The 72,089-nt window shown below is 40.9% G+C and overlaps 1 protein-coding gene and 1 non-coding gene across 4 annotated transcripts; both read left to right on the top strand.

The window, feature by feature from the left end:
- The first annotated feature begins 20,274 nt into the window (after window positions 1–20,274).
- NDUFAF6 (NADH:ubiquinone oxidoreductase complex assembly factor 6) lies at window positions 20,275–71,334 on the top strand. Of its 3 annotated transcripts, none has more exons than XM_061439330.1 (9): window positions 20,275–20,496; window positions 27,599–27,698; window positions 38,362–38,484; window positions 42,643–42,699; window positions 43,793–43,895; window positions 45,688–45,821; window positions 46,689–46,790; window positions 50,161–50,217; window positions 55,022–71,334. In XM_061439330.1, the coding sequence occupies exons 1-9, from the start codon at window positions 20,300–20,302 to the stop codon at window positions 55,148–55,150; spliced, it is 1,002 nt and encodes a 333-aa protein (XP_061295314.1). In that variant the 5' UTR covers window positions 20,275–20,299; the 3' UTR covers window positions 55,151–71,334. The 3 variants fall into 3 exon arrangements, with proteins under 3 accessions (XP_061295314.1, XP_061295315.1, XP_061295316.1); XM_061439332.1 differs by lacking the exon at window positions 20,275–20,496 and adding an exon at window positions 33,594–33,709 and having other exon boundaries at window positions 27,615–27,702; XM_061439331.1 differs by lacking the exon at window positions 20,275–20,496 and having other exon boundaries at window positions 27,601–27,702.
- LOC133260872 (small nucleolar RNA SNORA14) lies at window positions 47,401–47,535 on the top strand. The gene has a single exon (XR_009741011.1). It is a non-coding gene; the product is annotated as a small nucleolar RNA SNORA14 (small nucleolar RNA).
- Window positions 71,335–72,089: the final 755 nt, after the last annotated feature.

The raw sequence follows: 72,089 nt of genomic DNA, 5'->3' as shown, positions 1-72,089 counted from the left end.
TCCCAGGGACGGAGGAGCCTGGTGCCTGCCGTCTATGGGGTCACGCAGAGTCAGACACGACTGAAGCGACTTAGCAGCAGCAGCAGGTCTTCCAATAGCAAAAAGTGCAAGTCTATACAGCATCTTGGTGCAAATTCAGAGGAGGCCCCCCTTGAGGCTCATGCAGCCCTGCCAACTTGTGCCTCTGGATGAGCGAAGGCGCCCGTCACACTTGGCAGCCTGAGACCACCACTTACCCCCATGCCCAGGCACGTTTGTGCAGTGCGCAGACTGTACAACCAGGTGCCTTGATTTCAGTGCCAAAAAACATCGCTTCAGAACAATGCCCTGAACACCTCCCAATGCTGGGCACTCAGCCAGGCACTGGAAATAAAAAAAGGAATAAAACAGAGTCTACTCTTGGAGCCTGGGAAGAGGGCCATGTAAACAGATTACCACAATAAGACCGAATAATGTGATCAAAGAGAAACACACACACATCGCTACTGAATCACAAAGTAAGGAACCACTCATTTCTCTTGGATGCGGCTGTGGTCAAGGAAAGTTCAGAAAGGAAGAGGCATTTGAATGAGGGTTCAGTGGGTGATGAGTGGAAGTCTGTGAGGTGGGAAAAGGGGATTGAGACGTTTGGTGACAAGGATAAGCTTGAGTTTCTTCTGCTACCCCAAACTCAGGGAAGCCTCAGTTGCAGCTTTATCTCTTGACCTAGGACTTGGGTCTCACTACTTCTGTTGGGTTTGTCCATGTCTTTTTTTGGCCTCTGAGGTGATCCAGACAGCTCAGCAGTGGGGCTTATATAAACAGAGCAATAGACAGTGTTTTTGCCAGCATAGCTCTGTCGGGCATCTGAGGAGGCAGGAGGTGACTGGTCAAAGGCTGGATTTGGGAGCATGGCCAAATGGCCTCCTTGTAGACGTAGCACACAAGGACATTCCAGGAAGAGGGAGCACCGTGATCCCACAGTATTTTGTTTGCCAGATGGAAATCTCCTTAGTGACAAACATTTAATTTGCCTGTAGATGTGACCTTTGGTTACACAACAGAGTTGTGAATTAGCTAGAATATCATGTTTGAAAGACCTAGACTGCTTATTTCCCTAGAAGGATCAGTTTGTTTGGCCCAGAAAAGCTGTTCCAAGACCACAGATGACATTTCTAACTCTAGTGAACTTTTCCCCTTGTTGGCACATTGCTGCTGGTTGCTAGAAGACATGGCTCCTCACAAGCCATCATCACTGTCAGAGAAGCAAGTGTGTGTGTGTGTGTGTGTGTGTGTGTGTGTGTGTGTGTTCTTTTGGCAGGAAGTCAGAGGCGTCTTTTCTGGGTGGTTAAGGGGGAGAGTCATATGCAGGCATCAGATAGTATTGGGGTACAAGGGTCAGAGGCAGGGAGCTTTATTTCTTCCCCTGGAGTTAGACACTGTGACTTTGCTGTGATGCTCTGAAACAACCTTGTCCTCTGAACCTGTTTGTGCAGTTCAAGGCGGACAGGAAGCTTCACTGGGCACTGGTCTGTGCAATTGCAACATAATAATAAACTTGCTGACCCTCTTTCTACTGATTAGTTCCAAACTAGCTATTCCAGGCCACATAAACCAAGTTCTCCTTTCATGACCCTAATGTTGAGATAAAAGGTGGTGGTGAGTTATACAGCACCAGCCCTCAGGAAGTGCCCGAGGGCCCTCTTTGCAACAATCTGATAGCCACAGAAAGCACCGAGGAGTGCTTCCCCGCCTGTGTGTGAGCCCCTGGTGCCCAAAACTCTGCTTCTGAAGCTCCCAGTGACTGAGAAATGGAAAACTAGCCCACATTCGCATCTAGGAAGAAGTCATCAAAGAAAACATGTAGTCAAGCGTACTTTATAAACACAAAGAGAACATTCCTTCAAAGTAGGCAGGCACATTAAAACATGGCAGGTCAAAGAATGAAGACAAAGGGCTGTGCCAGCCCATATTCAAGGATCCTGTTGAAGGGGGATCCCGTGGTGATGAATACCATTGGGAAAGTATCATATATCAAAATTCCTCAATCACCCTGTAAAGAATTTATATTTTTTAGTTCAGGAATGTGAAGATACCTCCATTCCATCAGCTGCTTATGTAAAAAATCTAGGTCATTATTTATTTCTCTCTTTTCTCCATTACCTCCCCCCACCCATGAACCTGTCTGTAAGTCAACTTCCAAATTACATGTTGATCTGTCCACCTCTGTTTATCTCTAAGCATGATCCCAGTCCATGCCACAATAATCTGATGCCCAGACGATCTCAAGAGGTTTCTCCGTACTTACTCTGCCCGCCTCCATCTCTGATTTTTGTGTGGGAAGGTCTTTCTAGGTATAAACAAATGGAAGAAATTAACAAATGAAAAGTTCTGTAGATTTGATAAAAAGCTTAAAATTTTAAATGTCAAAAAATGACCACACACACCTTTAGCAGTATGAGAAGGCTCATATATATATTTAGTATATATGTTTAAATATACTTATATGTATATACGGTTCTGTATTAATTTATTCAGTGAATATGTAACTTTTAAAATAAAAAATTACATGCAATAATAAATAAAAAATTACATACAATAATACATGTTACACACAACTAAAGTAACAAATTGGAAAATTATTTGACAAAAAGATGATAAACACTTAAAATAGATTTGATAGACAATATATACAAGCTCATATAACTCATTTTGACTTAGGAAAGACCCTGATGCTGGGAAAGTTTGAGGGCAGGAGGAGAAGGGGATGACAGAAGATGAGATGGTTGGATGGCATCACTGACTCAATGGACATGAGTTTGAGTAGGCTCCGGGAGTTGGTGATGGACAGGGAGGCCTGGCGTGCTGCAGTCCATGGGGTCACAAAGAGTCGGACACGACTGCGTGACCGAACAACAACAACAACATATAGCTCAAAAAACCATTAGGACCATTAGCATTAAAATGGATAAGGAGGACTTCCCTGGGGGCGCAATGGATAAGAATCTGCCTGCCAGTGCAGGGGACACGAGTTTGACCCCTGGTCCAGGAAGATCCCACATGCCGTGGAGCAACTAAGCCTGTGCGCCACAACTGAGCCTGTGCTCTAGAGTCTGCGAGCTGCAACTACCAAGCCCACAGAAGCCTAGAGTAGACGCCCTGCAACAGGAGGACTCAGCACAATGAGAAGCCCACGCACTGGAACGAAGAGTAGCCCCCCTCGCTGCAACTAGAGAAAGCCCATGCACAGCAATGAAGATCCAGATCAGCCAAAATTAAATAAATAAAAATTTTAAAGTGCTCAATAAATGATTCTTTAAAAAAATAAATAAAATAACGAAAAAAAAGTATTTTGAAATAAGCTACCAGATTTTTTAACCAAAAATGGGTAATGATGCTAATAGTGAATCACTGAAAATTAAATACAAATAAGCAAACAAAAAATTCTGTCTCACTAATAATCAGATAAGTGAAAATAAAAGTTGAGATATTACGTTTTGCCTATTAGAGTAGCAAGACTTTTTAAAAAATTTAATAAATCTATTATTTTCATCCAGTTTGTAGGAGTATAAATTTCTTTGGTAAGAATTCTGGCAATGACCGCTATCTCAAAAGCTCACATTTTATTTCTAGGAATTTATCATAAGGCAATAATCATAGCTACGGGAAAAGATTCAATTATAATGTAATTGTAGCCATGAAATTAAAAAGATGCTTACTCCTTGGAAGGAAAGTTATGACCAAACTAGATAGCATATTAAAAAGCAGAGACATTACTTTGCCAGCAAAGGTTCATCTAGTCAAGGCTATGGTTTTTCCTGTGGTCATGTATGGATGCAAGAGTTGGACTGTGAAGAAAGCTGAGTGCCAAAGAATTGATGCTTTTGAACTGTGGTGCTGGAGAAGACTCTTAAGAGTCCCTTGGACTGCAAGGAGATCCAACCAGTCCATTCTAAAGCAGATCAGTCCTGGGTGTTCATTGGAAGGACTGATGCTAAAGCTGAAACTCAGTATTTTGGCCACCTCATGTGAAGAGTTGACTCACTGGAAAAGACTCTGATGCTGGGAGGGATTGGGGGCAGGAGGAGAAGGGGACGACAGAGGATGAGATGGCTGGATGGCATCACCAACTCGATGCACATGAGTTTGACTGAACTCCAGGAGTTGGTGATGGATAGGGAGGCCTGGTGTGCTGCGATTCATGGGGTCGCAAAGAGTCGGACATGACTGAGTGACTGAACTGAACTGAACTGAACTGAAGAATTATTTATAAAATCAAAAATTGGAGAAAATATATGTCAGCTATAAATTTAACATAATTCCAATAAAAACACCCTCAGAATCTTTTTAGTAGGAAAAAACTGATCCAAAAAGTCGAATGAAAAATAAACAGGAATGGCCAGGAAAACTCTGAGAAGAGATAAGAGCAACAAGGACTAACAGTACCAGACACATATGAAAAATATTTTAAATCCTCAATGATTAAAAGAATGTAGCACTAGAATGCTAATAGAGACAAACGGAACAGTATAGACACAAAACACATACATGAATTCATTCTGTGAAAAAGCATTTCAAATCAAAGGAGGAAAAGGTGGGCTACTGAATAAATGATGGTAAGACAACTAGACAGGTATAAGGAAAAAAGTTGGATCCATGCCTTTGTAACACTTACTCCCTCCAAACAAACATATATATATATACACACAAATAGAAATATAAACATATATATATGTATATATATATAGGACCTGTAGAAGTGCTGCTCAGTTCAGTTCAGTCACTCAGTCGTGTCCGACTCTTTGTGACCCAATGAACCGCAGCACACCAGGCCTCCCTGTCCATCACCAACTCCCGGAGCCCACCCAAACCCATGTCCATTGAATTGGTGATGCCATCCAACCCTCTCATCCTCTGTTGTCCCCTTCTCGTCCTGCCCTCAATCTTTCCCAGCATCAGGGTCTTTTCAAATGAGTCAGCTCTTCACATCAGGTGGCCAAAGTATTGGAGCTTCATCGTCAAAATCAGTCCTTCCAATGAACACCCAGGACTGATCTCCTTTAGGATGGACTGCTTGGATCTCCTTGCAGTCCAGGGGACTCTTAAGAGTCTTCTCCAGCACCACAGTTCAAAAGCATCAATACTTCAGTGCTCAGCTTTCTTTATAGTCCAACTCTCACATCCATACATGACTACTGGAAAAACCATAGCCTTGACTAGATGGACCCTTGCTGACAAAGTAATGTCTTCGCTTTTTAATATGCTGTCTAGGTTGGTCATAGCTTTCCTTCCAAGGAGTAAGCGTCTTTTAATTTCATGGCTGCAATCACCACCTGCAGTCATTTTGGAGCCCAGAAAAATAAAGTCAGCCATTGTTTCCACTGTTTCCCCGTCTATTTTCCATGAAATGATGGGACCGGATGCCATGATCTTAGCTTTCTGAATGTTGAGCTTTAAGCCAACTTTTTCACTCTCCTCTTTCACTTTCCTCAAGAGGCTCTTTAGTTCTTCTTCACTTTCTGCCATAAGGGTGGTGTCATCTGCATATGTGAGGTTATTGATGTTTCTCCTGGCAATCTTGATTCCAGCTTGTGCTTCCTCCAGCCCAGCGTTTCTCATGATGTACTCTGCATAGAAGTTAAATAAGCAGGGTGAGAATATACAGCCTTGACAGACTCCTTTTCCTATTTGGAACCAGTCTGTTGTTCCATATCCAGTTCTAACTGTTTCTTCCTGACCTGCATACAGGTTTCTCAAGAGGCAGGTCAGGTGGTCCAGTATTCTCATCTCTTTCAGAATTCTCCACAGTTTAGAAGGAACCAAAGTACTAGAAGAAAACAGGGGGAAAAAATTAGTCAAGACATTTTAAAATCAGAAAGGCCTTTCTAATAATGACACAAAAGGAGCCACAAGAGCAAATACTGATGTCTGAGTATACAAAAATGTATTACAAAATTTCTACATGGCAAGATTCCACAAGAGAAGTCAAAACCAAAAACAGACTAGGAAAAAGTTGTGATCCGTCTTGACCATTTCAAGCGTACAGGTCTGTAGCATTAAGTCCATGCACGCTGCTGTGAGACCTTCACCACCATCCATTCCCAGATTTCTTTTCATTTTGCAAAACAAACTCTGTTCTCATGAAACAGTAGGGCGCCACCCCTCCCTGTGCAGTCTACTTTCTCTCTCAGTGAATCTGATGACTCCAGGTACCTGGTGTAAGAGGAATCATGTCTTAAGTGTCCTTTCGTGAACTGGCTTATTTCACTTAACACCATGTCTTCATGGTTCATCCGTGTTGCAGCATGTGTCAGAATATGCCCCCTCCCTTTTTAAGGCTGAATAACATTACCTTGTATGTATTTCTCACATTTTCAATCCATTCATCAGTCGATGAACATGTGAGTTGCTTGGCAATTTTGAAAAACACTGCTCTGAACTTGGGTCTACACATACCTCAAGTCCTCACTTGTATATTTTTGTACTTCAAATTTTTTTTGCACCTTGGAAATTGCATTAGTAATCAACTGCTGTATAACAAACCATCCCAAAACTGGATGATTTAACAACAATGATTTATTATTTCTCCTGGCTCTGTGGGTTGGCTGGGTTTTCAATTTGTTTACTTGGCCTCAGTCACACAGTGAAATGCCGATGGGAGATCTGGTGGGCACAAAGGTCCAAACGGACTTCTTTCGCATGTTTTGCAGTTGGTCTCAGCTTCTCCTGTCTGGTTTTCTTCCATATAACTTCGTATCCTCTAATAGGTTAAACCACTTTCCTTAATGGCAGACTCAAGAGAACTGTTCAAGAGGGGAAAGCAGAAACTGCAAGGTTTCTGAAGTACAGGCTCTGGAACTTGCACAATGTCACTTCTGCTACCTTCCGCTGGTCAAAGCAAATATCAAAGACAGCTCAGATTCAAGGAGTGGGAAACAGACTCTATCTTTTAATGAGAATAGCTGCAAAGAATCTGTGGTCATATTTAACCTACCTCAGGACTAGATTACCTATTCAAACATATTAAATAAAAATGTTTATAAATATATCATAATGATATGGGAAATTCGTGTTATAATATTTTAAAATGCAGAGGGAAAACTTGTATGTGAATTAATAATTTATATTGGTAACACCACTGTCTCCTGGCTTCCCTGCTGCCTCCTTAAATACTCTATTTTCAATCTGTTTTGTTTCTACTAGAGATCATGGCTCAATTCAAAATGGCTTATATAGTAAGGAATATGGATTATTTCACATAACAACACTTCTGAAGAAGGGTAGCTCCAGTGGTTGAAAATGCATCTGCTTCCTAATGTCAGCAGGGACCCGTGTCGGCATTTCAGCTTGATCCTCAGACAAGTCTCCCTCATGGCCGAAAGTTGGTTGCTTCAGTAACAGGTGTCCCATCCACCCACCCAAAGGAAGAAGAGGTATTATACTGAAAAACTGTAAACATATTGAAAAGTTGAGAGTGGTACAACTTAGCTTTAACTATTGATAACACTTTGCCACAGGCTTTCCAGGTGGCTCAGTGGTAAAGAATCTGTCTGCCAATGCAGGAGATGCGGGTTGGATCCCTGGGTCGGGAAGATGCCTTGGAGAAAGAAATGGCAACCCACTCCAGTATTCTCACCTGGGAAATCCCATGGATGGAGGAGCCTGGTGGGCTATACAGTCCATGGGATGGCAAAAGAGTTGGGCGTGACTTAGTGACTAAACATTTTGCCACGTACCATAATTGCTTAACCTCTCTCTTTCACTCTGTGACTGATACATGTCTACATGTCGACATGTTTAAGTTTTGTTTCCTATGTCATTTGAAAATCAGGTGCAAATATCACAACTCCACCCCTACATAATTCAGCCTGTATTTCCTAAGAATAAAGATATCTTCTGTAGAACGACAGTCTCCCACCAAAGAAAAATTAACAGTAATCCTTTAACGTCACTTAATGTTCAGTCCCAAGTTCAACTTTCCTCAGTTATCCCTAAAATGTGTTTTGTACCTTATGTAATTCAAGCCAGAATCCAATCGAGTTGCATATATGGCACTTGGTTTTATGTTTCTTTGGTCCTTTTAAATTTAGGACATTCTCCCAATTTGTTTTTCTTTTTTTTTAATGACAGAAACTAAATGTTACAATTTATTCTGTTTTCATGATTACAGGCATTACAGGGCAGGGTGAGTAAACACGGCGAGTCAAGTGACCTCTTTTCTCTCCCCACTCCCCATTTAATCATATGCAGCATTTTGGCATTTTTATGATAAACAGGTGGACTTAATTCACTGACTTAAGTTGAAAGCTGGCAGCAGTAAATCTTTGTAATTTAGGATCTTCCTCCAGAGCCACTCCAAGGATTTTAATTCCTGAAGTACACCATGCATTGTGAAATGGTGTTCACTGCAGCATTCATGGGAGAAGGCAATGGCACCCCACTCCAGTACTCTTGCCTGGAAAATCCCATGGATGGAGGAGTCTGATAGGCTGCAGTCCATGGGGTGGCTAAGAGTTGGACATGACCAAGCGACTTCACTTTCACTTTTCACTTTCATGCATAGGAGAAGGAAATGGCAACCCACTCCGGTGTTCTTGCCTGGACAACACCAGGGACGGGGGAGCCTGGTGGGCTGCCGTCTATGGGGTCGCACACAGTCGGACCCGACTGAAGTGACTTAGCAGCAGCAGCAGCAGCATTCATGAAGCTTTCATGTCTTAATAGGAAACCTGACACCACTTGTTAAGGTAGGGAACCGTTGAAAGCCATCTTCCTCTTGGCTAACCCAGTCCACCAGCAATCATAGTAAAATGACTATATAAAAATAAAACTGTGTTCCCAAGCATTGACTGGAACTGTTGTGCTGGGGACCCTTTCTGGAGAATTAGCTTCCTCAGAGAAAAGAGATCTTAACCAGTTGCTTCCATGAACAAATAACCCCTAGAGTGTATGTAATGTCCTTCAAAGAATGACTCAAGGTCAGGCAACCTTAGTCATCCTGACAAGCTTATGTGTGTTTTCCTACAAGATATATTTAAAACTGATCCCAGACCAAGTATTGCAACCCTAATCCCAAATAATCCCATTATTTAGAACATGGAGTTCCTGCTGAGATGTCAAAGCCAGAAATCTGAAAGCAAAGTGATGGTTCATCATCTTTTAAAAATGAGAGAAAAATAGCAAGAAGGAAAGGAAACTCCTCCCTCCTAAATTCATCAAATCAATGCTATCTTCAGTTTTAATTGACACGATCCAGAGACCTCAATTTCTTGATTTGAGGAGTCCACTCTCAAGGTGACTGTCAAGGTCAAGAAGAGCTTTCAGGCTTTTCTTTGCCATGGCCCATGAACTCCAGTCCTTCAATAGGAATCTTCTTCTCCTTTATTGCTTTCTGAACACACTGCTGGTAGTGCATGAAGAGGTTGGGCAAACCCAGTGATTGAAGCACTGGGTGTACATGAGCTCTGTGTAGGTGCAAGCCTCTCCTCGGAGAAGGCCATGGCACCCACTCCAGTACTCTTGCCTGGAAAATCCCACGGCAGAGGAGCCTGGTAGGCTGCAGTCCATGGGGTCGCTACCAGTCGGACACGACTGAGCGACTTCACTTTCACTTTTCATGCATTGGAGAAGGCAATGGCAACCCACTCTGGTGTTCTTGCCTGGAGAATCCCAGGGATGGGGAAGCCTGGTGGGCAGCCGTCTATGGGGTCCCACAGAGTCGGACACGACTGAAGCGACTTAGCAGCAGCAGCAGCAGCAAGCCTCCCCTACGCTGTTTGTGGTGTCAGCGTCCTCCCAATTTGTTTTTTCACTGAGTTTTTCTTTTGAATTATTCTGATATGCTTCCTCATTATGTCATTTATATTGCTCCTCTTATCTCTGCATTTCTTATAAACTTCAAAATTGGATTTAGAAGTTTAAAGAGATTCATGTTAAATCTTGTTGGCAAGAATGTTTCATAAGTAGTATATTATACCTTATGTCTCCTTTTATCATTGCTGTCCAGTTGCTAAGTCGTGTCCAACTATCTGTGACCCCATGGACTGCAGCACGCCAGGCCTCCCTGTCCTTAAGTATCTCCCAGAGAATGATCAAACTCATGTCCATCGAGTCCATGATGCCATTCAACCATCTCATCCTCTGTCATCCCCTTCTTCTCTTGCCTTCAATCTTTCCCAGCATCAGGGTCTTTTACAATGAATCAGCTCTTCACATTAGGTGGCCAAAGTATTAGAGTTTCAGCTTCAAAATCAGTCCTTCCAATGAATATTCAGGACTGATCTCCTTTGGGATTGACTGGTTGGATCTCCTTGCAGTCCAAGGGAATATCAAGAGTCTTCTCCAACACCACAGTTCAAAATCATCAATTCTTTGGTGCTCGACCTTCTTTACAGTCCAACTCTCACATCCATACATGACTACTGGAAAAACCATAGCCTTGACTAAATGGATCTTTGTTGGCAAAGTAGTATCTCTGCTTTTTATACACTGTCTAGATTTGTCATAGCTTTTCTTCAAAGAAGCATCTGTCTTTTAATTCCATGGCTGCAGTCACCATCTACAGTGATTTGGGACCCCAAGAAAATAAAATCTGTCATTGTTTCCACTTTTTCCCCATCTATTTGCCATGAAGTGATTGGAACCATATGCCATGACCTTAGTTATTTGAATGTTGAGTTTCAAGACAGCTTTTCCACTCTCCTTTCACCTTCATCAAGAGGCTGAGGGATTAGAGAGATTTAATCAGCATATCTGAGGTTGTTGATATTTCTCCTGGCAATCTTGATTTCAGCTTGTGCTTCATCCAGCCCAGCATTTCACATGATGTACTCTGCATATAAGTTAAATAAACGGAGAGACAATATACAGCCTTGATGCACTCCTTTCCCAGTTTGGAACCATTCCATTGTTCCATGTCCAGTTCTAACAGCTGCTTCTTGACCTGCATACAGGTTTCTCAGGAGGCTGGTAAGGTGGTTTGGTTTTCCCATCTCTTTAAGAATTTTCCATGGTTTGTTGTGATCTATACAGTCACAGGCTTTAGAATAGTCAATGAAGCAGAAGTAGATGTTTTTATGGAATTCTCTTGCTTTTTCTATGATCCAACGGATGTTGACAATTTGATCTCTGGTTCCTCTGCCTTTTCTAAACCCAGCTTGAACATCTGGAAGTGCTCCGTTCATGTACTATTGAAGCCTAGCTTGAAGGATTTGGAGCATTACCTTGCTAGCATGTGAAATGAGCATAATTGTATGGTAATTTGAACATTCTTTGGAATTGTCGTTCTTTGGATTTGGAATGAAATCTGACCTTTTCCAGTTCTGTGGCCATTGCTGAGTTTTCCAGATTTGCTGGCATATTGAGTGCAGCACTTTAACAACATCATCTTTTAGGATTTGAAATAGCTCAGCTGGAATTCCATCACCTCCACTAGCCTTGTTCATAGTAATGCTTCCTATGGCCCACTTGACTTCCCACTCCAGGATGTCTGGCTCTAGGTGAGTGACCACACCATCATGGTTATCTGGGTCATTAAGACCTTTTTTGAATAGTTCTTTTGTGTATTCCTGCTGCCTCTTCTTAATCTCTTCTGCTTCTGTTTTGTCCATACTGTTTCTGTCCTTTATTGTGCCCATCTTTGCATGAAATGTTCCTTTGATAGCTCCAGTTTTATTGAAGAGATGTCTGGTCTTTCCCATTCTGTTGTTTTCTTCTTTCTTTGCATTCTTCATGTAAGGCTTTCTTATCTCTCCTTGCTATTCTCTGAAACTCTGCATTCAGTTAGGTATATCTTCTGCTTTTGCTTATCTTTTCTCAGCTATTTGTACAGCCTCCTCAGACAACTGTTTTGCCTTCCTGCAATTCTTTTCCTTTGGGATGGTTTTGATCACCACCTCCTGTACAATGTTTCAAACCTCCATGAATAGTTCTTCAGGCACTCTTGCTACCAGATCTAATCCCTTGAATCCATTTGTCACTTCCACCATATAATCATAAGGAATTTGATTTAGGTATACCTGAATGGTCTAGTGGTTTTCCCTACTTTCTTCAATTTATGCCTGAATTTGGCAACAAGGAGCTAATGATCTGAGCCACAGTCATCTCCTGGTCTTGTTTTTGCTGACTGTATAGAGCTTTGCCATCTTCAGTTGCAAAGAATATAATCAATCTGACTTCAATATTGACCATCTGATGATGTCTATGTGTAGCCTTCTCTTGTGTTGTTGGAAGAGGGTGTTTGCCATGACCAGTGTGTTCTGTTGGCAAAACTCTGTTAGCCTTTGCCCTGCTTCATTTTGTACTCCAAGGCAAAACTTGTCTGTTACTCCAGGAATCTCTTAACTTCCTGCTTTTGGATTCCAGTCCCCTAATGAAAGGGATATCTTTTTTTGGTGTTAGTTCTAGAAGATCTTGTAGGTCTCCATAGATCCGGTCAACTTCAGCTTCTTTGGCATTAGTGGTTGGGGCATACACTTGGGTAACTGTGATGATGAATGGTTTGCCCTGGAAACAAACTGAGATCATTCTGTCATTTTCAAGACTGAACCCAAGTACTGCATTTCGGACTCTTTCATTGACTATGATGGCTACTCCATTTCTTCTAAGGGATTCTTGCCCACAGTAGTAGCTACAATGGTCATCTGAATTAAATTTGCCCATTCCTGTCCATTTTAGTTCACTGATTCCTAAAATGTTGATGTTCACTCTTGCCATCTCCTGTTTGACCACTTCCAATTTACCTTGATTCGCAGACCTAACATTCCAGGTTCCTATGTAATATTGTTCTTTACAGCACTAGACTTTACTTTCATCACCAGACATATCCACATAAGCTTTGACCCAGTGTCCTTTTATTAGGGAGGCTTCTTTTTTTATTCTCAGAGACGCCATAGTGGACTTTCCTATAAGTGTCCTTGTCCAGAGGAGGTAGACACGCATGGTCCTGGGCCAGTCACTGGGGATGTACCTGTGTGGACTGAGGAGGGTACCTGGCTCCTTTGACACCTGTACAAAGAGGTTTGTCTGGTGGAGGAAGCAGACAGTGCTTTCTCCTGCCCCCTTCTGTGTTCCATGGTACCATCTTCACCTCATGTCTGACATCCACGACTTCTCTCGACTTCCACTACTGCACCTGTCCAAGTCGCCAACAGCTCTGGCCTGGTTTGCAGCCATGAACTCCTAACCCATCCCACTGTTTCAAATCTATTCACCAAACAGTTATCAGAGTTTAGTTTTAAAACCTAAGTCCCATTATGTCAACTCCCTGTCATTCCTTAAATGGCTCCATTATGTCATTCCTTAAATGGCTTCCCAGCACACTTATGATAAAATCCTCCACTCTCAACCTAGCCTACAAAACATCACATCATTTGGCTCCTGCTCACCTCTCCAGTCTCAAACGGTCCACCCTCCTGCACACTCAGTGCCAGCTACACAGGCATTCGCTCTGTTCTTCACGTGTGCTTTACTGATTCAGGACTTCTGTACATGAAGTTACACCTTATGGGATGCTACCCCACCCCTCCTTCCTTTGGCAGTAGAATACAGCAGTTGTTACAGCTCAGTTATGCCCTCCTGCCCTCTCATTCATATGTTGAAGTCCAAACCTCCAGTACTTCAGAATCCGACTTTTAGAGAGCGGGTCTTGAACAACGTGATTCCAGGTAAAACGAGATCATCAGGGTGAACCCTAATCTAATATAACTGGTGCACTCATAAAAGATGAGATTAGGACACAGACACACCCAGAGGGAAGACCCTGTGAAGATACAGGCAGGAGGCGACCATCCGGAAGCCAAGGAGAAAGGCCTCAAAAGACATCAGCTCTGCTAGTACCTTGATTAGGATAGCTAGCCTCCATAAAGGTGAGAAAATAAATTTCTGTTGTTTAAGCTCACCCTGTCTGGGGTATATTGTTAGGCAGTCCTAGGAAATCAACATAGTAGTTAAGCAGGTGAGTTCTAGAGTAACCTTCCCAAGTGTAAATCCTGCCTCTGCCAATTTCTAGCAAATGGTTCAAACTTTTCTTGCCTTAGTTTCTTTTTCTGTAAAATGGGGATGATAACAAGAGTACCAATGGAGTGACAACCGTCTAGTATGCTCCAGAGCAAGGGGTTTCCTGGGATGCAGGACTCTCAGTGATTAAACCTGAATCAAGTGTATGCAAGCTCAGTTGTATCCAACTCTTTGCAACCCCAGGAACTGTAGCCCACCAGGTTCCTCTGTCCACGTAATTCTCCAGGCAAGGATACTAGAGTGGGGTGCCATTCCCTAAAACCTGAATGATCACCCTAAACTAAATACGGCTGTTGTGAGATTGAATGAATATCTAGGAGAATGTCTAATATATGGTAAGCACTCAATAAGTAACAGGTATTGTTATTATCATTAACTATATTTCAGATCTCAGTTTAACTATCACTTTCTCAGAGATACTTTTCTTGACCACATAATCTAGGTTAGGCTCCTAGTTAAATTCTTCCATAGTATATGGTTCTTTTTAATTAGGGGTTCTGAATATCCATTTTCTTCATTTACAATAATAATGGGACCCCTGATTTCTAACGGCACATGTCTGCAGGAATAAAGACTATTTCCAGCTTTTGTTGTAGAAAATTACATTCTAATCACTGGGATATGAGTAGATGGGATATGTGCAAATGTTAGGTTGTGCCGTTAAAGCAGAGGGTTCTTAACCCAAGGAAGCTGTGGATAGAATTCACAGTGGTCTGTAACCTTGAGTAGGACAAAACCCAAAAAATCTACATCTGTATTTTTACTAACTGCTAACTAAAATTTATCATTGGCTTCAATTACGAATATAGGCAACAAAGTGCAAAAGTATTGGAAGTAATCATGATCTTGTCACCAAATGAAATGGCAAATAGTCTTTCATATTGTTTATGTTCATCATGACTATGACACTTGAAATCAGACTCACTGCTAAATATCATTTAACGTTGAGGAAGCACATCTATTGTTACATGCCATGGCACAAAAATGACTAAGGAACTCCCGGAAGAGAAGGGCGTTGTGCCCCTTCCCCTTTGACTCTTACTGCTGACTGGCACGTAGACTAGCAAGAGGCCATCTTGGACATGGAGGTAAGAACTGTACCCTTCGGATGATGGAACAACCAGACTGAAAAAGCCAAGGTGTCTGGGATCCTGGAATCTCCATGCAACCCTAGATTGCTTATACCGGAACTGGTACTTGAAAGAAGAATAAACGTCTACTTTGTTTACAGCAGTGTTATTTTGTATCTTCATCTGAGCAGCGGAATCTATATTATTAGTACAACAGTTACCACATTTTCTAATTGCATATTTAGTTGTGATGATTTTTGTTTGTTTAAATGTTTTTACCACTAACAATAAGTTCTTGGAGGACATGGAGCACATTTATTCATTCTGGAATCCTAGCCACTAGTACACTGTAGACACAGAGTAGATTCTCAATAAATGTTTCAAAATGAATGAAACAATAGCATAAGAAAATGCGCATCCGCATGTGAGGCTACTCAAATAACACTGCACAGGCAGTATGTAAAAACAAGTAAAAAGCCTATGCAGAAAGAAAGAGATTGGAAGAAAATACAAAATGTGGATAGTAACTGTTTGAATCATAGGTTTTAGCATGATTTTTTTCTCCTACATTTGCCTATGCTTTCCAAATCTCCTTTAATGAGATTTTTTTAAAAAGAAAAATACATATAATCAAAAATATGTAACAGAACAAAGTGGACTGAGGAGAAGTTAGTTGATCCCTGAGAGCCATGGAGAAGCTGGAGGAGATGGGTGCCGTATTGTCGTCTGGGGAGATTTAACCAAGTGTGGTCTGGTGCCGACCATTTACTATACACTCAAGGTGTCATATAAAAGCCAATAAGTGGGCTTCCCTGGTGGTACAGTGGATAGGAATCTGTCTCCAATGCACCCCTGCACCACAGGTTCGATCCCTGGTCCAGGAAGATTCCACATGCTGCGGAGCAGCTAAGCCCATGCTCCTGAACTACTGGAGCCCTCGCTCTAGAGCTCATGCTTTGCAACAAGAGAAGCCACTGCAATGAGGATCCCCGCTCACCACAACCAGAGAAAGCTCTAGGGCAGCAACAGAGACCCTAGCGCAACCATAAATAAATAAAAGAAAGACTTCATTAAAAAAATAAAAGCCAATAAGTCAGCCTGACTCTTATTATAAAAAGTGAAACTCACTTCTTAACAGAGCTCATGTAAAAAATTAGAAATGATGTAATATTCTGGAACAATGATGCACAGCTCTTTACAATGTAGCAATAACCACAGGACAATCTTTATTGAGCTGAGGCTTGGAAATAAATGCTACTATATTTCATTCACAGCTACACAGATGGATCAGTTATAACCACCAGGGAGAAAGTCATAAACTCAAAGATGACAAAGTAAGCAACTGTCACTGCTAAAGGCCAAGTTAACAAATTGTGTTTCTGTGGTCATTTAATTTTTAATGTTAATTTTTCGGTTAAGCACTGAGCTTCTGCCTTGATATAACCTTAAATGAAGAAAAATGCATGCATATTTCAAATATATTGACTTTAATATCAAGAAATTACACTATGGAAATATTTTCATGTACTCACAATTCTAAAAAAATTAACTTTGTTATTAGTAATAGATGTTCAATAACTGTTAGTGACAATGTGTTATCCACAGAATAATTTTAAAACGTCTTAATTTTCCTCTATCCCGTTAACTGAAATTGTGCTTTCAGGTTTGAATATCTACAGGCTCAAAAAAAAAAAAAAGTCTACAGGCTCATAACATTTATGAGAAATGGTTATATTTTTTGATATAGATTGATCTGCCTGGAGATAGGAAAAGAAACGGGTCCATCATAAAGATGTGAAACTGGGTACTGGAAACAAAACAAAAGAGAAGTTAATGATAACAAATGATAACTGTTAAAAAATAATTTTTAACAAAACTTTATAGTCTTGATTCTCACACAGATATAAAATCAACACGTTAAAAATTTCAGGACTTCTCTGGTTGTCCAGTGGTTAAGAATCTGCCTGCCAATGTAGGGGACACTGGTTTGAATCCTGGTTGGGGAAGATTCCCCATGCCCTGGGGTAACGAAGCCCATACACCGCAACTACTGAAGCCCAGCACACCATAGGGCCCACACTCTGCGACAAGATAAGCCACCACAATGAGACGCTCAGGCGTATCAACTAGACAATAGTCCCAACTCCCTGCAACTAGAGAAAGCCTGCATGCAGCAACCGTGACCCCGCATAAGCCAACAATTTTTTTAAAAAATTAAAAATTAAAAAATTAACTTCATTAATTTGTGGGAGAACCAGTAAGATCTTACAACCAATTCGAAGAAGTATTCAAACTACCAGACATATATAGGCAGTCAGGAAGCTTAAGTCAATCTGTTTAATAGATGAGAAACGGGTAAAATCAGACAATAACCACAGAACACTAATCGACTCAATCTCCTACGGATATAATCTGCATAAGTCACAGACAAGGATTATTTGCATTCTCAATATTCTGCCACTTACAGAATTATGAAACAGTTCAAAGACAGTGAAAAGCACAAAGAACCCATAAAATCAGGCAACCTGGACAGTGTCTAACTTTCCATTAAGACACTCAGAAATCGTTTTGGTCCTTTTAAAGTCTTTCTTAATGTTTTCCCTACATAGATGACTTGTTTTCAGTGCTATTTATGGGCTAGGCATTGCCCTGGATGCCTTAAAGGTATTAACTTATTTAATTCTCACAAGAACTTTGGCTTCTATTACTATTACCATTTCACAGTGGAGGAATCTGAAGCACAAGAAAAGGTCATTCAAAGTCACAGAGATAACAGGAAGTAGAGCCAGGATCTGATTCCAGGTAGTTTTGGTGTCATGGACGTGAATATATGAAGAAAAAAGAATTGATAAGACCTGACCAGTTAGATTACATTAGTTATACAAGAAAGACTAGGTAACGATGATTCCAAAGTGTTTCCCCTGGTTGTGAGAAGGTGCACACTCTCCAAACAAAAAGACTACCAGTTGAGATTGAAAAGTCCAGCTAGGCAGGAGACCAGAATTGCAGGTGGAGATAAGTGATTTTTTTTTTTTTAATTGAGCAGGTTTAAACTTAGTGCTAAAGCACAGAAGCCCAAAGAAAAAAGAGAACATTATGCAGGAGGGACTGAGATCCTGTATAGGCTGAAGAGAGACTGTGTCAGGGAAGAAAACCAAAGCAGAGTGAATTGGCTGGAGTTCTTGGGTCCACACAAGCTGGAATCAAGATTGCCGGGAGAAATATCAATAATCTCAGATATGCAGATGACACCACCCTTATGGCAGAAAGTGAAGAGGAACTCAAAAGCCTCTTGATGAAAGTGAAAGTGGAGAGTGAAAAAGTTGGCTTAAAGCTCAACATTCAGAAAACGAAGATCATGGCATCCGGTCCCACCACTTCATGGGAAATAGATGGGGAAACAGTGGAAACAGTGTCAGACTTTATTTTTCTGGGCTCCAAAATCACTGCAGATGGTGATTGCAGCCATGAAATTAAAAGACGCTTACTCCTTGAAAGGAAAGTTATGACCAACCTAGATAGCATATTCAAGAGCAGAGACATTACTTTGCCAACAAAGGTTCGTCTAGTCAAGGCTATGGTTTTTCCAGTGGTCATGTATGGATGTGAGAGTTGGACTGTGAAGAAGGCTGAGTGCCGAAGAATTGATGCTTTTGAACTGTGGTGTTGGAGAAGACTCTTGAGAGTCCCCTGGACTGCAAAGAGATCCAACCAGTCCATTCTGAAGGAGATCAGTCCTAGGATTTCTTTGGAAGGAATGATGCTAAAGCTGAAACTCCAGTACTTTGGCCACCTCATGCGAAGAGTTGACTCATTGGAAAAGACTCTGATGCTGGGAGGGATTGGGGGCAGGAGGAGAAGGGGACGCCAGAGGATGAGATGGCTGGATGGCATCACTGACTGGATGGACGTGAGTCTGAGTGAACTCCGGGAGATGGTGATGGACAGGGAGGCCTGGTGTGCTGCGATTCATGGGGTCACAAAGAGTCGGACACGACTGAGCGACTGATCTGATCTGATCTGATCTTGGGTCCACAAAAGCAGAACTCTCTCCCTTGGGTTTAAGGAGAATCATTAAGCTGGAGTTACAAATGCTTGGGTTGAGGCTGAAAGGTAAACAGAGGCTATTGTCATGGAGGAGCTTTATCCAACACTCAGCAAAGTTTGTCAGTCAGGAAAGGATCATGATCAGAAGTACATTTTAGAAAGAACTAGTGTGGCTCCTTGGAAGAAAAGCTATGACCAACCTAGACAGCATGTTAAAAAGCAGAGACATTACTTTGCTGACAAAGGTTTGTCTAATCAAAGCTCTGGTTTTTCTAGTAGTCATGTATGGATGCAAGAGTTGGACCCTAAAGAAAGCTAAGCGCTCAAGAATTGATGCTTTTGAACTGCGGCGCTGAAGAAGACTCCTGAGAGTCCCTTGGACTGAAAGGAGATCCAACCAGTCAATCCTAAAGGAAATCAGACCTGAATATTCATTGGAAGGACTGATGCTGAAACTGAAACTCCAGTACTTTGGCCACCTGATGTGAAGAGAGGACTCATTGGAAAAGACCTCGATGCTGGGGAAGAATTAGGGCAGGAGGAGAAGGGGACGACAGAGGATGAGATGGTTGGATGGCATCACAGTCTCAATGGACATGAGCCTGAACAGGCTCCGGGGAGATGGTGATGGACAGGGAGGCCTGGCGTGCTGCAGTCCATGGGGTCGCAAAGAGTCGGACACTAACTGAGCGACTGAACTGAACTGAAGAGTGTGGCGGCAGCAGGAAACGTCTGGTCAAATCTGGACGCAGGAGGTGTTACTTGGATCCAGATGTAAGCAGCTTGGACCAGGTCTCGGGTCCTGGCAACTAGACTCAACTGTAACATTTCACCGGCCTGAGGTTAAGAGGGCCTAAGGAGGCTCACATGCCATGTGAATAATTGTTTAAAAGTTATAAATCAAGCTAGTAAACTGTTAAATTATTCTCCATTCTCCTATCTCGATAAACACATCTTCAGGAGGGCCTGGAAGGGAAGGGGAGAGCCTGGGCGGAATCCCTGGGACTCAGGCGGGGCTCTCCCTGAGGTGCACGGCGGCAGACCACAGCGACACCTGGCTCCTCTCCGAGCAGCGTCCAGAGATCGCCTTCCCGCCGCCTCGCCGTGCTGCTTGACCTGCCGGGGGCGTGGCCGAGCGTAGCCGCGCGCCGAGAACGCGGGGTCGAAGGGCAGGCGGCGTCGGTGTCATGGCGGCCTCCACGTTGGGCTCGGCATGGGGACCTCTGCGGCTCGGCGTCCCCGGCCTGTGTCGCCGCCGACCACCCCGGGGCCTGTGGGCGCGCGCACGGCGGCTTTCGGAGCCCGTGGCGTCCGGGAGGAGCGTGGCCGCGGGTAGTGGACTTGGCGCCTCGGGCACTGACCGCTACTGCTTGGAGCTGCTGCGGTGAGAGAGCCCGGCCTGCCCCGAGGTCGGGGAGCAAGGCCGGAAGGGACCCTCGTGGGCGCGGCGGGCCTCGAGGCCGACCTGCCTCTTGGCATTCCAATGCGTGTGCCCTGGGGTCATCCCTGGGTGTGTGGTGGGAGTGAAGCCACAGGAGCTTTCACATCGGTCCCAAAATTGTGGCAAAATTCCTTCGTCTGTCATGTTGCTTGAGTCTTAACGTTAAGCTTTTTACATGAGTGTTTTTTATTTAATGTGAAAGATGACTAGTAATTAATTTTAAGTAAGCAGTGGCTAACTTTGAGTTCTTCTTGTGTGTCAGTCAGGCATTATGCAAGATATTAGTTTACAAGTAATTTATGTAATCTTCGCCACAAAGTATGACGGACAGTTGTACACTCCGAGTTTTATGAATTAAAACATTTAGAACAATGTCTGGCTCAAAGCAGGGGCACAGTGAGTACAGTATAAACGGTATTATCTTATCTAGCAGATATGGAAACAGATTTAGAGAGAATTCAGGGGATTTACCCGAGTTCAGTGGAATCTAAGCCTCATAAAGTCAGAGGCTTAATGACGATTTTGTTCAGGTAACACGTGAAAAGCACAGAGGAGTGAATTGGATGTTTCAGGTTACCTGATACATCTCGGCAGGGGCCTGTCTTGGATTCCAGGTCTGACTTCAGGGATGAATGGTTTAAAATACACCGCTCCCCTCCCCGACTCTGCTGCCTTTGATTAATAAAAGCGGCAGAAGGTCTCAAAATATCTGGTCTCAAGGGCTTCTGAGAAGTGCTAGAGTAGTTAACCACCCTGGATTTGATTGGGCTAGTAAATCCCAATTTTTTGGAATTCCGTTATAGCAAAATGTAGTATAATGACAGAATTCCCATGCATTTCAGTGTTTTGTTTTTAATGCTTTTAAAAATAGTGTACCTATCCCCCCTTGTTTGCTTGTTGATTACTTTTGGAGAAACAAGGTAGCATTAGTGGAAATCAGGGCATTAAAAATTGTAAAAGCCAAAAAAGTTATATTCATTTTTATATAGTTTAAAATTACCACTTTTTGATAATAAACAGTTTAGGTTACCAAAATGTATACCATCCACAGTCACTTGTTCAGTGCGGTTTTTCTTTGACACCAGTAGTGTCCTCTGACTTTCCTATCCAGGGTTGAGTCGCTCTTACAGATTTCTTTTATGTTCTTCTAGTAATAGTCTGTAGATATCACATAACAGCTTTTCTCAAATATATATTTACAAATGGGGAGACACTTAATCTGTCCATATTGGTAATTAAGTGGAATGGAGGCTGTTGACTCTAGTGATTTAAAGCAGGCAAACCTTATCTGAGTTTGTTAATGCTAGTTGTGTCATTTGGGAGAGTTAACTAAGATTCACCTATTTCCTCATTTGTAGATTTATACTTTTGGAGAAGGCAATGGCAACCCACTCCAGTACTCTTGCCTGGGAAATCCCATGGAGAGAGGGGCCTGGTAGGCTGCAGTCCATGAGGTCGCTAAGAGTCAGACACGACTGAGCGACTTCACTTTCACTTTTCACTTTCATGCATTGGAGAAGGAAATGGCAACCCACTCCAGTGTTCTTGCCTGGAGAATCCTAGGGACGGGGGAGCCTAGTGGGCTGCTGTCTATGGGGTCACACAGAGTCGGACACGACTGAAGTGACTTAGCAGCAGATTTATACTTCCACTTTATAAGGTGGTTGTGAGGATTAAATTGCATGATGGGTGTAAAAATTCAGGCACATAATGACACTTGAACAGAGAACTAGAAGTTTAAAACAAACTGAAACTTAGAAGATAACTTTTAGCTTCTTATTGTCCATTAATCTTTGCAAGATTTGGACTCTGAAATTGTGTGTGCAGGATTGTTTTGGACATGTGTCTTATGCAAAGCTTCCAAATATCAGAAGAGATACCGTATAACTTCAGGTTAGCCCACTGGGGTTCTTCTAGGAATCAAGATTCTTGGGAAAGTTTCAAACCTAATTTATTATATGTAGGCCTCTTGGGGTCTGGTTTTGAGAAACAGTTCTTTAGGCCTTGCCTGTGTGTTAAGTCAATTCAGTCCTGTCTGACTCTTTTGTGACCCTTTGGACTGTAGCCTGCCAGGCTTCTCTGATGGTGGGATTCTCCAGGCAAGAATACTCATGTGGGTTGCCATGCCCTCCTCCAGGGGATCTTCCTGACCCAGGGATGGAACCTGCATCTTTTGTCTTCTGCATTGGCAGGCGTGTTCTTTACCACTAGCGCCACCTGGGAAGCCTCTAGACCTGGGAATTAATGCTCTAATAAGGAGATGAGGTTGCTACTGGTGGTATCTGGAAGTGCTCCAGCCTCACTGAGGAACCACTTCTTCCTTTGTGCTTCAGCCGCACAGGTCATTGGAATTAGCATAGCAGTCTTAGCACTAGATATGCTTATTTCTCATATGTCTGTCTCTCCCTGCTAGATGAAGTCTGTACCATCTTCAGTGTCTAGCACAGTGCTTGGCATGTTGTAGGCACTGAATGAATGTTTGAATGAATAAATGAAAAGTTATTGACTGTGTTGCTGTATAAAGCTATCACAGTACAGGATTTCTCACTATCTGTTACAGTTCTGAGGTAACTGGACCTTGGTTTGCCACTTAAAGGATATCCTTGTATACTAGTAATCTATGTTTATAACAATGATCCTGATTGGTGAAGAAATGGGTCAGTAGTCAGTGTATTCTATCTAATGTGAAGAAGTGGGTAATATTGTTTAGAAAAATTTCCAACCAAAATATTAAAAAAAAGTTATTAACAGGGCAAATCCTTAGCTGTGTAGAATATCTTTATTTCCCAAGGACTGTTATAGTTCTGTCATCCTTTTATTTTTCATTTTCCTGTAAGAAGCTTGAAAATCCTTCACATATTGGTTATTTTTTAGGAGATATGAAACAGGTAGGTTATCAAGCTTCATTTTATAAGTTAGGAAATAGACATGACTGATATCATTTCTGTCAATAACTAGTTGAATGATGGAAATTAAGATTGTAGTTTTGATTCCTATTCAGTATTTTCTCACTGTTCCATATTAGCTTTCAGGTGTTTTAAACACTTTTGATGTTTACAGACTTTTTGTAATAAAATTTGAAAATATTTACATCTATCTATATTTAAAAGTGTGAGCTATAAAGCTGTTTTGCCCAGACCCTCCATATTATAGCTGAAACTGCAACTGGTGGGGTTTTTCAGTAGACCTGTCTTGTGATCGCTAGGTTGCTACAATTCATGCCCTCTCCCTTTAGTCTATGTGGAAGTTGAGCGGGGATTGTGAAGTTTAAGTTCTCTGTTAGCCACACAGCAAAATGTGAACCAGTTGAAAAGTGGGAGTAGTCCGAGTTTCAGAACCTAAACTCCGTGGAATGAGGTTGGACCCATTTAATGTTGAGTATTGTTTTTATAGGAAGTACTGTTACAGTCAGGTTCCAGGTAATTACAATGAAAGCAGCTTTGTCAGTAGGCAGTCTAGTACTTTAGACTTACATCATCCTAGAATGAGTATAGTAAGGACTATATTTTTTTTAACTTTTCAGTTTAAAGTAATTTCAAATTCACATAAAAATTACAGAAACAGCACACAGAGCTCCAATACACTCTTCACTGCAGTTCTCTCATTGTTGACATTCTGAACCACTTGAGAATAAGATGTAGATGACCTATTATCTCCTTTATTAGTTATTGGTGTGTATTTCTTAATACACAAGGATTCTTTCCCTTATTGTCATTGTACAGCCATCAAAATCAAGATATTAAAATTGATTCAATATTACCGTCTAATTCAGACTCTGTTCAACTTTTGCTAGTTATTCTGTTATGACTTTCATGCATCCAGGATTATGTGCTACATTTAGTTGTCAAAAGTCTTTAGTCTTCTCTAATCTGGAACAGTTTTTCATCTTCCATGAACTTAATTTTTTTTTTTTTTTTTTTAAGGAGAATCGGCTGGGTTCTCTCAATTTGGGTTTATACAGTTTTTGCAAGAATATTGCAGAACTCACTCTGTGGTTTTCTCCGTATCTTATCAGGAAGCACAGCATGTTGATTTATCCTATTACTGTGGGGTGAACTTTCTGTTACTTGGTTGAGAGGGTGTCTTTCAAGGTTTCTGCCTTTTAAATTTAATTACTTGGTTGAGAGGGTGTCTTTCAAGGTTTCTGCCTTTTAAATTTAATTAATAAAAAAGTTAGTAAATAATACTTATTTGGTGAGTAGCTACTTTCAGTTCAGTTCAGTTGCTCAGTCATGTCTGACTCCCCGCGACCCCATGAATTGCAGCACGCCAGGCCTCCCTGTCCATCACCAACTCCCGGAGTTCACCCAAACTCATGTGCATCGAGTCGGTAATACCATCCAGCCATCTTATCCTCTGTCGTCCCCTTCTCCTCCTGCCCCCAATCCCTCCCAGCATCAGAGTCTTTTCCAGTGAGTCAGCTCTTTGCATGAGGTGGCCAAAGTATTGGAGCTTCAGCTTTAGCATCATTCCTTCCAAAGAACACCCAGAACTGATCTCCTTTAGAAGGGACTGGTTGGATCTCCTTACAGTCCAAGGGACTCTCAAGAGTCTTCTCCAACACCACAGTTCAAAAGCATCAATTCTTTGGCGCTCAGCTTTCTTCACAGTCCAACTCTCACATCCATACATGACTACTGGAAAAACCATAGCCTTGACAAGATGGACCTTTGTTGGCAAAGTAATGTCTCTGCTTTTGAATGTGCTATCTAGGTTGGTCATAACTTTCCTTCCAAGGAGTAAGCATCTTTTAATTTCATGGCTGCAGTCACCATCTGCAGTGATTTTGGAGCCCCCAAAATTAAAGTCTGACACTGTTTCCCCATCTATTTGCCATGAAGTGATGGGACCAGATGCCATGATCTTCGTTTTCTGAATGTTGAGCTTTAAGCCAACTTTTTCACTCTCCTTTTTCACTTTCATCAAGAGGCTTCTCAGTTCTTCACTTTCTGTCATAAGGGTGGTGTCATCTGCATATCTGAGGTTATTGATATTTCTCCTAGCAATATTGATTCCAGCTTGTGCTTCTTCCAGCCTAGCGTTTCTCATGATATACTCTGCATATAAGTTAAATAAGCAGGGTGACAATATACAGCCTTGAAGTAATCCTTTTCCTATTTGGAACCAGTCTGTTATTCCATGTCCAGTTCTAACTGTTGCTTCCTGACCTGCATATAGGTTTCTCAAAGAGGTAGGTCAGGTGGTCTGGTATGCCCATCTCTTTCAGAATTTTCCACAGTTTATTGTGATCCACACAGTCAAAGGCTTTGGCATAGTCAGTAAAGCAGAAATAGATGTTTTTCTGGAACTCTCTTGCTTTTTCCATGATCCAGCGGATGTTGGCAATTTGATCTCTAGTTCCTTTGCTTTTCTAAAACCAGCTTGAACATCTGGAAGTTCATGGTTCACGTATTTTTGAAGCCTGGCTTGGAGAATTTTGAGCATTACTTTACTAGCGTGTGAGATGAGTGCAATTGTGTGGTAGTTTGAGCATTCTTTGGCATTGCCTTTCTTTGGGATTGGAATGAAAACTGACCTTTTCCAGTCCTGTGGCCACTGCTGAGTTTTCCAAATTTGCTGGCGTATTGAGTGCAGCACTTTCACAGCATCATCTTTTAGGATTTGAAAGTGCTCAACTGGAATTCCATCACCTCCACTAGCTTTGTTCGTAGTGATGCTTTCTAAGGCCCACTTAACTTCACATTCCAGGATGTTGGCTCTAGGTGAGTGATCACACCATCGTGGTTATCTTGGTCATGAAGATCTTTTTCGTACAGTTCTGTGTATTCTTGCCACCTCTTCTTAATATCTTCTGCTTCTGTTAGGTCCATACCATTTCTGTCCTTTATCGAGCCCATCTTTGCATGAAATGTTCCCTTGGTATCTCTAATTTTCTTGAAGAGATCCCTAGTCTTTCCCATTCTGTTGTTTTCCTCTATTTCTTTGCATTGATCACTGAGGAAGGCTTTCTTATCTCTTCTTGCTATTCTTTGGAACTCTGCATTCAGATGCTTATATCTTTCCTTTTCTCCTTTGCTTTTAGCTTCTCTTCTCTTCACAGTCATACTTTAATACTATGTAAATATCCTTTTCCTGTCAAACTTTCACTTGTTTAACATTTTCAGACACTGATATTTGCCTGAATCAGTGGTTACCTTGGTAGTTAAGAGCTCTCAAATGGTGATGTTAAAAAATTCAGTCGTGTCTTCTAGATTTCTCAGTTTCCATGTACTGGTTGTCACGTTCTTCCTTCTCTTTGTGTTTGTTTACTCATTCATGTGTGTTGGTCTGGGCTCATGGAGTCCTGTTGCAGTCTTTACTCTCAGTGTTTTTTTGGTGTCTGAATGGTGCCCCACTCGGCCAGTGAGAACTTCATCAAGCCACTTTCTTTGGCCTCTGACAGGGCCCTCCATTCTTTGAATGGTTGTTCACTTTCTACTCAAGAAGATGCTCCAGGCTTATCTTGTATTTTCCGTGCACCAGTCCTGGAGTCACTCATTGCTTCAAGGAGCCTACGTTTCTTGCAGTGGAGAGATCAAGGTCTAGGTGTCAGTTTTGGGGTGGAGGGGCGGATGTCATTGTTTCTAGGCTTTCTCAACAGATGCCGTAGGGACTGCGAGTGAGTGTGTGTGCATACACGTGGGCGCACTCTCCCCGACGGCGCCTCGTGCTGTTCTCTGTCTTTATGTCTTACCTGTATATAAATGTGTGTGTATTCATACCAGGACTTATTGGAACTGTTTTCTAGATTTCTATATCTGTAGCTCATTTGAATTCTTATTACTAAAACCAAAGTGATTCTGAAATAGTTAAAATTATATATATTACATGTCAAAATAAATTAATAGAGATTGATTATTTTAACTGCTCTGAAATTGGAGACAGATACATTTTTTTTTGTAATTGTAGAGAAACAGATATAAAATATAGGAAACTTAAGGCCCATTTTGAATTGAAGCCATGTTTCTAGTTCATTTTGGTCAGTATTTTTTGTGTGCAACTTGGAAAGTGCAAAATAATTACCTTTTTCTGCTTTTTGTTACAGGAAACGAGATTATGAAGGCTATTTATGTTCCCTTTTACTCCCTGCCGAATCCAGAAGCTCTGCTTTTGCACTGAGAGCCTTCAATGTGGAACTGGCTCAGGCTGGTATTAAAATACCTTATAAATTATTTGCAAAAAATTATGATATAATGTGTTTAATGCTGAATAATAAAGAACGATAGTTGTAACTTATATGTTGGACATGCTTAAGGTCTCTGCTGGGGACTTCTTTCTCCTGCTTAACAATTCAATTCCAAAAATAAAGGTAGCTAATGAACTTAATTTAATGTTTCTGGAAAGACCATCCTGGAATTTCTTTTTCTAAGGATATTTTAAACTATGCAAGTAACATTGCACTTTTGTCTATTAATTGAATAGGTTAATCAGAGTATTACTGCTTATTCTCTACAATATTTGCATAATTTGCATGAATATAGCAGTTCTTCAGAGCACTTTTTGAAATGAGTTTTTAACTTTAAAGGGAAATGGAAATTGAAGTAATTATAGCAAACCCAAATCTTATATCATACTAACTCTTGTCTGAAGAATAACAAAGGAAGGAGAGAGTCTTCCTTTTATTAGAATGGAAAGAATGTGTGCTGAGGTATAAGATAAATTGAAATGGAGAGTGTCATTGAGGGAGTTGAGATAGAATGGCCTTAATTTTCTCAGTAAATTAAATGGAGAGATCAGATATTGAGAGTGAGGGAGCGTGGGAGGGTTGGGGGTCTTGAAGAGTGTGGCCAGTTTTGATGCAGCCTCTGGTGAATACGATAGGAGGTGAGCTAGGAGCGAACGGGAGGCTATGATTGTAGCACTGAGGCCTGACGAAGCTTCGACTTGATGAATCTGCAGAGTAATTGAGTCCAGCTGTTTGTCCTTGGTGTATTTCTAGAAGTCATGGTTCTGTATTTTTTCACTTTTTCCTTTTTCAGGTATAAACTATACTTCAGCATCTTAAGTCAGTCACAGTTTAAAAATAAATAATCTCCATTGTGATCTTCCATTATAACTTTAAAATAATAAAAAATTCCATTTTTAATAGATAAATCCTCCATATTTTCCCTAATTGTCTGTCATCTTATAAGAGTGTCTTGCTGCATTTGTTTTTTAATTGAATGAATTCAACTATGCAGGCATTTTTGCTCCTGCACTCCAGGCAGTGTGCCCCTGGTTGCCCCTTGGTCCTGTGGTCCCTTCACAAGACTTCCATCTCCCAGCAGCTGTCTGTCTTACTGTTTGTTTTTGCACACACAGACTTGTTCATTCATTCATTCAACAGATATTGCCCAAAATATGCTAGGTACTATTTTAGGTACTGGGTTATATAGCACTGAGTAAAACATGCAAAGTCCTTGCACTCAAGGAGCAAATAAATTCTGTATAGAAAAGTTAAGGAGGTTAGGGAAGGTTTGGTGTAGCAGGGGTTTCCATAAGACAAAACCTCACTAATGTAGCATTTGAGCAAAGATTTGAAGGAGGCAAAGGAGTGTGAAATATGTGGCTGAATAATATTCTAGACAAAAGGAGCAGCAAATATAAAAGTCCTGAGGTATGTGTGCCGAACACATTCAAAGGAAAGAAGGCCAGGGTGACACAGCAGAGAGGGAGGGATAGTTTGGAAGATTAGGTTAGAGGCATCTGGGCCAGAAAGGTAAGGTGTTGGAGACCACTGCAGCCACTTTGGCATTTACTCTGAGTGAGACGGGAAACCGCTGGAGGATTCTGAGCAAAGAAAGAGACTATCTCTTGGTCATGTTTTAAAAGGATTACCCTTTAAAAATTTTTTTTAGTAAAATACAGTTGGTTTATAATATTATATTAGTTTCAAGTGTTCAACATAGTGATTTGATATTTTTATAGGTCATACTCCATTTAACATTATCATAAAGTATTGGTTATATTCCCTGTGTTGTATAGTATATCCTTGTATCTTACTTACTTTAGACATGGTAGTTTGTAGTTCTTACTCCCCTATCGCTATGTTGCTCCTCCCCTCATCCCTCTCCCCACTAGTAACCTCTGCTTTATTCTCTATATATGTGAGTCTGTTTCTCTTCTTTTCTTGTTGTTATGTTTATTCATTTGTGTTAACTTTTAGACTCTACATGTAAGTGATAACATACAGTATTTGCCTTTCTCTAATTTATTTCACTAAGCATCATATCCTATGGGCCTTTCTTGTTGCAAATGGCAAAATTTTATTCTTTTTTATGGCTGAGTAATATTTCATCGTGTGTGTGTGTGTGTGTGTGTGTGTGTGTGTGTGTGTGTACCATATTTTCTCTGTCCATTTATCTGTTGATGGTCACTTAGGTTGCTTCCATATCTTGATTATTGTAAATAATGCTGCTATGAACACTGGGTACATATATCTTTTCAAATTAGTGGTTTTGATTTATTTGGATTTATTATATTGGTGCAGAAGTAATTGTAATTTTGCATTGTTGAACTTTGTTCTTTGATACTGGAATACACTCTTAAGTGTGGTTATGTTATACATCATTTTAATGCACGTTTATCACTTTATTTTTTTTTTTTTGCTAATTATTACTTGCTATTTATTTTATATTGATTTCAAACTAGGGAAATGATGTTAGACAAAAAGCAAATTTGAGCAATTTTCTTATTTGAGTTCAAAATGGGTTGTAAAGCAGCAGAGACAATTTGCAACATCAACAATGCATTTGCCCTGAACTGATAATATACAGTGTAGTGATGGTTCAAAAAGTTTTGCAAAGGAGACAGGAACCTTGAAGATGAGGAGCACAGTGGCCAGCCAGCAGAAGTTGACAACTACCAACTGAGAGGATCACTGAAGCTGATCTTTTTATAGCTATACGAGAAATTGCTGAAGAACTCAACATCAACCGTTCTGTGGATGTTGGCATTTGAAGCAAACTGGAAAGGTGAAAAAGTTCAATAAGTGTATGCCACATGCTGCTGCTGCTGCTAAGTCGCTTCAGTCGTGTCCAACTCTGTGTGACCCCATAGACGGCAGCCCACCAGGCTCCCCTGTCCCTGGGATTCTCCAGGCAAGAACACTGGAGTGGGTTGCCATTTCCTTCTCCAATGCATGAAAGGGAATGAAAGTGAAGTCGCTCAGTTGAGTCCGCTCTAGAGACCCCATGGACTGCAGCCTACCAGGCTCCTCCATCCATGGGGTTTTCTAGGCAAAAGTACTGGAGTGGGGTGGCATTGCCTTCTCCACATGAGCTGCCTTCAAATCCAAAATTGTTTTTTTAAAGTGTCCTCTTATTCTGTACAAGAAACCATTTCTCAACTGGATTGTGACACGCAATGAAAAGTGGATTTTATACGACAGCTGGCTATGACCAGCTCAGTGGTTGCACCAACAGTATTTGTGGTCTTTTTGATGATAACCATTCTGCAGATGTGAAGTGATACCTCCCTGGTGCTTAGTGATGTTTCAGCACCTTTTTGTGGACCTCTTGGCCATCTGTATATCTTTTTGGTAAAGTGTCTATTTGGGTCTTTTGTTTGTTCTTTTGATATCAAGTTGTATGAACTGCTTTTGAATTTTGGCTATTAACCCCTCAAAGGATTTTCATTTGCAAATATTTTCTCCCGTTCAGTAGGTGGTGCAAATGTAATTATTGATAGGTGTGTACTACTGGACTTCCTGACTTTATTACTTGTTTTCCAGTTGTTTTTGTAGTTTTTCTCTGTTCATTTCTTCATTTTGTTTCTTCCATTGTGGTTGTGCAATTGTCTTTTTACACTATGTTTGGGTTGCTTTCTTACTGGTTTTTGTGTATCGTAGGTTTTTATTTTGTGGTTGCCACGAGATTTGTGTATGTTTTATATGGTAATTATATCTACTGGACTTAAACTAGTCTTTTAAGTTCAAATACATTCTAGACAATTTTTACTTCCACCCCTCATATTTTTATGTTTTTGTTATTAAACTTTTCATCTGCATGGCTGTCTCTTTACCATTTATTGTCGTTATGGTTGCTTTTACAATTTTTTAAAAAATCTTCATACCAGCTTATTTAAAGTGGTCGATACACCTTCTTTACTGTAAGATTTGTCTTTACTACTGGGATTTTTTTTTTTCCTCTATGAATTCTTGCTTCTTATAATCTTTTGTTTTCCACTTGAAAAAGACCCTTGATACTTCTTATAAGGTTGCTTTAGTACTGGTAAACTCAATTTTTGCTCGTCTGAGAAGTTCTTTATCTCCTTTAGTTCTGAAAGATAACGTTTCTGGGTAGAGTATCCTAGGCTGTAGGTTTTTTCCTTTTAGCTGTTTAAATATATCATGCCACTCCCTTCTGGCTTTCATAGCTTCTGCAGAAAATATCAGCTGATAGATAGCCTTACAGGAATTCCCCTGTGTTTGACTCTCTGTTTTTCTCTTGCTGCCTTTAAATTCTCTTTAACTTTTGCCATTTTAATTATAATGTGTTTTGGTGTGGGTCTCATTGGGTTCATCTTGTTTGGGGCTCTTTGTGCTTCCTATAGAAATCTGTCTCCTTCTTCAACTTCAAAAAGTTTTCAGTCGTAATTTTATCAAATACATTTTCTACTCTTTTCTCACCCTCTTCTCCTGGGATCCATATAAAGTGAGTGCTAGTACACTTGATGTTGTCTTAGAGGTCCCTTAAACTATGCTCGTTTTTAAAATTTTGTTTTCTTTTTGCTCTTCTGATGGGTAATTTCCATTTCCCGCCCCCGCCCGTCACGCTAGTCTGCTGTGCATTCCTTCCTGTGCACTTTTCATTTCTTTAATTGTATTCTTCAGCTCTGACTGGTTCTTTTTAATATTTTCTGTTTCCTTGTTTAAATTCTTAGTGTGTTCATGGATTCTTTTTGCAAATTTAGTTAGCATTCCTTTTACTGTTACTGTGAAACTCTATGGGGTAAATTATTTATCTCTGTATCACCAGGGGTTTTTCTCAGTTTTTTCCCCTTATTCTTTCACTTGAAATATATTCCTTTGTCTTTTCATTTTGTATAACTTTGTATGAAATTAGGTAGAATGGTTACCTGTCCCAATCTTGAAGGGGCGTCCTTTTGTGGGGCTGTCCCTATGCAGTCTGTTTGTGCCCAGTTATTTTGGTGGGAGAGCTGGATCTGAAGTGAGCGTAGGTCACGTCTTCTCTTGGGGTGTGCTGGCAGCTACCACTGTGGTGGGAGGTAGGGCTAAAGATGAAGGGGCTATAGCTAAGCTAGGTGTGAGCTGGGGCTTTTCCTGGGCTCCTCCAGTGGCGGTCATCCCCTTGTCTGGGTGCGATCAGAGCTCAGGGTCTTAGACACAAGCTCTAAGGGTTGGCCTGAGCTCTCAGTGTGTGCACTCCTCTGGCAGGGCACCTCAGCCCTACTGGAAAGCCAGAGGGGCTCCAGCAGGCAGCTGGGTGGGCTGGGATGCATGCGGGAACAGTCCCGGAAGCCACGCAGAGCCCCGGGCAGTTTTCAGCCTGCAGCGTGTCGTGCGTGCTAGCTCGGGTCCAGGCTGGCTTCCTTTTCTCTGAGTGTGTGCACACTCCTTGGCAGTGATAGCCTTTGTCTTAGTGGAGAGCAGTGCTGGACAAGAGGGGCTGGAGCAGGCATCTGGTCAGAGCTGCAGGCACTTTTCCGTCTGCAGCCTTGATGCAAATCCTGGGAGTAAGTAAGCTTGTGCACAGTCTCTGCTTCTCACAGCACTCCAGTAAGTCCCACTGGTTTTCACACTAGCGAAGGGTAATTGTCTTCCCAGGGTGGATCCCTGAGCCTGTGTGTGATATTCCGCTCCTCCTGTGTCCCCTGCTAAGGGCCTAGGTCCCAACCTCATATGTGTCCCTCCCATTCTGCCCACTCCATTGGTTGTAGAAGAGCCTCTCTTTGCCAGTTTCCAGGTGGTTTTCAGCGATGTAGATGTATTTTTGATGTGTTCACTGGGGGAGAAGTGAGCTCAGTGTCCTCCTGAAATGATTAGTCTTTTAAAAAAGTTTTTTTAACTTATTTTTTCTTCTCCATTATGTTTTTTATAGGGTATTGAATATAGTTCCCTGTGCTATACGACAGGACCTTGTTGTCTGTCCATCCGATACGCTTGCATCTGCTAGTCCCAGATTCCCAATCCATCCTTCCCCCTTGGCAACTGCAGGTCTGTTTTCTGTGTGTGCCTGTTTCAGTTTTGTAGATAAGTTTATTTGTGTTGTATTTTAGATTCCACAAATAAGTGGTGTCACATGGTATTTTCTTTGTTTTTCTGATTTCACTTAATCTGATAATCTCTAGGTTCATCCATATTGCTGCATGTGACATTATTTCATTCTTTTTTATGTCTGAGTACATCAAAGCTGTATATTGTCACCCTGCTTGTTTAACTTATATGCAGAGTACATCATGAGAAATGCTGGGCTGGAAGAAGCACAAGCTGGAATCAAGATTGATGGGAGAAATATCAATAACCTCACATATGCAGATGACACCACCCTTATGGCAGAAAGTGAAGAGGAACTAAAAAGCCTCTTGATGAAAGAGGAGAGTGAAAAAGTTGGCTTAAAACTCAACATTCAGAAAACGAAGATCATGGCATCTGGTCCCATCATTTCATGGGAAATAGATGGGGAAACAGTGGAAACAGTGTCAGACTTTATTTTTTTGAGCTCCAAAATCAGTGCAGATGGTGACTGCAGCCATGAAATTAAAAGACGCTTACTCCTTGGAAGAAAAGTTATGACCAACCTAGATAGCATATTGAAAAGCAGAGACAGTACTTTGCCAACAAAGGTCTGTCTAGTCAAGGCTATGGTTTTTCCTATGGTCATGTATGGATGTGAGAGTTGGACTGTGAAGAAGGCTGAGCGCCAAAGAATTGATGCTTTTGAACTGTGGTGTTGGAGAAGACTCTTGAGAGTCCCTTGGACTGCAAGTAGATCCAACCAGTCCATTCTGAAGGAGATCAGCCCTGGGATTTCTTTGGAAGGACTGATGCTAAAGCTGAAACTCCAGTACTTTGGCCACCTCATGCGAAGAGTTGACTCATTGGAAAAGACCCTGATGCTGGGAGGGATTGGGGGCAGGAGGAGAAGGGGACAACAGAGGATGAGATGGCTGGATGGCATCTGACTTGATGGACGTGAGTCTGAGTGAACTCCGGGAGTTGGTGATGGACAGGGAGGCCTGGAGTGCTGCGATTCATGGGGTCGCAGAGATTTGGACACGACTGAGCGACTGAAATGAACTGAACATTCCATTGTATGTATGTGCCCACATCTTTAAAGGATTACTCTTGATGCTGTATTTAGAATAGACCATATGCCATGGGATCTGAACACTAAACATTGAGAGAGACCCACCCAGCACCAAGACCATTAAAAAAATTTTTTTTTATTTGGAAATACTTTCATGCGCACAGGAGTAAGAATAGTACGAAGAATACCGATATGCCCTTTTGTTAATATTTGGCCCCATTTGCTCTATCAAGTTGTTCTCCTTCTCTCTGTCTTCCTTCCTTTCTCTCCCTCTCTTTTTCTCTCTCTGTATACACACACATGTATATGTACACACATTAATGCACTGTGTTTCTTTTTATGAATCATTTTACTGTAACTTGACTACACCATGCCCCTTTACTCATAAACTTGAGCGATATTTCATTAGCACAAGAATATTCTCTTTCATAACACTTACCAGTTTGAGTAAATTTGAGACAGATACACTAGTTTTATTTAATCTACCTTCTGGTTTCCAGTTTTGTTGAACGATTGAGTGATGTTTTTTATGGCATCTTTAAACCCTTCTGTACAGAATCCAAACTAAGATCACATATTACATTTAAGCTTTCATGTCTCTTTTGCCTCCTTTTATCTGGAGCATTTCCACAGCTTTTCTTTGTCTTCTATTAAACACTGACATTAAAAAAAACCATATTGTTCCTTTAAAAATCTTGAATATTTCTCATTTGGAGTTTTTGTCACAATTATATTATACATTTCTAATCTAATACTTAATGTCTTAATGGTGTATGTCCTTCTCAGGGAATCACAATGAGGCATGACATGGCTGTGTGCCTCTTATTTGTGATAGCAATTTTGGCCACTGGTCAAGATGTTAATATTTTTTTCCTGTTGAATGTGAGGAGACATTCTAAGACCATGGTCCTCATCAAAATTTACCTCATATACAGCCAATAGGTACATGAAAATGTGTTCAGCGTCACTTTGAGAGAAGTGCAAATCAGACCCACAGTGAGGCGTCACCGCACACCTATTAGAATAGCTGTCATCAAAAAGACAAGAAACAACAAACGCTGAGGCTGTGGAGTAAAGGGAACCCTTTGCACTGTTGGTGGGAGTGCAAATTGGTGCAGCTGCTATGGAAAATGGTATGAGATTCCTAAAAGATTAGAACTACTACAAAATCTAGTGATTCCATTTCTGGGTATTTAGCCAAAGGAAATGAAAACACTAATTTGAAAAAAATAGTTGCACCTCCTTGTTCATCACGGCATTATTACAATAGCCGAGGTATGGAAGCCACCCAAGTGTCCGTTGGTGGATGACTGGATAAAGATGTGGTTTATCGGGACTTCTCTCGTGGTACAGTGGATAAGAATCTGCAGTACAGGGGACACGGGTTCGATCCCTGGTCCAGGCAGATTCTCCATGCCGTGGGCAACTGAAGCCTATGTGCCACAGCTGTTGAGCCCATGAGCTGTAGCTCCTGAAGCCTGAGCGCCCTAGAGCCTGCCCACGGCAACCCCTGAGTCCACCTGCTGCATCTGCTGAAACCGGGCCACCTTGGAGCGTGTGCTCCACCACGGAAGCCACCGCAGTGAGAAGCCTGTGCACTGCCCCAGAGAGTCACCCCAGCACACTGCAACTCGGGAACGCCCGTGGGCAGCAACGAAGACCCAGTGCAGCCAAAAATATAAATATGTAAATATATTCTTAGAAAAGATGAGGTATATCTACACAATGAGTTATTACTTACCATAAAGAAGAAGGAAACCTTGCCATTTGTGACAACACAGATGGACCTTGAGGGCTTCATGTACGTGAAATGAGTTTGACAGACAAATACCATACGCTCTCACTTACAGTGGAATCTAAAGCAAAACAAACAAAAAATTCGCAAGCCCGTAGATACAGGGAACAGATTGGTGGTCGCAGAGACAGGGTTAGGAGATGGGTGAGAGGAGTGATTGTGGTTAAAAAGTAGAAACTTGCCACTGTAAGTAAATAAGGCGTGGGCATGAATGCACAGCTAATACTGTTACTATGCATTTGAAAGTTGCTAATAGAGCAGACCTTAAAAGCTCGTGACATACGCAGATTTCTAATTTTGTGGTGATAATAGATATTCTATGGTGATCTTTCACAATATATAGGTAGGTAGGTAGGTAGGTAGGTAGGTTTAGTTGCTCAGTCATGTCCGACTCTTTGCGACCCCATGGACTGTAGCCCACCACGCTCATATCAAATCATGTTGTATACTTAAAGCAATGAAACTGTTATGTGTCAATTATAGCTCAGTTAGAAAAAATTTTCCTCCTAGATTTAGCGTTCATTGATGATTCTTGCCAGAACTTAACAAGGCCATTCTTAATCAATAGTAAGTTAGGGAGAGAGTCTAGCAGTCTTTTAAAAAGTTAGTGAATGAACGAGTGAGTTTATTTAAATGTACCACAGTAAAATTCACTTTTTGTGGTATATAGACCTATAGGTTTTGAAAACTGCTTCAAGTCCTGTAGGTACCATCAGAGTCGTGATACAGAACAGTTCCATCAGCCTGAAAGATTCCCGTATGTGTCCCTTTGCAGTCAGCCCCTGCCCTCTCCACAGTCTTCTCCATGTGCGTGAGATAAGCTTCTACCTTTTTGAGCCATAATTTCTGTATTTGTAGAATGAATGTGTTGATAAGGACCCTGTGAGTTTGTTCTGATGATTGTGATCAGGTAACATCATGGTACCTACACAGGGCCTGGAACTTGTAGACATTTGATAAACAATATTTCCTTCTCTGCTTCCTCTGAAAAGCCTCTGGTTCTATTTACTAGGTTTATCGTCAGAGTTAAAAAATATTTTTGCTATCACTAACCAAGTGAGGATTGTTTTTCTTCCCTTCCACTTATTTTTTTAAAACTCCACTGGAAAGTTTCAATCATATATAGAATGCAGTATGTCCATATACAGAGAGAGAAATATAATGAACCCTCATGTACCCCGTCACCCACCTCCAGCTGTTACCTGCTCAAGGCCAATCTTGTTTTTCATCTTTACTCCTCAGCCACATCAGGTTATTTTGAAGTTAAGTTTCAGATGAATTTTTCCACCTGCAGATATTTCAATTTGCATCTCTAAAAGAATTCACTTAAAAAAAATAACACTACTATTATTATATATTAAAAATTTAAAATAATTCCTTAATATCATTAAACATCTGGTGTTCAAATTTTCCTAGTTGTCTCTCTCTTTAAATCCGGATTCAAATAGGTCTATATGTGACTGGTTGATCTTTCTTAAATTTTTTTAAAACAAAATGTCCCCCCTCCTTTGTTTTTCCTTATAACTTTTTTAGAAGAATTGCTGGTATTTTTGAATGCAGACCTTGAGGATATTTTTGAATAAGCACCAAGTAATCTTTGGCTTTTACTTAGGTAACTCATAATGGTGACAATTTAACCGATATATAACTTCAAGGAAAAATTAAATGCAGAGAAGACTGAATTACGTGATTTTATGGTTATAAATAGTGATTTCTGAGACTCTGAGTAGTGCAGTTGTTAATGTTTTTAAACCCTGTTTATAGATTAAGGACTCTGTCTCTGAGAAAACAATTGGACTGATGCGAATGCAGTTTTGGAAGAAAACTGTGGATGATATATACAGTGACAATCCACCACATCAGCCTGTGGCCATTGAACTGTGGAAGGTAAAACAGAAACAGCTACTTTTCACTTGTAAGAATGTTGTTTAAGCATACTTTTTGTTACATACAAGTTGGATAGTGGCAATGGGGAATCTATCCTGAAAATATTCTTGGGCTCACGTAACGTTCAGATATATATTAGTTTTGACAGAATTTAAAATCATTAACAAGTAATTTACACACATCTTTAGTGTGTTTATTAAAAGAAGAAAGTCAGATATATATTAGTTTTGACAGAATTTAAAATCATTAACAAGTAATTTACTCACATCTTTAGTGTGTTTATTAAAAGAAGAAAGAGGAATTTGGTCTGTTTATGTTATAAATTATTTTCCACATGTTTGGTTGCAGAATTTAAGCCCTACAAATTTTGAAACAATGACATTTTAAATTTTCTATTCTATCTGCCAAGTAGCTCCTTATTCCAGTGCTTTAGTTCATACGCTGGACTGTAGAAAATGATGCATTGATCTTTTGTGCTCTTATCATTCCTAAAGCTGCCTTGTCTAGTTTCATAGAATTGCCTCTTTGTTGATGAAGTTTAGGTATCTGAGAATGGAAGCCTATGGGCGAGGTTGTTATTTGTACACTAAGATGTATTGGGTAGTTTTACATTAAAGCTCTATGGATTCCTCATTCACAACTAGCCTTACACAGTTTAAAAATACATTGAACTAGCAGCAGAGAACAGGGTTTAGGCTCCTTTTGTCATTGATCTGTGTCCCTGTTGTCACATCGTAAGTGCCAGAAGACAGCGTCTGTCCCAGGAGCCTCTGACAGACCTGAGTGGTACACTCCTTCTCAGGTCTGTGCCCCAGCAGAGGCAGGCCCCTTTTCTTGGCCCCAGATTGACTTCACAGAACCTCAGTAATTGGAGAACCAGGCCCCTCCATCAGGGACTGGGAAGGAAAAGTGGATGGGAAGCTCTTGAGTATCGGATTAGCTGTTTCCCTTTAGTCATCCCACTTCAAGAACTTCATCCTGGCTGACTCAGTTTAAAGGAAAGTTTCTCCAAAATCCAGAAACTACTTATTTTATATACAAACCTGACTGCGTTAGAAGTTTATGCTAAGACTTGTATTGAAGATTCTGGCCTTTGTCAGGAAATAACTTGAAAGATCAGAGATTTATTTAACATAAATTTATCTTGTCTTAGCTTCATTTAAATGCCAGAAGACATATCTGATTTACAGAATGTTTACATGTATGACAATTTGTCCAGTTTTAAAAGCTGCTTAAATTTTGATGATTAATGTTGGCCAGCTCTCTGATATGACAGGTATTGCAGATTAACATGAACATTTGAAAGAAGCAGGTAGTGTTCAGAGCGGTTGTCCTGATTGTGTGTTTTTTACTTCTTCCCATTCTTCTGGAGCACATACTTATTGCGCCACTGTCCAGTCAGACTTTCCACTGATTGCTTAAAGAGCTTCAGGTTCTTCAGAAGATTAAATAGGGGAACAGAGAGTACATTCCTGCTGCGCTGTTTCATTGGTGCTTTTAGAGCACAGAATAGATGAATTCCTATAATTTCTAATAATTATAGCCATGATTTTTATTCCATTTGGCTTCTATTTGCAAAGTTTTGATACCTTTATTTAACAGGTTTTCAGCTTCTTATGTGTTTTTTTATCTTGATCTCTGATGTCCTTCAGAATCAGACAGAACTCTGTTTTGTGGTCAAGGAACTGCAGCTGTTACAGCGTCAGACTTGAGTAAATAGGAGTCTGACTTTTCAGTGGTTTAGTATCTGCTGAGTACTTTTATGTGCCAGGAATGGTGCTTGATGGTGTGGTTACAAAGATCAAACAAGCCCTGCCCTTCTCAGACATGTACAAAACAAAATGAGAGCAAGACTGAAGTGACTGAGGTATCCCAGGCTGATTCTTGGAACTGGGGGGAGAGGCCTGTGGGAGTGCTGCTGTGTAATTGTAGCAATGCTGAGAGCACTTCCAGACCAGCTCTTTGCAGCCCTCATAGCTTCTGCTGCTTTCCTGTCGGGCAAGGTGGGCTCCATTCTGCACACTTCCATCCTTTGCCACTTGCATGTGTGTGGATGAGCCTGCCAGCCTTTACATTAGTATCAGTGACATCTTAGAGTCTCAGTTGAAGTGTGGGATATCCTGGAGACTTTATGTTTCACTACTGTATTTCTTGTGAAAATATATTATACTTAGTGTTGACTTGGCACAAAAGCAGTGTTTACCTTATTTGGAAATAGCTTCAAAATTTTAGGAAGGTTACAAAATTAAAAATCTTGTAAGAACACTTCTGTGTCGTTCACTCACATTTACCTGTTGTTAACATTTTATCCTATTTGTTAATCATTTGTGTGTGCTCACTCGTGTGTGTGTGTGCTGGCATGATCTCTGTATATTTTCACACATAATTTTTTTAATTTTTTTAAATCATTTGAGTATAAGTTGCATACGTCATGTCCCTTTATTTCTCAATACTTTAGTATTTCCTAAGAATACAGATATTCTCTTATTTAACCAGAATAGTTACTGACTTTAGTAAATTTAACTTTGAAATAACTTTCATCTGATTTTCCAGTCATATTCCAATTTTGTCAGTTGACCTAATGATATACATTAATGTATTTTTCCCCTCCAGTGTAGGATCCAGTCAGGTATTTTTCAGTCATATCTGTTTAGCCTACTTTAATCTGGAACATTTCCATAGTTTTTCTTTGTCTTCTATGACATTGACATGTTTGAAGTGTATAACATCTTTTTTTTTGTAGTAGAACATTCCTCATTTTGGATTTGTCTAATATTTTATCCTGCTTAGATGGTTCAGGTTATGCGCTCTTGGCCAGAATACTGCATCAGTGATGTATTCTTGGAGTGTCACATCTGGAGACACATTCTGTCCATCCGTCCTTTATTGCATTGTTCATTTTCATTAACATTCAAGATGTTGTCCGGTTCTCCCAATGTGTAGTCTACTGTATAATTAGAATTTCCCTTGCAACTAATCAACTTTAAGACAATGCAAATATCCTACTCCTCATCAGTTTCCTGTGAAACGTAACATTCACTGATGGTTCTTATCCAGTCTTTACTGTTATGATTACAGAATGATAATGTCCCAACTCTAATGCTCTGTTCACATTTACCACTTGGCATGCTACTGTAAGCAATTGCTCTCACTCTCCTATATTATTTATTTGTTTATTAATTATTGGTATAAACTGCATTTTTGTCCAGTATTTTATAAATCATTGCTTGCATGCATGCTTATTCGCTTAGTTGTGTCCAACTCTTTCAGACCCTATGGACTGTGGCCCACCAAGTTCCTCTGTCTATAGTATTTCCCAAGCAAGAATACTGGAGTGGGTTGCCATTTCCTCTTCCAAGGGATCTTCCCAACCCAGGGAATGAACCCTTGTCTCTTATGTCTCCTACACTGGCAGGCAGATTATACCTCATTACTGTACTTAATTATTTGGTATTCATATAGTCCCATATTTGGACAATGAGAGTCCCTTCAGACTGGCTCCTGTGTCCTAACATGCCTCCTATCTTTTTTTTTTTTTTTTGCACTTTCTATTTTCTGGCACAATAAAATGGTTCAGGATCCTCTCGAATCTCCCTTTTTCCAGCTCTGGAATCCCCTTTTTTAGAGTCTGTTTCCTTTGATGGAAATGGTATTAGAGACCAAGATCTAAGCACTAAGTGTGCTCTTTCTTAATGGAGTGTCTTTACTTGTAAGATAACACTGTACCCTGCAGATTGTTTTCTTTGGAGCTGTATTAGCCTTTTCTTTTTTATAAAGTGGTTATTTTCATTAAATAGGGTCTTCATTTTATGGAAAGAAGTTTGTAATAAGCATGGAAGTCGAGGCATACCGCATAGAGAAGCTTGCTCTGCTTAATTCTTGTGTTTTTGTTTGTTTTGAAAGTGGATTCACTAATTACTAATAGTATAAGGAAAAGAGTAGTGAAAAAGTTTTGGATATATTATCTTTACTTGAAAATGTTTTAAAATGTTTTCTAGGGACATTTTCTTTTTCCCTAGGTTTTTAACATAGCTGTCTGGTGATGAGTTATTACAGATGTTCCCTGGCCTGGTTTTGTATTTGGTTTGTTTATGTTATTCAGGTCTACAGAAGTCATTTGTAGTACTTTCCAAAAACTTAAAACTTTTTTTTTTTTAGGCTGTCAGAAGACATAATCTGACTAAAAGATGGCTTATGAAAATCATTGATGAAAGAGTAAGTTGCAGTTGCTCAAGTCTTGTTTTTTCTCCTCTTTTAATCCTTATGCTAATTCTTCAGGGAAGAAATGTTTTAATATGTATATTAATATTTTGGAGGAAGCAGACTTTTAGAGAACTATGCCATTTTATCTGTTCTCCATCACTGCATGCCACCTACCTCAGCTCCTACCCCGGTACCTGGAGACAGACAGGTGAACGGGCGTCCAGGCAGAGGCATGCATGTGCATATCATACTCTACTATTTTGGTGTTTTTTTAAAAATAGAAAATGTTCAGACTTATATAAAAGTAGAGAAAATAGTGTCACCTAGCTTTAATAGTTATAAACCCATGTCCAGTGTTTTTTCATTTTTTTTTCTACCAACTTCCCTCACTAAACCGTATTTGATTATTTTAAAGTAAACCCCAGACATGTTATCATTTGATCTGTAAATAAAACGTGTATAAAACAGATAATCAACAAGGACCTATTGTATAGCACGGGAAGCCCAGTTCCGTAATGACTGGGTGACTGAACAACAACACAGTCTAAGGTGGGGGCTTCCCTGATGGCTCAGTGGTGAAGAACCTGCGTGCCGATGAAAAAGTCACAGGTTTGATCCCTGGGTTGGGAAGATTCCCTGAAGGCCTCCCTGTCCCTTGTCATCTCCCAAAGTTTGCCCAAGTTCATGTCCATTGCATCAGTGATGCCATCCAACCATCTCATCCCCGAAGGCCCCCTTCTGTCCTCAGTCTTTCCCAGCATCAGGGACTTTTCCAGTGAGTCAGCTGGAGGAGGAAATGGCAAACCACCACAGCATACTTGCTGTGAGAACCTCATGAACTGTATAAAAAGACCTTAGACTTTAGAAGCAAGTAAAAATTAAGCCAACCCCACGTCTGTGGTGATTTGTGCATTGAGATTATTCCTGAGGTATTATTCTGAGGGGTGATTTGTAAGTAGTGAACATGTAGGATCTTATTTTATTGTGTAATAAACAGTTCATACCAATAGTTTTAATTATTTAATAGTCATTTCTTTAGGGGAAAAATTGTGCATTTTTAAAATAAGTTATTAACCATCAAACAAATAAAACATTTTGTTTGTAGGAAAAAAATTTGGATGACAAAGCATATCGTAATATCCAGGAACTAGAAAATTATGCTGAAAATACACAGAGTTCTCTTCTTTATCTAACACTAGAAATATTGGGTAAGTTTTTTTTTTTTTTCCTATTTTATACTTCTCTTTCTTAAAGAAAATACTTTTTTTTACTTGAAGTATAGTCGATCTACATTATGTTAATTTCAGGTATGTAGGAAAGTGATTCAGTTACATATATACTTTTTTTTTCAGATTCTTTTTCGTTGTAGTTATAAGAGCTGAATATAGTTCCTGTGCTAAACCCTTGTTGTTTATTCTATATGATGATGAGCATCTGGCAGCCCCAGGCTCCTACTTCGCCCCTCCCACTGCTTCCCCTTTGGTAACTGCCAGTCTGTTTTCTAAGTCTGTAAGTCTGTTTCTGTTTTGTAAGTAGGTTCATTTGTATGATTTTTCAGATCCCACATATAAGTGGATCATATAGTATCTGTCTTTGTCTGATTTACCACTCAGTACGGTAATCCCTAGTCCACCCGTGTTGCTGCAAGTGGCAGCGTTTCCTTCTGCTTCTATGGCTGAGTTGTGTTCCCTTGTGTGTGTGCACCACATCTTACTCTGTTCATCTGCTGATGGACAGTTTGGCTGTTTCTATGTCTTGACTATTGTAAATAGTGTTGCTGTGAATATTGCGGTGCATATATCTTTTCAAATGAGACTTTTCATCTTTTCTGGATATATGCCCAGGCATAAACTTGCTGGATCATATGGTAACTCTGTTATTAGTTTTTTAAGGACCCTCCATACTGTTAACATACAATTTGACAGTCTAACCAGTTTAACGTTAAAATTTTTCTTTGCACCAACTATAAAGGACTAGCTTTTCTGTTTCTTTCAAGGTAGAATGGAAATATAATAAATATATACCTTTCTTTGGAATGGAATGCAGACTAATGAAAATACCCAGATTCTCATAAAAGTACTTTAGCTGCCTCATGCTATAATTAATAATCTGGTAATTGCAGATGATTTTACTTTTTTATGCAACCCTTACTGTTTGGAAGCCCTATGACCTGACTCCTTTCTTTTTTTTTTTTTTTTTTTGTTAAAGGGAGGGGGGGCGGAGGGCCGAGGAGGGGGAGGGAGAGGGCGGCGGAGCCCCCTCTCCCTCCACCCCCGCACCCGCCCCCCCAACTCCTTTCTTCTTTGTCAATAATACTTTCCCATGTTTAAGACAAAGGTTGAAGAAATAAAACTCTGTAAGTTTTTATGAGATTTTTCTTAAAAAAAAAAACAAAACCCCAAACTATGGAGTTTAGATATTTTTGCTCCTTTGACTCTATTCTAAGTTGGTGAGGCTTATTGTCATGAGGATTGTAATGGAATTATTTGGGGCAAGGACAATACCATCCATTTGAAGAAAACAATATGTCTTTATGTCAGCCTAAAAGAATAATACAAGTCCTTGCCCAGTTTCCCAGGCCTGTTCTGCCTGCCCATTCAGTGACATGTTTGCCAACGCAGTGAAAGGAGGGCGCAAAGAGCAGAAAGTCTGTTAGGCATATACTTAAAATGAGGTCATATGGAAATTGCACTGAGGAGAAGAAATGCAAGACTTGCAGTGTTTTTCACAAGAGCTGATTAAAATTCCAAATGTGCTCTTGGTATGCTGTCGTCTGAGGAAACCTTCTATTTAAAAGTTGACGTTCAGAAGCCTGTTACTGGTAAATGATCAGCTTGTCTTTGTGCCCAGTTTTGCTCACATAAATCCTGTTTTTCAGATATGAAACACAGGATAAACACCTTTTACGTGTTAAGGTGATTTCCCTATGCTGCTTGTATTCACTTGTTACGCATTTGAAGAGAAAAGAGCGGCCTAATTGTTAGATTTCTGAAATCACAGGCATAAAGGATCTTCATGCAGACCATGCCGCCAGTCACATCGGAAAAGCACAAGGCATCGTCACTTGCTTGAGAGCCACCCCCTATCACGGGAGCAGAAGAAGGGTGTTCCTTCCCATGGATATCTGTATGCTGGTAAGGCTGTTACTTGGACTCCTAATTATTTACCTTAAGAATATGGGGAGGGACATTTCTCTTCTTGTTCTTTAGTCTGTTCTAGAGAAGGCAGTGGCAACCCACTCCAGTACTCTTGCCTGGAAAATCCCACGGGCAGAGGAGCCTGGTAGGCGGCAGTCCATGGGGTCGCAAAGAGTCGGACACGACTGAGCGACTTCACTTTCCCTTTTCACTTTCGTGCATTGGAGAAGGAAATGGCAACCCACTCCAGTGTTCTTGCCTGGAAAATCCCAGGGACGGGGGAGCCTGGTGGGCTGCCGTCTCTGGGGTTGCACAGAGTCGGACACGACTGAAGCAACTTAGCAGCAGTAATTTCTTTGAAACACATGTGTATTGCATTTTTGCTCCAGAGTTACCAAGTCAGAGTTTTTTCAGTCAGGCATTTTAGGTCGTGGTAGAGCTGTGTGTAAGAAGGTCCAGAGAACCTCACTTGGTGTAGCCTCATTCCCTTCCAAGCAATTTCATAATTATTCCTAGTGTTCACCTTAGCCTGTTCTTTTATTTTAAAGGAGGAAGTAATCCTTCAGAAAAATTACTGTGTATGAGAACCTTTGTTTTCTGGATGAGGTTCATTATTGTCTGTTCTTTTAAATTTCTTATCCGTTTGTTTATTTTGTTCCAGGTACTACTGTCGTTCCTTAGCATCTTGTTGCATGTTCTTCTAGGAGGGACAGTGTGTTTGTGTGTGACACGTACATATAGCTGTATTTTAAAAACCAAAAGAGCATTTTACTGTACATATTGTTCTATCACCTGTTGTCTTGAGCTGAGTTAGTTTTAAGTGTGCTCTTTGATTCCTAACGTAGTGCGCATTTTCCTACGTAGCACGGTGTTTCACAAGAGGATTTTCTACGGAAGAGTCAAGATAGAAATGTGAGAGACGTGGTGTATGACGTGGCCAGCCAGGCACACTTGCACCTAAAGCACGTAAGTAGCCTCCTTTAGCCGAATCATTTAGGAAACCGTTGTTTCTAGCTGTGGCTACTCCTAAGGCTTGGTTGTAGCGTTTTCTGTTTAACAGTGTGTATCCATTGCTCAGTGAAATCCCAGCAAATGTATCTTAGGGACTATTGTAAACTTTTTCCACTTTTTAAAAATCCCCCTTTCTCCTCCTCAGCTTCCTCAGTGAGGCTGTCCTGGGACTCGTCTGCTCACTGTTTCTCTGTCTCTCAGGGGAGAGTGTGTCTTCCTGCCTGGTCAAGGCTGATGCCTCTCCTCTTCCGCCCTTCCAGAACTTTACATCCTCAGCAGTTCCCAGCTGGTGTTTTCAGCTGGCCTCTCTGACAGCTTGCCCCGTTTATCTTCTAGTTTGTTGCTACTGTGTTTAGTGAGCAGCCCATGGGACCCTTCTGTTTCTTACTTTTCCCTCCCAGTTAACCTTTTTTGAATACACATTCTATGTGTATTTTTACTTCAAGGCCCTCACCACTGTGACCCTGTTCACCGGGCTGTAATTTGGCTTCCATCCTGCATGCTCTTAATAATCATCTCTAGTAAATCATTTCCTATTGCCACAGTTGAAAGAGTATCTGATTTATTGCATTCTTAAACCCTCTTGGTAGCTTCAACCTGATTGCTTCCAGGATATGAGTGAATGCCATAGGAATTGCAGGGGAGTCCAAAGGGCTGTGCCTCTCCTGTGGCTCAGTCTTATTTCGTACCTGCGACATCTCCTAAGAGAGATTTGTAAGGGGGAAATTGTGTCACTGAAACCATGGTGGTCTTTGAATCTTGCAGGTATACTCATTCTCAGTATACAATGTAAGAGCAAATTTGTTGCAGCAAGTATTTTTGTAACTTATCTAGTTTGCTCAGTCAAAATAGTTTCTGAAATTAAAATTTCCACTTAAGTTATTAAAGCCCAGAAAGTACAAAGACATGATTCTCATATTTAATACTTTGTGGTTGTTCAGTTGCTCAGTTGTGTCCGACTCTGCAACCCTGTGGACTGCAGCACACCAGGCTTCCCTGTCCTTCATTATCTCCTGGGGATTGCTCAGACTCATGTCCTTTGAGTCGGTGATGCCATCCAACCATCTCATCCTCTGCCATCCCCTTCTCTTGTCTTCAATCTTTCCCAGCTTCAGGGTCTTTTCCAATAGTCAGTTCTTTGCGTCAGATGGCCAAAGTATTGGAGTTTCAGCTTCAGCATCAGTTCTTCCAGTGAATATTCAGGGTTAATTTCCTTTAGGATTGACTCGTTTGATCTCCTTGCAGTCCAGGGGACTCTCAAGAGTCTTCTCCAACACCACAGTTCAAAAGCATCAATTCTCTGGCTTGGTCCAATTCTCACATCCGTACTTGACTGCTGGAAAAACCACAACTTTGATTATATGGATCTTTGTTGGCAAAGTAATGTCTCTGCTTTTTAATATGCTGTCTAGGTTTAATACTTACCAAGTAATTTAATACTTACCAACTAATTCAGCCATAATAAGTCATTAAAAAATAAAGAGTGTCTGATTTAGGGAGGGTAGATATTTTACATGTATGTATGTGAATGTATATACATACATATATACATATAATGAGCTTCCCCAGTGGCTCAGCAGTAAAGAATTCATCTGTGATGCAGGAGATGCGGATTCGATCCCTGGCTCGGGAATTCCCCTAGAGGAGGGCATGGCAACCCACTCTGGTATTCTTGCCTGAAAAATCCTATGGACAGAGGAGCCTGGCGGGTACAGTCCATGGAGTCGCAAAGAGTTGGACATGACTGTAGCGACGGAGCACAGCACCGAGCACACACATAACAGAGGAAGAAGCGACTAGACTTGATAACTGATTGGATCGTAGCAGGGTCAGGGAGCAGGAAGGGGAAGGTTTCATGAAGTTCAAATATAGATTGTGCTAGTGCCAGTCAGAGACTGCAGTAGAAAAGCAGTGGTGTGCTGGCTGCTGATCAGTAGTCTTCTGGGCATCACTGAATTTAAGGGGATTCGAGGGCATTTAAGGAAGTGGGCCAAAATGCAGATTGCAGGATGACGACTGTAAGAGGAGGTCAGAACTGGAGATACAGCCTGGGGAGTCATTCAGGTGGAAGGCTTAGGGTTAAAGCTCCAGGTGTGGATACGCTGTTGTCCAAAGACAGTGTATATTTAGACAAGAAGGCCAAAGGCTGAACCTTGAACCCACCTCCAGTTCTCAGGTAGGAAGGAGAACTCGGAGTCAGTGTGTTGGAAACCTAAGGGAGGAGCAGATTCCAAGAATGGGAAATACTAAAGTCCTGCATTCCTTAGAGAGATTGAAGAGAAAAGAGGGGTATGCTGATCAGTAAATTGTGAATGATCTCGAAGAGAGCAGTTTTAGTAGATGGAGTAAAACCGAGTACAGTGGGTTGAGAATTGAGTCAGGGAGTAGAAGTAGTTTCTGACGATGTAAACAAAGGCCTGTAGACAGAAGTGGGCTTGGGGAAGGTGGAGGGTGGGCATTACTCCGGGTGGGTCGAGGCTTTGTAGTCCAGGGCATTAGGGAGCTGGGTTGGATAGGTAAGATTAGATTCAAGATGCGGAGGCCTTTGAATTCTAAGATGAGTAGTTGAGACATGATCTATCAGGGAGTTAAGTTAAACAATGACTTTATGACATTAATTTGGCTGCTTGTGTGACATGAATTAACGGTAGGGGAACACAGACGCAGGAAGCGTGGCTGGGAGGGTCTTACAGTCATCTAGGCAAGAGAGGCTGACATCCAGGCTGGGGAGGTGCTGGGACTGATGTGCAAATACAGTCGACCCTTGCACAACCACAGGGCTTAGGGTGCCAGCCTTCCACGCAGTTGAAAATCCACACATCATTTACAGGTGGCCTTCTGTATCCAGGGTTCCTCTTTGTGTGGCGGGGGGCAGTGGTGGTCAAAGTTGTGGCAGCTGGAAATGCGAAAACCAAATGACAGAGAGAGTAGAATTCTTGGGACTTGCCTGGTGGTCCAGTGACTGAAATCCCACGTTCCCAATGCAAGGGGCCTGGGTTTGATCCCTGGTCAGGGAACTAGATCCCACGTGCTGCAGCTGAAAATGCTGCATGCCACAGTTAAAACCTGGCGGAGTCAAATAAAATAAATAATTTTTTTTTAAAGAAGAATAGAATTCTTAATATAGTGCCTTTTCCTGATTTCTTTAGGTTTGGCAAGTTAATCTCAACCAGCAGGAGATAACTGTTTTCTTGTTTTCAAGAAAGGCCCTAGTGATGCTGTTTGAAACTGCTGGTGTTGTTTTGTGTTCACTTTCAGAGGGAGAGGGTTAATTTCCAGAAATACTTGTCTTTCAAACCAGTTTTCTTTTGTCTTCCCTTTTTAGGCTAGGTCCTTCCACAGAAGTGTTCCTGTGAAAGCATTTCCTGCTTTTCTTCAGACTGTAAGTAGGTTAACAGAATAAGTTGTTTAATTATTAAAGCAGATGTGTATAGCCTTTTTTTTTTAATAAGGTTTCCAGTGCAGTTCTTTAGTCTGTAGTATTTGTTTTTGTTTTCGTCCCTTAGTGTAGGTTTTGTTGGTTAACGTTCTGCTCTTGGTGAAGGTCATGCCTGTGTTCCCCAGAGGCAGGTGAGTGGAATTATCGTTAGTGCTAACTGCAGCCAGACCACGTTGGTTTGAATTTGCTTTGTCACTTACTGTGGAACAAGTTCCTTAATCATTATGTTCCTCAGTTTACTCATAGGTAAAATGGGACTCACAGGATAAACTACCTCATAGGAGTGTTAGGCTGCTTCTAGCCATATAAGTATGACCTAATGGTGTACTTATTAATTTTTTTCTCAATAGTGACCATATTGTAGCACTGGTTCCTGAAAGTGCAGTGCTGAGCTGGCTGCATCAGAATCATCTTGGAAAGCCTCTTCAAAAATACTGATTCCTGGGGTCTTCTTACTAAGACTCAGACTCTTGGGGTTGTGGGGGGCATTCCTAAGAGGATTTGTGATGATTTTTATTTTTTTAATTACCCAGGTGATTCTGATGTATAGCCAGGTTCAGGAACCATTGTTGTAAAATACATTAAAAAATGAGAACAACTTCCGGTTAGTAGCACCTAATATGGGAAACAGATTCTGAGCTAGATCATGTCATACATTATTCTTCAGTGTGGTTTACTTCATTTTGTAGACCAAGGTTCAAAGATTTGTGATGTTTGAAAATGGAAAACTCAAGCATTTTCTACAGTACCAAACATATCTTCTACCTTTCTCCCTAAAATATGTTCCAAGATGCTCTTCTGTTCCTTGACATCTTTTGTCCTAGGTCTCAGATCTGAGTGTTTGAAATCATTTTGTTTCTTTACTGAGTTTACTTATTATGAAAGTAATACATTAATATTTTAGATGTTCATATAACAAGAGGCAAAAGAAGAATTGGAATCTTTTCTCAATTCTATCCTTTCCAGAGATAATGTCTGTTCATCTTTTCGGACTTTTTATATTCATATAATTATATATGTGTTTTTGGTATAAATGAGACGTCAAGCCTCTCTTTCTGTGTCAACACATTCTAAATCACCATTTTTAATTGTTATTTATTTGATCATTTGGTGATGTACCATCACCTATTTTGAATTACAAGCCACAAGAAGATTAAATACTGTTTTGTTCACTTTTGTGGAAAAAAAGGTTGTTCTCAACTCTGGTTGTCCGTCAGAATCACTTGGGGGAACTTTTAAAACAAAACAATGTTGGGCTTCTCTCTAAACCAACTAAATCACAGTATTTAAGAGGTGGGATCTAGGCATTGATACCACTTACAAGTTCCCCCGGAAATCATGAAGTGCAGCTAGGCCAAGAACCAGTCTTTTGGGCTGGTGGCGTGGTCCCTGGCCTGGCAGTATCTGCCTGGGGTCATGTAGAAATGCACATTTGGGGGTCTGCCGCAGACCTAATGGATCAGAGACTCCTCGGGCTGGAGCCCAGTTCTCAGTTTCCAAACTGTGCGAGGAGAAAGTGGCGGGACTGCATGACAGTCCCGGGGAGCTGCTGCTGTCCTACTCCTCATCCCAGCCGGGGCATGCATCACCCCATGTGCTGTGTGTGGGGGGCATCTGTTAATTACTTTCTTCAAAGAAAAGGTTCTGCTGTTTGAAAATGACTCGTCCGGGGTAGCATATGTTGTCCTCTATAGATGAGGTTTTCAGAAAAGTGAAGTGCTAGTGAAAGTCGCTCAGTCGTATTCAACTCTTTGAGACCCCATGGACTATACAGTCCATGGAATTCTCCAGACTAGAATACTGGAGTGGGTAGCCTTTCCCTTCTCCAGGGGATCTTCCCAACCCAGGGATCAAACCCAGGTCTCCTGCTTTGCAGGCAGATTCTTTACCAGCTGAGCCACAAGGGAAGCCCAAGAATACTGGAGTGGGTAAGCCTATTCCTTCTCCAGCAGATCTTTCCAACCCAGGAATCGAACTAGGGTCTCCTGCGTTGCAGGCGGATTCTTTACCAGCTGAGCTACCAGAGAAGCCCATGGTTTTCAGAAGCTGTATTCAGAAATTATAACATCTTTGAAAATTTCACAATGAATTTGTTACCTTGAACAATTTATTTGCCATTAGCCAGACTTTGCTTGGTGAAGGAAATGGCAGCCCACTCCAGTATTCTTGCCTGGAGAATCCCATTGACAGAGGTGCCTGGTGGGCTGCAGTCCATGGGGTCGCAAAGAGTCAAACATGACTGAGTGACTCACTCACTCAGACTTTGAACCAAATCCTGATTTGTGAATGCTTAGTTGAGCTCTAATTTTGAGGTCTGTTTCATTTGTATTTCAGTGAAATCTTCTGATTATAAAAGCAATATATTCTCATAATAGAGATTTGGACAATATAAAAAGAATATTAGAAGAAAATAACTATCATACCATAAATAGCACAGTTCCTGGACCCAGAGATAAAAGCTATTTACTCTGTTCTTTTTTTTTTTTTTTTTAAACTTTACATAATTGTATTAGTTTTGCCAAATGTTCTTTTTTTTTTTTTAATGAATTTCTGTGTGTATTTAAAAATCACGCTTTTAAAAAAATAAATAAATAAAAATCACGCTTTATATGGTAGTGTCCTATTTATCAAGCATTTAACCACATCATTAAAAATATTTATTAATATTTAATGGCTGTATAATTCTTTATTATGTGCTTGCACCTTAATTTCAGTAACTTTTCCTGTAATTGGATATTATGAAACTATTAAAATGTACATAATAAAATTCTTAGAGATGAAAAGTTAATCACAATATATTGAGTGATTCAAAAAAGCAGGTTACGGTAGAGTCCAGTGGTTGAGAGTCCTCCTTCCAGTTCAGGGGACACACAGGTTTGATCCCTGGTCTAGGAAGATTAAACATGCCGCAGGGCAGCTAAGCCGGTCACCACAGCTAGAGAAGCCTGCATGCCACAATGACGATTTCACACAGCCAAAGAATGAGTTACAGAACATTATGAATAATATGAGCTTTTTTCCCCCAAAAAACAAAGAGAACATGTGAGAGCCCATAAAATACCTTCAAAGGTTTTTCTTTTATTCTTTTTTAAAGTGTTTTTTATTTGATATCTACAAATGAGTATATCTATACGTATGCACGTATTGTGAAGCATAACATAATGAACACCCATGAACCCACTGCTCCATCCAGGACCTAAAATGTTGTTGTTCCATTGCGCTCACGTGTTTTCCCCATCTCATCCCCTTCTGCCTTCCTCCTCCAGGTAGCTGTCCTGGACTTGGTATTTATTATTCTAAAAATGCTTTTCCCATTTTGTATATTCCTAACCAGTATGTTGCTTAGTTTTGTTTTTGAGCTTTATAAAAATGGATCATTTTCTGTTTATTTCTTATAGGTTACACACACACACACATATAATATTGCTAAGATTTATCCATATTATTCTATCTAAATACATTTTAATTTCACTGCAGCTTAATATTTCATCATGTGAACATTTTATTTATCTATTTGTTTCTGTCAAAGAACTTCTGGACTGTTCCAGGTCTTTGGCAGCTGTGCGCGTTCATGCACATACCTGATGTGTGTATATAAGTTGAAAGATTCAGAAGTGGAGACTGAATTGATACGTAAACTTACTCGTTGATAGTGTATGGGAGAAACCTAGTCCTGTAGACGGGCCCCAGCCGGCTGTGGACACCCAGGTCGTGCCGCAGAACTCCAGGGGGTGCTGTGCGCGTGAGTGAGAGGGCGGTGGGGCCGCTTTGCGTCGTGCAGTGCCAAACTAGGTGCCTCTCTGTGTAATAAGAAGTTATTGCAATATGTTAAAAATTTACAGATTAGTAACATTGAAATCCATGAAGAGCACTACCCATCGGCAGTGTTTTCTAACCTGCCCCCCGCCCCACCCCAATCCCAGAGAAAACTTTGCCGAGTTTTGTGTGATGGGGGAGCATGGCGTGATCTCTGAGGGACCTGGGATTGTTCTCCCTGGTTGCAGATTTTCTTCTAACAAGAATATGGAGACTCTGAACTTTTTCACAAAATACTGTTTTAAGCAACTTGGGCTCCCGCTCATGGCACAGTGCATTTCTGTGGAGGGTTGGGCTGGGGAGGGTGTTCCTTTTCCTTAATAGAAACACCACTTTTGTATCGGAGAAGGCGATGGCACCCCACTCCAGTACTTTTGCCTTGAAAATCCCATGGACAGAGGAGCCCAGTAGGCTGCAGTCCATGGGGTCGCTCAGAGTTGGACAGGACTGAGCTACTTCACTTTCACTTTTCACCTTCATGCATTGGAGAAGGAAATGGCAACCCACTCCAGTGTTCTTGCCTGGAGAATCCCAGGGACGGGGGAGCCTGGTGGGCTGCCATATATGGGGTTGTACAGAGTTGGACACGACTGACAGGACTTAGCAGTAGCAGTAGCAGTTTTGTATTCTACAGAATCTAGTAATAAAATAGGGCAAATCATTTCTTTTTTACATTTTGACCAGAACACTGTAAATTACGATCCAAATTAGCTTGATAGTCCTAGCTCTGTGATACAGTTAGCTTCATAACTTCCAGATTTCTTAGAAGATGTCTTTATTTTCTCTTTCTTAAAAATTCTCATTTACAGTCTTAGCATGCAGAAGACCATCTCAGGAATACTAAAGTAGCCTTAATACCTGCTGGTTTTATTTTTGTTTCTTTAAAAGATTTAATCTATATGATCTGGTGACCATTATTCTCTTTTTCTAGGTTGCTCTGGAGGACTATTTAAAGAAAATTCAACAAGTGGATTTTGATCTATTCCACCCATCTTTACAGCGGAAGAATACTTTGCTCCCATTATCTTTGTATATTCAGTCATGGAGAAAAAGATACTAAAATAATGTCATGGCACTGATATTTATTAGTTTTACGGAAGTGTCCTTAGTTTAGGGTTCTTGTTTACACACAACAGGAACTACTTAAGGAAAAAATGAATTTATCGGGGGAGTGTGTAGGTCACAGAATGGATGAGAAGTTGCTGTGGGGCCAGGTGGCCAGGATTCTGCCCCGCCCGACCCTTGTCGGCAGCAGTGCAGACCTTCCGGGGAGTGGAGCCCGTCCCAGCTGCACTGAGGCTGCTGGCCGTGCTTCCGCCGCCAGAGGGCAGGGGAGTGGCAGCTCCCCTCCCTCTCTCACCGTCGCAAAGAACCGGGAAGGGGCTGAAGTAGGACTGGGTTTGTATGCTGAGCAGCCAGACCCCAGGCATCCAGTACAGCTGGGAAATGCGTTTATCTAGGGATCACGAAGAGTGAAGTGAACATCAGTGTTTGAGGCCTTTATATCTCTAACATTTAGTCTTTCCCACCCTGTGAAAATTTGTCCGTGATGATACAATAACTTCTTTAGGGTGGCTGACTGTCAAGGGCTCCAATCCTAATGTAATTTTAGGTCTGACTTGAAGGCTTTTACTTTTATGTTTACCTTTTTGCTTCATTCTCTGTCATCGAGTATTATCATCATGAACAAAACTCTTCTTAACAAAATGTGTGTTAATGTAAATTAAATTAACAAAATTGTGTTAAAAATTGATTAAGGGGATACTCCATTTTTAAAAACTAGTGGACTAGTTGAGCTTCCCAGTTAAAAAGCTCTGTGCCATGTACTTTGACCAGTGTTCTCATCTGATCTTCAAAACAATGAAACAAGAAACATTTGGGGATTAAAAGTTTTAATTATAAAATACATACTAATTGCAAAAAGCAGAATTATTTGCATCACTCATAGTTGGCAGATCTGGATTGTGAATGAGTCTCTAGCTCTCAGCACTGGATTCCACCCTGGTTTCCTTTTTGTACCGTTTCTCTGTCTCATCTCAAGTCTTTGGTTTCAGCTATGAATAAGTGCCTTGGAGAAGGCGATGGCACCTCACTCCAGTACTCTTGCCTGGAAAATCCCATGGACGGAGGAGCCTGGTAGGCTGCAGTCCATGGGGTCGAGAAGAGTCGAACATGACTGAGTGACTTCACTTTGACTTTCCACTTGCATGCATTGGAGAAGGAAATGGCAACCGACTCCAGTGTTCTTGCCTGGAGAATCCCAGGGACGGGGGGAGCCTGGTGGGCTGCCGTCTATGGGGTTGCACAGAGTCGGACACGACTGAAGCAACTTAGCAGTAGCAGCAGCATGAGTAAGTGCCTACTTCAATTGTGAATTAATGATGGCTTAAAATATTACATTTTTGCAAATAAAACTCAACACTGAGAGCTGCTCAAGAGCAGGAATACCTTGTTTTATTCTTGGGATCCCCAGTTCTTAGTATGGCTTCTGATTTAGAGCAAGTGGAGGTTAATAAATGTGTAAATGAATTAAGATACAGTGCAGTTGTTTATGTTATTGTACTTATGGATTATACTGATGGTGAAAGAAGATCTTACTTAATCCTGAGGCTTCAGAGAGCTAAAAGAGGAAAACCCATGGAAATGGGACACACTTCCTCTTGGAATTCCGAATGGTCCAGAGTTGAAAAGTTCATTAGAGACGGTCTATTACTAAGCATTGTCTTTGGGTCTCAGGTTAAACTTGGCAGCAGTTGGCCACTAAGCATCTTAGTTCCTGTCTTAAGAAGGGTTTAAACACTCAACTGGATTACTGGATTTTTTACTGGCTCAGAAGCCAATTTACTGTTAAGCAAATAATTTCAAAATACTTTCTAAGTCCTTTTAAATTTGATGCTTAGAGATTTGGATGAAGTTTCCAGTCTCCTAGAGATTGAGATAGCTTATTGATTGATGTTTACTGTACTATTAATTTCCTGGCATTAAAGATACTCCGCTAGATGGTGCCAACATTGCTTTTTATTTTTCAGATCTGTTTTTTATTAGAGCATTTAAAGGAGTCAGATACATTTTCAAACCATTTAAGACACATTTTGATATTGAATAAGTGGAGAGCAACAGATAACAAATATTAAGTGTTAATCTCAATGTAGGTAACGTTGCTTATCATAAAATACGTTGAATAGTTCCCCAATCAGCTAGCATTATTGTTTCTGTCCTTTTGGTTAAATCTCTCCTTTTGATGAAAGTTAAATGTCTCCTGAGAAATAAAGCAGCAGTTAACACTTAGCACGAACTTGCCCAGGTGATCTGCTCTGCGCCCCTTTGCTTTAATCTTGACAGCGAAGTAGGTCTTTATTTTCCAAAGGATAAAACTGCCTCGGTTCAAGGTCACACAGCCATTAGAACTAGAGTTGGATGCCAAACCCACATTAGTTCAGTGCCAAAGCTCACAACCCATATATTTTTTTTTTTTTTACCATTCTTGAGATTGTAAAATAAACAGCCAAGTTTAAAGCTCAAGGGCACAACTTTTTTTTCCCCCAGAAATAAGTATTACTGAGTAAATTTAGGTACAAATTGGGCTAAAAAGTATATGTATGTATATTCTTAACTACAGATCAGAGAAGTAAATAGGCAACTGAAGTAGATATTACGTGCTGGTTCTGGGTACACACAGGAGGGACACATAACCACCTTGGAGGTCAAAGGTTTCCCAGAGGAGGGGACATGTGAGGAATCTCAGGAAGTTGGGGTAGCAGGCAGGCTTTGGGAAGGGGGTGCAGGTGTTGTGGGGAGGTTCCAGCTGAGGAAGCAGCAGGAACAAAGGCAGGAGGCAGAACTGATGCAGCCTCTAGCAAGAATCTTAAATTTTTTGGCTTCAGCTTACTTAAGTGAAATGAATATAATGTTCAGAGTTCTTAGGAAAGTTCATGACTAAAAAGTGACTATATCTCCTGATCTAGTGAAATGTTTTAAATTAAGATCACCGACTCAGGAGTTTATATCTTGCCTGTTTCACCAGATGCCTCTGTGTCTTTGGATTTGTTTTAGCTGGTATTAATAGGACTTTTCTGAAGACACTGGCCTGATGGATTGCCTTGTCCATAAAGATCCACAGAGGTGTAAACATGCTGACAGTTACTGAAAATCAAATGTTATCCTGCTGTTTGGAGGACTAATAATAAACCACATGCATCCAGAATTGGGAAGGGTATTGGAGATGGACCGGAAGGAAGGGAGGAGGTGGGGAGTGGTTGTGAGAATACCACGAATACCTTAAACACTTCACTCTCTCCACTTCCTCCTGTAGTGAACATGTATTTTTTTGGGTATAGCTACAAAGTTCGTTCTAAAGAATTGAATGAAAGTCGCTCAGTCGTGTCTGACTCTTTGTGACCGCATGGACTATACAGTCCATGGAATTCTCCAGGCCAGAATACTGGAGTGGGTAGCCATTCCCTTCTCCAGGGGATCTTCCCAACCCAGGAATTGAACCCAGGTCTCCTGCATTGCGGGCGGCTTCTTTACCAGCTGAGCTACCAGGAGTGGTTGTGAGAATACCATGAATACCTTAAACACTTCACTCTCCACTTTCTCTTGTAGTGAACATGTATTTTGGGGGGTAGAACCGTCAAATGAGAAAAATGATTGTAAGCAAGGAATGTGATGAAATTTATCAAACAATGAACAGATGGACAGATTTTTTTTTTGCATCAAGTCTGTATATACTGATTAAAAAGAGTTTGTTCAACAACAAAAAGGAGTGATATTTGGCACATTATTAAATATGTAGCTCATTATGTAGTATAAGCTGAATAAAGAAATTTTGAAAGTTTAGATACAGCAGTATAATGCTGTGAAGTACTGCTCCGAAGGAGCCTGACTGCGTTCAAGCTCCAGTTTCACCACCCTAACAACCGTGTAACCTCAGCAAGTTATGAGAACCCTCTGGTGCCTCAGTTGTCCCACTTGTAAAATGGGTAGAATCACAGTATCGGCTTCAACATGTAAAATGCCTAGAAGAGGGACAGGAGCCCACATGGAGTAAACACTAAATGATGTTAACCTTAGTATATAGAAGACAGGCACATTTTGATTTTCAGGCATGGCATTTAAAGAAGAAGAAATTTAATGCCTTTAGATCTGACAGTTTTCAGCGTGAACTATTATCTCACTCCCAGCCTGATAAATTTATGTTACGTGCTTGCTCTGTAAGACTTGAGTTTGCAAACAGTGGTTTAGGAGAATTTGTGAATGATGGATTAATAACAAGTGATTACAAGTAACTGGAGGCTGGGTCCACTAAGCGTAGCCATGAGTTCTCCCTGCAAGCGGACTGCATTTTAACTATTGTTTACCTGTCTGTCCCTCGCTCATCCAAAGTTCTTGAGTGCAAGACCATGTTCCATTCATCTCTGTATCCCCAGAACCTATCATAGATCCTGTTGCTGCTCCATAAATCTTTATGGTCTGGATGAACGTGCCACAGTATAAGGTGGGGTGGTGGGCTCCAAGGAAATGTTAACGGATTGGGGCTTATATGTAAGGGATGAACTGGAAGTTCATGTCAGAAGGTGGTGAATGGACAGTGTATATGGCATTCAAACGTCTGGACTGTGGGGTAAAATGGAAAAGCAGGGTGTAAGGAAAGAATAAGGCTGGAAAGATAAATTATAGACACATTAAGATGTTTGGGTTTGAAAGATGACATGAAGTTTGAAAATACTGGGCCATTCACAAATGGGCCATAATACATGTATTTTGTATATATGCTTATGAATATTATTTTCATTATTTCTGGTGTAATCTTAGATTTAATAAGCATACCTTTTGAATCAGATTTGAAATAAAATATCAACCCACTCCAGTGTTCTTGCCTGGAGAATCCCAGGGACGGGGGAACCTGGTGGGCTGCTGTCTCTGGGGTAGCACAGAGTCGGACACGACTGAAGCAACTTAGCAGCAGCAGTAGCAGCTACTAACAGTCTGGAGAAGGAAATGGCAACCCACTCCAGTGTTCTTGCCTGGAGAATCCCAGGGACGGGGGAACCTGGTGGGCTGCTGTCTCTGGGGTCGCACAGAGTCGGACACGACTGAAGCGACTTAGCAGCAGTAGCAGCAGCATCTTTATTCTTACTGGATAAGTCTATGGATTGACTTTATTACCCAGTATAGATACTGTTTTCCTTTGAGTCACCCTTCTCTCATTAAACAGTCCTGCCTTGGTGTTCTGTGTCTTTTCCCTTTTATTTTTAATCACGATTAATCTTCACAGCTGCTTAGTTATATAATAATATCCTGTGTTTAAACACAGGCCTACAGATTGAATTTCTCAGAGAGCAAGTTCAAGATCTTTTTAAAACCACAAGATCTCTTTTATGGGTGCTACAAAGATTCTTTAGGAGCGCAGCATTAATGATTTGAGAAGCTATTTCATCTATTTTACATTTGTTGCTTGTTTCAGTGATTTTTATCCTGTGTTAATCTTGTAAGTGGGCTAATAAGCTGAGAAAGTTTTCATTTAACATACAGACACCTGCTCTATTCCTTTCTTGAAAGCTGTTCAATGTAGTTGTTAAATCTGCTTGAATCTCAGTTTGGAGGAGTGTATAATACTCTCTTTACTGAACGATCATTTTCTAAATTAATGTATTTATTTTCTTCTTATGCAAGTAACCTACATGTGTTCATTACAGAAATCTTGGGGGGTGGAAATAATGCAAAAGCATAAAGGAAAAACATTTTTAAAATCAACTCGAGGGCTCCCCTGCTGTCTCAGTGGTAGAGTCCACCTGCTGATGCAGGAGACAAGGGTTCGATCCCTGATCTGGGCAGATCCCACGTGCTGCAGAGGAACTAAACTGGTATACCACGAGTATTGAGCCTGTGCTCTGGACACCAGGAGCTGCAACTGCTGAGCCCATATGCCACAACTGCTGAAGCCTGTGCACCCTAGAGCCAGTGCTTTGCAACAAGAAAAGCTGCCACAGTGAGCAGCCCACACACTGCAACTGGAGAAAGCCCAAGTGGCAGTGAAGATCCAGCACAGCCAAAAACAAACCATAAAATCAATTCTGATTGTACCAGGTAAGAGATAACTACCATTAACACAGTGTTTATGTCTTTCCAATTTTTCCTTGGTATATATATGATATACAAAATTGGTGTGTTGTGTATAGTATAGTCTGCATTTTAGCGGAGTAACACAATTTGAAATAGCAATATTCTTTTTATTCATTAGAACACCATTTTAATTCAGTGGTAAAATATTCTCTCTCTTATTTTGCAATTGTAATCCAAATGTATCTAAGGCCTCTGAAGTTAAACTTTCCTTTAATAAAGTTTAAGCCACCATCCCATGTAATGTTCATGTCTCTTATGTCTCCTGCATTGGTAGGAGGATTCTTTACACTGAGCCACCTGGGAAGCCTCACATTTAGGTCCATGTGGAACGAATTTGAAGCAGGATGTGAGGAACATATCCAAGTGAACTGATAGCATCAGCCATCTTGAGCATATACTCAATTTCTATCTGTATTTGAATCTGAAGTGTTATTTTAAATGTTAGAGGAGGTCACTTTTTGAAGATGTTCTCATAACTCCTTTTTATTAAAAATAAAAGGCTTGAGGAGTGAGTGGTTACACTCGGCTTGGTCATTTTTCACGAATCTTTTTTTTTTAATCACTGTTTGTCCAAAAAGACGTATTTTGGAGTATCAGTCAAATTTTAGTCTACCCATCAGCTTTCTCTTTGAACCATCTTGGTTTCCTTTTTCTCCCTTTGCTTTTCCCCTCAAATAGTGGAAAGGCAAGAGAAGAGAGGAGAATAAACTAGAAGCCGGTAAACCACAGTTCGCGTTAGCATGTCTCTGAGCAAAAACTTGAAACACAGTTCTAAGTCATCTTGACTAAGATCTCCATTTTGTTTTCTGATTGGTTAGCTCAGGTATGAACCATAATAAACAAGAGAAATGGGCACTGTGCTCAACCAAGGAATATGAGGTAGACTAATAATTTAGCCAATCCAAACTAATACTCATTTACATAAAATTTCAAGATTCATTTAGTTTGGGTGGAGCTGGTGCTGGTAAGGACTATTTTCTCCACTTCTTCTGTGGATGTGGGACCAGTTCATATCGACTGGTTATGTGAGGAGTTGTTTGTGGGGCCTGAGTTAATGAAATGTATTTTAGAGTTCATTCTAGTGATGTTTCATGTCCTGTATGCACTGATGCCGCACACAGCTGCTCAGCTTGCCTAGTAAACTTGCTCTGGGGAGTTAGTTGTTATTCTCCCTGACTTTTTCATGTCTGTGCTGGTGAGTGAGAGACGATGGATGAGCAATAGATGTAATTACGTTGTGTCTCCTGAATGTCAGAGGAAAAATTAAACCAGTGTGTGCCTCAGGGTGTATGGGTTCTGATGGACCAATCCAGCTGGGTCCTGGTGAGAAACTGGAGGTCAGAGATACGTATTTTGCTCTCACCAGAGAAGATTTACTACTGCGACTAATCCCCAGCGCAGCTGTCCTGGTCGTAGAACAGTTCCTAGAAAAGACATTGAGTACGATGGAGAAACAGAAGGGAAGGAAATTGGCAGGCGTGCTCTGAGGGATGACTGCTTGGCTGACAGGCCACTCTCCTGTCTTCTCCACGGAGCGCTCCATAGGCTGCTTGGAGGCCTGAGCTTGGGTCTGCAGCTGCCCAAAGCATGTCGGTTTTGGGACCTGTCATCTGGGACAGAGGGCATCTTCTTGTCCTTGGGAAGTTTTCTCCCACTATTAAAAAATCCCTTAGCTCTTCCTTTATCTTTTCCCCTCTTTGTTCAAGAGAGAACGCGGAAGGGCCCTTTTTTTTGGTTTTTACATTTTTTAAGTTTAATACAAACTCCCCAGATGGGAAGTAACTCCTTCCCATTACTGAGATATAACTCCTCAGTTATTCAGTAGTGATTTACATCACTATGTAGGTTGACATGGCACTTCCTGTTTGGAGTTTTCTCTGTCCCAAACCAAGGAAGCCACCCTAGGGAGTTGAGAATACAATTAAATGGTAAGTGTGACCCTATCCTGGGGCAGGCCTTTTCATTCTTCCTGGCAAACGTCTACAATTTCTTCTGCTACTGTGGTCACTCCTTCATGCACATTGGTGAGTGCATGGATGGTTACAACTGCTCAATGTCCACACTTGGAATGAGCTGCCAATGAGTTTTGTTAGAATCCTTAGCAACCTGACTACCCTGCTAGGAGCTGGGGAAGCAAAAATGTCGATGAAACTAGGGTCTAGTAGAAAGAGCTGCTTCCCAGGTGGCGCTAGTGGTAAAGAACTCGCTGGCCGATGCAGGAGACGTAAGAGACAGGAGTTTGATCCCTGGGTGGGGAAGATCTGGAGAAGAGCATGGCAACCCACTCCAGTGTTCTTCCCTGAAGGGTCCCGTGGACAGAGGAGCCTGGCAGGCTACTGTCCATGAGGTCACAAAGTCGGACATGACAGAAGCAACTTACGCATGCAGAAAGAAATGGAAACAAGCAAAATAAAGCATTATCAGATCCATGATACAGGTATATAGAGGAATGTGGGGATGTGAAGAACAGTGTTAAACTCTATTGTGAGAACATACTAGGAAAAAATTCTTAGAGGAAATGATGCTTAAATGGAACCTGTAATGTAAAGTAGGCATTCATCAGGAGGATGAGGATTTGAAAAGCTATTTGTGGTGGATGGAACCATGTGACTGTAGCAGATCTACCATGCTGTTTTATGAACCAGCGTCACTCTCATTCCTGAAATTATTTGAGCTGGAGCTGGGGATACACGGATGACAAGAGTCATGAGTCTCAGGAACCACTGGTGGCCATGTTTTCAGTCTCATAGAAATCTGAGAAATGCAATTCCTATTGAGATGTAGAAATCAAGAAAAGAGAATGGAAGACATCTAGTCATGGTTCCATGTCTTTGATTTCCACTAACTCCTTGTCCAGCCAACAGTTTGGTTTATGAGTCTTCCAGGAAATTCTTCCCTTTTGCTTAAGTGAGTTTGTCATTATGTCAGGTCCCTCTGAATCTCTGGTAAATGTCTTTGCTCTAAAGAAATAATAAGTAATATCCATTTCTTTTTGCATGCTCAGTCACTTCAGCCATGTCCCGACTCTTTGTGACCCCGTGGACTGTAGCCTGCCGGGCTCCTCTGTCCATGGGGTTCTCCAGGCAAGAGTACTGGAGTGGGGTGCCATTTCCTTTACAATTACTTTACTTTCTTTTGATTAATGAATGTTTGGAGGATACGTCTTTTTCTATCCTTTTACTTGCAACCTACCTATAAAGTCACATTTAGATGAATTTCTTATAGGAGCATTCAGTTGGGTCATGTTTCCTAACCCATTTTGCCAATCTCTTTCAGTTGGGGTATGTATGTATGTATTTTTTCACTTGGTGTATTTAGGTCACTTACGTTTAATGTAATTATTGACGTTAGAACTTAAACCTGCCATTTTATTGTTTTCTGCTCTATTTCTTATGCTTCTGTCTTTTCTTGCCTTTTTATGGATCACTTGAACTTTTTTTTTAATTCTATTTTTTATGATCTCTACAGTTTTATTTTAATTTTTATTCTGTAGATTCTTCTATGGCTATAGGGTTTCTGAGTGTATCTCTTGGTAGCTTTTTTAGTAATTGCTCCAGGTATTACTTTACATATGTACAATTTATTACAGTCTGATGGTGTTAGTATTTTATAAATTCAAGTGTAGAAACCTTACCTCCCTTTACAGCTCTTTGCCTTCCCCTGGTTATAGTTGTCTTAAATATTTCCTCTACTCATATTTATAACTATAGCATGCAGTTATAATTTATGTTTCAATCATCAAATAATTTAGAAACTTAGAAGGAAGTGTTCTTACTCATAGTTTTTACTCTGTGTGTGCTTCCTTCCTTTTTCATATTCCTAGATTTCTTCCTTTTCCATTTCATTTCTGTTTAAAGAACTTCTTGAGCCATTTTCTTAAGATAATTCTGCTGATGATGAACTGAACTTTCTTAGTTTTTCTTTAGCTGATGTCTTGATTTTCTTTCATTCTTGAAGGATAGTTTCACTGGATATAGGATTATAGGTTGACAGTTATTTCATTTCAGCACTTCACAAATGTTATGCCACCCCCTTCTTGCTTCTGTGATTTGTGATGAGAAATCTGCCATTATTCAAGCTGTTTTTCTTTTTTATATAAGGCGTTGCTTCTCTCAGCTTTCAAGATCCTTTGTTTTTAGGGTTGGTTTGTTGTTGTTCAAATTTTTTATTATATTCAGCAGCATAAAATTACACTTCAATAAATATAAGAAGAATACTGTGTTTATTTTTGTAAAGTTTAACTTGGTAAGGGGTTTCTTTAGGCTTATCCTGTTTGTGATTTATTTAACTTGTCATGATTTACTTAATCTATAGGCTTATGTTTTTTTTGCCAAATTTGGAAAGTTTTCAGTCATTATTTACTCAAGTAATTTTTCAGCTTTGCTCTCTTTCTCCTCTCCTATTGGGATTCAGACAACATAAAGTTAGATTTTTGCTGTGGGTCCATAAATCACTGAGGCTCTGTTCATTCCCCCACCCCACCCCATTCTGTTTTCTCTGTATTGTGCAGATTGGACAATTATTAATTGCTCTATATTACAATTCACAGATTTTTTTCCCTCCGACCCCTCCATTCCACTGTTGAGCTCATCCACTGAATCTTCAGCTTTATATTTTTCAGTTCTTAAATTTCCACTTTTTTCTTTTTTATATCTCCTCTGTGCTGAGAGTTCCCACTTATTTGCTCAAACTTTTCTATTTTATCATGTTTCAAGCACATTCATGATTGCTTGTTGAAGCACTGAGATGGCTGCTTTAGAATCTTTCTCAGTTAATTGTAATCTCTCTGTCATTTTAGAGTTGGCACCTATTGATGATCTTTTCTCTTTCAAGTTTAGATTTTCCTGATTCTTGGTGTGATGTGTAATTTTCAGTTGAAACGTAGACATTTTGGGTATTACATTATGAGACTCTGGATCTTACTTAAACTTTCTGTTGTAACTGGGTCTTCTCATTCCTGGCAGAGGAAGGGAAGGGCACTGCCTTGTTGCTTGCAGGTTGGGGTAGAAGTCAGCTCACCACGTGGCCTCTGCTGACACTGGAGTGGAAAGGGGCTCCTATGAGCTGCTTGGCAGGGGCGGGAGGTTTGGCTCCCATGAGGCAGCCACCAATACCTTAGGAATTGGTATCAATTCCACCAATAGGAATTCCTTGTTACTGCTCCCCATGGGGCCACTACTGACCTTTAGAAGGTAATGATCAGCCTCATTATCTCTGGGTGGTGGTGAAAATCCTGACTCTTGACTCTGCCTCCTTTGACACCACCCCAGCTGGGATGGAGAGGGGTGCCTTGTTACTGTTGTAGATGGAGTTCAGATGCCCCAAGTGGTCCACTGACAGCACAGGGGCAGGGCCCATTACTGTCCCGTGGGGATGAAAGTCCGGCTCCCTGCAGACTTCTCTGATACCATCTCAGTGTGTGCAGGGTGGGGCGTGGAGGTGCAGTCGGGGCCCTTTGATATACCCCACTAGCAGGAAGTCTAGGGTTCCACTCCTTTGATGGTATGAGTGGGAATGGAGTCACCATTTTTATCTGTGGTTTTTGGCTGGAGTAAGTTGGTTAAAAGTTATTTGTCTTGTTAGACTTCCCCTTTCCTGTTATTTTGACTTTTGTTGGGGACTTTTTGCTTGTTTGTTTGCTCCTTTTGGCATTTCTAGGATGCCAGCTTCTTCAGCTCCAGGTCTGGGAACCATGAAGCTAAAAGAAAGCACAGGCAACTCATCACCAGATTGTGCCTCAGATCTCAAAGTCCCTAGCCTGTCTGCATTTTTCTCTCTTCTCATGTCTTATATATAATGTCTAGGGTTTTTGTTGTTGTTGTCCAGTTGCTCAGTCGTGTCTGACTCTTTGTGACCCCATGGACTGCAGCACACCAGGCCTCCCTCCTCCCCTACCTTCCAGAGTTTGCTCGAGTTCATGTCCACTGAGTCAATGATGCCATCCAACCATCTCATCCTCTGTTACCCCCGCCCCCCTTCTCATCATGCCCTCAATTTTTCACAACATGAGAGTCTTTTCTAATGAGTCAGCTCTTTGTATCAGGTAGCCAAAATATTGGAGCTTCAGCTTCAGTATCAGTCCTTCCAATGAATATTAAGGACTGATTTCCTTTAGGATGGACTGGTTTGATCTCCTTGCAGTCCAAGGGACCCTCAAGAGCCTTCTCCAGCACCACAATTCGAAAGCATCAATTCTTCATTGCTCAGTCTTCTTTGTGGTCCAGCTCTCACATCCAAACATGACTACTGGAAAAACCATAGCTTTGAGTAGACGGACCTTTGTTAGCAAAGTGATATCTTTGTTAGCAAAGTGATATCTTTGCTTTTTAATAGCTGTCTAGGTTTGTTATCTGTCAGATATGCAGATGACACCACCCTAACGGCAGAAAGTGAAAGGAACTAGAGAGCCTCTTGATGAAGGTGAAAGAGGAGAGTGAAAAAGCTGGCTTAAAACTAAACATTCAAAAAACTACGGCTTACCTGGTGGCTCACAGGTTAAAGTGTCTGCCTGCAATGTGGGAGACCTAGGTTCGATCCCTGGGTTGGGAAGATCCCCTGGAGAAGGAAATGGCAGCCCACTCCAGTACTCTTGCCTGGAGAATCCCATGGAGGGAGGAGCCTTGTAGGCTACAGTCCATGGGGTCGCAAAGAGTCGGACACGACTGAGCGAGTTCACTATACTATACTAGGTTTGTCATAGCTTTTCTTCCAAGGAGCAAGCGTCTTTTAATTTCGTGGCTGCAGTCAGCATCTGCAGTGAATTTGGAGCCCAAGAAAATAAAGTCTGAAAACAAAAGAAAAAGCTAAAAGAAAAAGGAATAGAACAGCAACAACAACAACAAATATAGTCTGTCCCTGTTTCCATTTTTTCCTCATCTATTTGCCTTGAAGTGATGGGACTGGATGCCATGATCTTAGTTTTTTGAATGTTTAGTTTTAAGCCAGCTTTTTCACTCTCCTCTTTCACCTTCATCAAGAGGCTCTCTAGTTCCTTTCACTTTCTGCCGTTAGGGTGGTGTCATCTGCATATCTGAGTTTATTGACATTTCTCCCGGCAATCTTGATTACCGCTTGTGCTTCATCCAGCCCAGCATTTTGCATGATGTACTCTGCATATAAGTTAAATAATCAGGCTGACAATATACAGCCCTGACTTACTCCTTTCCCAATTTTGAACCAGTTCATTGTTCCATGTCCGGTTCTAACTGTTGCTTCTTGACCTGCATACAGGTTTCTCAGGAGGCAGGTCAGGTGGTCTGGTATTCCCATCTCTTTAAGAATTTTCCAGTTTATTGTGATCCACACAGTCAAAGGCTTTGGCGTAGTCAGTAAAGCAGAAGTAGATGTTTTTCTGCAATTCCCTTGCTTTTTGGACCTTGATCTCTGGTTCCTCTGACCTTTTCTGAATCCAGCTTGTACATCAGGAAGTTCTTAGTGCACATACCGTGTAGTTGTGCAGTAGTTTGAGCATTCTTTGGCATTGCCCTTCCTTGGGATTGGAATGAAAGCTGACCTTTTCCAGTCTCGTGGCCATTGCCGAGTTTTCCAAATTTGCTGGCATATTGAGTGCAGCACTTTCACAGCATCATCTTTTAGGATTTGAAATAGCTCAACTGGAATTCCATCACTTCCACTAGCTTTGTTTGTAATAATGCTTCCTAAGGTCCACTTGACTTCACATCCCAGGATGTCTGGCTAAAGATGAGTGACCACACCGTGTGGTTATTCAGGTCAGCAAGGCCTTTTTTGTACAGTTGTGTGTATTCTTGCCACCTCTTCTTAAGCTCTTCTGCTTCTGTTAGGTCCATACCACTTCTGTCCTTTATTGAGCCCATCTTGGCATGAAATGTTCCCTTGGCATCTCTAATTTTCTTGAGATCTCTAGTCTTTGCCATTCTATTGTTTTCTTCTATTTCTTTGCACTGTTCATTTAAGAAGACTTTCTTATCTCTTCTTGCAATTCTTTGGAACTCTGCATTCAGATGGGTATATCTTTCCTTTTTTCCTTTGCCTTTTGTGCTCTTCTTTTCAGAGAACCATTTTGCCTTCTTGCATTTCTTTTTCTTGGGGATGGTTTTGGTCATCACCTCCTATACAGGGTTTCAAAGCTCCATCCATAGTTCTTTAAGCACTCTGTCTATTAGATCTAATCCCTTGAATCTATTTGTCACTTCTACTATACAATCGTAAAGGATTTGATTTAGGTCATATCTGAATGACCTAGTGGTTTTTCCTGCTTTCTTCAATTTAAGCCTGAATTTTGCAATAACAAGCTCATGATCTGAGCCACAGTCAACTCCCAGCCTTTTTTTGCTCACTGTATAGATAGAGCTTCTCCATCTTTGACTGCAAAGAATATAATCAATCTGATTCCTGTATTGATTGTCTGGTGATGTCCATGTGTAGAGTTGTCTCTTGTGTTGTTAGAAGAGAGTGTTTGGTACGACCAGTGCGTTTTGTTGGCAAAACTCTGTTGGTCTTTACCCTGCTTCATTTTGTACTCCAAGGCCAAACTTGCCTGTTACTCCAGGTATCTCTTAACTTCCTACTTTTGCATTCCAGTCCCCTATGATGAAAAGGACTTTTTTTTTTTTTTTTGGTGTTAGTTCTAGAAGGTCTTGTAGGTCTTCATAGAACCATTCAACTTCCGTCTTCTTCGGCATTAGTCGTTGGGATATAGACTGGGATTACTGTGATGTTGAATGGTTTGCCTTGGAAATGAACTGAGATCATTCTGTCATTTTTGAGATTGTATCCAAGTACTGCATTTCGTTGACTATGAGGGCTACTCCCTTTCTTCTAAAGGATTCTCGCCCACAGTAGTAAATATAATGGTCATTTGAATTAAATTTGCCTATTCTGGTCCATTTTAGTTTGCTGATGTAAATGTTGATGTTCACTCTTGCCATCTCCTGTTTGACCACTTCTAGGGTTTTAAGTTGTATTTAATGGGGGCAACATTAAATACAACTTAAAGAAAGCTGAGCACTGAAGAACTGATCCTTTTGAACTGTGGTGTTGGAGAAGACTCTTGAGAGTCGCTTGGATTGCAAGGAGATCAAAGCAGTCAGTTCTAAAAGAAATTAGTCCTGAATATTCATTGGAAGGACTGATGCTGAAGCTGAAACTCCAATACTCTGGCCACCTGATGTGAAGAGCTGACTCATTAGAAAAGACCCTGATGCTGGGAAAGACTGAAGGCAAGAGGAGAAGGGGCCGACAGAGGATGAGATGGTTGGATGGCATCACTGACTCGATGGACATAAGTTTGAGTAAGCTCCAGGAGTTGGTGAAGGACAGGGAAGCATGGCATGCTGTAGTCCATGGGGTTGCAAAGAGTCAGACACGACTGAGCAGCTGAACTGAACTGAATGGAACAACAGGGAAAAGTACATCTACTCCATCTTCCTGTTAACAGAAGTCAAGATATAAAATATCATGAAATGAAATATCTTATTTTATAAAATAGTTGGCTTCATGTTTTTGGAATTGTACAGAGATTTATTTATTGCGGGTATGTTGACTCCCCCACTAGAACTGTTTCTGGCATATGGTAGGAACTTAAAAATATTCAGTGACTGAATCTCTACTTCAGTGAGAAAGCTTAAGGACTTAAGTAATTTCTTCTTCAACTGGTAACTTCTCAAGTAATTTCTTCTTCAAACACCCAACACAGTTGGGTCGAGTAAAGAGTGTGGTTAAAGAATCAGTGTAATTAAAAATAATGCTGGTGAGAAATTTAGTAAGTTTATTATACTCAGAAGTTAGACAGTGGAACATCTCTCTGCACGATCTGAATTTGGACTGTCTGATTCCAAACCCTGAGCTCTCACACTGGGGCACTCATGAAAGTCAAGGCCCCTTTTGTTCCTTTAGGACAAAGGATGGGTGAGAGGGAGCCCCCACTTGAGACAATGACAAAGTGACAACACAACACTTTCCCACTGAATTAACAGTGTCCTTGCCTTCTTCAGGCAACTGCCCAGTGCTGTCAGCTCCTTCCTTCTGCTCAATGCCAGGCTTCCTGCCTAGTGTCCTAATTACTCCTTGATTCCTGTGCAAATGGGATACCACTCCAATTTCTCTCTTGCAGCTGCATTTTTTTCAGCCCCCCCCCCCCCCAAAAAACCCAAAAGCAATAGTGCTTTCCCATTTATCTGCAGTGTTTCCTAATGCTACTCACCACTTCCCAGATTTCTCCCTACTCTTGATTTTCAGGATCCTTCACTTTCTTGATTTGCCTCCATTCCACTGATTACTTTCTGACTCTTTACTCCCATCCTCCGACTGGTGCATTCCTCAAGATTCCTCCTTTCCTGTCCTTGTCCGTAGTCTCATTCTCAGCTTATTGACATCTGGCAGATACACTCATTCATTCATTCAGTGTTCGTTTATCTAGCACCTGCTGTGTACCAGGCATTGTTCTATAGCAGGAAACAGGATAAACAATGTCATCATTCCAGTGGAAGACACAGCAAACAAAAACAGCAACAAAATCAGTTGGTTTTGGAGCCTTACAGCATTTCAACAGTATTAATCAATCTTCTAACTTTTCATGTACATAATCTGAATTATCTATTAATTCCAAAATTATTGAAAATAAGAATTTTGTTTTTTCATAAAGCTAATGCCTCCACCTTATTTTTATGCATGAGGTCTACTTTAAAGTTGTGCTTTCACACAGTTGGTGATTTTTAAACCTTTTTGTTTGTGTATTTAGCTGTGTTGGGTCTTCGTTGCTTCACGCTGGATCTTTGGTTGCAGCGTGTGAGCTCTTAGTTGTAGCATGTGGAATCTAGTTCCCTGACCAGGGTTTGAACCCTGGCCCCCGGCGTTGGGAGCATGGAGTCTTAGCCACTGGACGACCACCAAGG

Source organism: Bos javanicus, chromosome 14 (assembly GCF_032452875.1).
Source record: "Bos javanicus breed banteng chromosome 14, ARS-OSU_banteng_1.0, whole genome shotgun sequence".
In the NCBI taxonomy this organism is placed as follows: domain Eukaryota; kingdom Metazoa; phylum Chordata; class Mammalia; order Artiodactyla; family Bovidae; genus Bos; species Bos javanicus.
The sequence above is the reverse complement of the archived record's forward strand: the minus strand, read 5'-3'. Positions and strand labels throughout refer to the sequence as shown.

Bases quoted from the DNA above. Each gene is read 5' to 3' on its own strand.
- NDUFAF6 (XM_061439330.1), top strand. From the start codon at position 20,300: ATGGCGGCCTCCACGTTGGGCTCGGCATGGGGACCTCTGCGGCTCGGC. The intron at 27,699-38,361 runs GCTGGTATTAAA...CCCTGTTTATAG, and splicing joins TCAATGTGGAACTGGCTCAG to ATTAAGGACTCTGTCTCTGA. The intron at 43,896-45,687 runs GTAAGTTTTTTT...CTGAAATCACAG, and splicing joins TCTAACACTAGAAATATTGG to GCATAAAGGATCTTCATGCA.